We start from the raw sequence: 63,018 nt of genomic DNA on the forward strand, positions 1-63,018 counted from the left end.
GGGCAATACTGGCAGCTTAAGTTGTAGAAACCAGTTTCTTCACGTAGCATTTTAAATGTACCAATATAAAATATATGCATAGTCTCAGGGGGATAATTTAGCGGCATGAGCGTGGTTGGTTTCATTATCATCTACGGAAACATGCATGTCTTCAGCACCAGGTATGACTGGCACAATATTTATTAGTTGATGCTGTGGGAAGAGATGATGACTCAGCTGCAGGATGTGGGTAGGGGACTTGCGAAGAGGAAAACAATACTCCTGTACAGCCAGATGAGATTCACTTGCAAATTCAATTACTGGTACATGGCTGAAAGGATATTCCACTCAAAACTCTACTGTTTGAGTTGAATTTCCGGAGACGTGGAAATTAGTTTTGGTTTACGATTTAAAAAAAATAAAATAAAATAAAAAATGCTTTATTAAAACAAATGTGTTGCAATAAAAGGGGTGTGTAAGCAATACACTCAATTTTATGTTAGTGGATAGTTAAACCCGTGTGGTGTGCCAATAGGAGGACAGGGAAGATAAAGTAGATTTATGGCCGCGGTTGCTTTGTTTGCACACAACTCCTGTACAGTAGGTGGCGGTTCGCACCATCACTACAGTTCGCAAGCCGCCATACAAACAAAATGAAGAGGAGGAGGTAGGAGGAGGAGGAGGAGTAACCAACTCACCGGGTTTATCCGGGGCATTACTGTCGTCCATACACCGGAGGAGGAGACACCTCAGCGGCGGTGGCAAGTGTCCGTAAACATGGCGGCTTACCTGAAAGTTCTGACGGCCGCCTCGAGGGGCACAGGAGCAGCAGCAGCAGCCACAGCAGCCGCGGCTCTGACACACAACCCCGCCGCGGTGCTCCGTCCGGCTTCCGTGTGCCAGCACCGGCTCCAGCAGAGGAACTGTAAGTCAGCCACCGAACTCAAACTATCAACGGTCAACGGGGCTCTGCGACGCACCTGCATGTGCCGAGTGCCTAACCTCGAGTGGTCGAAGCCCGGGAAAAAGTCCTGAAAATAAGGACTCGCTGCCATGAATGACTTGTGTGTGTGTGTGTGTGTGTGTGTGGGGGGGGGATTGTGAATTTTTTCCCCCCCTTCTTCTTCTTCTTCTTCTTGCGTATTACAATGTAAATCGAATCAACAAAGTATTTGCTGCAAAACAAAACAAAAGCAAGACACGTTGTAAAGGCTGCGGTTTTTTTTTTTATAGGCCTAAGGTCATGCCATCGATCTACCCCAGCCACAGCGTAATAATATTTGCGTAACATGGAATGGGTTGCAGAAAGAAAAAAAAAAAAAAAAAAAAAATGCCGGCGTTTTGTGCTCGATTAACCAAGCGTTACCTGTGAGGTGAGTCACGTGAGAAGAAAGCTTGTACTTTGCTTAGCAATGAAACAAACATTTTTTTAAGTCATAGGACAAAAAAAAAAAAAAAATAGATTTTTTTTTTTAAACCCACAGTTGGCAAAATGGTTGACATTGTAGATGCGTGCACCTCCGCCCTTATTCATTGCACAATGTGTCATGGTGTTTGCCAAAGCTAGTCCGGAGTAACACAAAGACATCTGTTCAACTCAGAAAAGGGGAAGGGAAGCTTGTTGCCGTCGCTTCCTGGCTTTGTCACCAGGAAGATCTTTAGTTGCATAATACTAATCGAAAACTGATTAGAGTTGGAGCCAGAAAGACCGGTAGATGTGCCACAGCTGAACCCTCAACTATCCAGTTGGCTTGCAAGGTCACAGAAATATGTGTGGTAATTCTAACAAATCAATGTCGTCCCAAAGAAAAAAAGTGTGATTTGAATTTTATTCCGGACTATCTCAAGTAGCATTGTTGCCCTCGTTGGCTGTAAAACAACTCAACAGTGAGTGTGTCTGTCTTTAGATGCCACAAAGCGCATTAAGGTGGACCAGCCGGTGGTGGAGATGGATGGAGATGAGATGACTCGCATCATTTGGGAATTCATCAAAGAGAAGGTTCATGAAGCTCCGCTGATTTTTTTATTTTTTGTTGCTCCCTTTTCTCTGAACATTTCTGTGTGCACTGTGGTAGTGCAAGTGTGTGCTCATACAGTTCACATTTTGTACAGCTCATCCTGCCCAACGTTGACGTGGAGCTGAAGTACTTTGACCTGGGTCTGCCCTACCGCGACCAGACGGATGACCAGGTCACCATCGACTCTGCGCTGGCAACGAAGAAATACAACGTGGCTGTCAAGTGTGCCACGATAACGCCAGACGAGGCCCGAGTTGAAGGTTTGTTTTTTCTCCTGATGCTAATTGTGTTGGTGCTTTGCAAAGGGCATTCTCAGTGCTAAATACTGTCATTTTGAATTCTCTAGAGTTTAACCTGAAGAAGATGTGGAAAAGTCCCAATGGAACCATCAGAAACATCTTGGGCGGAACAGTTTTCCGAGAGCCAATCCTGTGTAAAAACATCCCACGCCTTGTTCTTGGCTGGTCACAGCCCATAACAATTGGCAGACATGCTTTTGGTGATCAGGTGAAAAAAAGTTTTAACTTTACTCCTTTTTCGAATCACTTTCAATATTCTCCTTCTTAATCCTCTTCAGTGTAAGTCTCGTATGTGCTGCCAGCTATTAGCTTAGTTTTTTTTTTTTTTCAGCATCAGCATCCTACTCTCTTGCTGATACTCTTTTTTCCCCTCTTCAACCTCATTGTGACATTTTCCAAAATCAATCTCACAAATTTTGTTCGATGCTTCAATATTTCTCAGTACAGGGCAACAGACTTTGTGGTTGCCCAGCCCGGCAAGTTCAAAATGATCTTTACCCCAACTGATGGGAGCAGTCCGAAGGAGTGGGAGGTGTATGACTTTACCACAGGAGGCTGTGGGATGGGAATGTACAACACAGATGAGGTAAGAAGGGGCGTGTTTTCATCCAGCGTTCGTGTTTTACCGGTTTGTTTTAATGTAAAGCGTCAGCGTCTGTGCCTTAACTCTGACTCAACCCGTTTTGGGTGTCTTTTTGGTGCAGTCCATTTCTGGGTTTGCTCACAGCTGTTTCCAGTATGCCATTCAGAAGAAATGGCCACTGTACATGAGCACTAAGAACACCATCCTCAAGGCCTACGACGGACGCTTTAAAGACATCTTCCAGGACATCTTTGAGACGTAAGCGCTCAGTTGTGCTCAGTTTCGAGAATCTCGCGGTGAAAAGCAAGACATTTAACCTTTTCTTCATTCATTTTTCCAATCATTTGCTAAATCCATGTGACCAAACCTCTAAACAAGTTTCACGACCACCATTCAGACTACAGACAGTAACATTGTTAGCTTGTTGTCTATAGAATGTAGTAAGCGTTGAAAGCACCTTTTATCTTTGACACGAGGGCCACTGCTCCCACCACTTGTTTAAACAAACTGCCAGTACGTACGAGTTTATCTCACTGGACCAGTATTGATTTCTGTCTAAAACTGAAAAACATTGGCATCACCATCAACATTTCTCTAGGAATTACAAGCCAGAGTTTGACAAGCTGAAGATCTGGTATGAGCACCGGCTTATTGACGACATGGTGGCCCAGGTTCTCAAGTCTTCTGGAGGATTTGTTTGGGCCTGCAAGAATTACGATGGAGATGTGCAGTCTGACATTCTGGCTCAGGGTGAGTGCACCGCACCATGACGGTAGCCAGGCTACCGAAACAAAAACGTTTGTTTTTACTGCTGAGCTACACTTCCTGTTGTTGCATTTTGCATTTCACTTTCGCTTTGTGACAACACACACATTTGTTGTGTTGTGTTCAGGTTTCGGTTCACTAGGACTCATGACATCGGTGCTGGTGTGTCCCGACGGCAGAACTATTGAAGCCGAGGCTGCTCACGGTACCGTCACCAGGCACTACCGTGAACACCAGATGGTAAGCTCCACCAATGCAGGTTAATTCTTCGAATCTTGAGAGAATGTCTCAGTGACGTACATGTTGATAGATGTGCTATAGTTACAACTATCTACCATTATAACTATAGATGGTAGATGAAATAGATGGTATGAATGTTTTGAATGCAATACAGCATAAGGGCATGCTGAAGAGTATAGTACGGGCATGGGCAAACTATGGCCCGGGGGCCATATGCGGACCGTTAAGCTTTTTGATCCGGCCCGCCGAACTTGGAAGAAATTATATTAATGGTAAATTATAAAATAGCTGTTTGTCATCAATTTCCCCAGTGTTTTAAGTCATTTCAATAAAGAGCTAAATAACGTGGGGCTTCAAAGGCAGATTTTGTTGTAACTTTGCAGGGGAAACCCACCAGTACCAACCCCATAGCGAGCATCTTTGCCTGGACCAGAGGGCTGGAGCACAGAGGCAAACTGGACGGAAATCCAGACTTGGTCAAGTAGGCTGACCGCTGATTTATTTTTCCATTTGTCACGTAACGCGTGCGCATACAGTCAGAAATAATGACTCGTCACTCTGCGTCTCCGCCACGCAGGTTCTCCCAGACACTGGAGAAGGTCTGCGTTGAAACGGTTGAAAGCGGCATCATGACCAAAGACCTGGCCGGCTGCATCCACGGCTTGTCCAAGTGAGGCAGCAGCTTGTGTTTGTGTTGCCTGTCCTGCCCGTGTTGACATATTTCAACAGAGTCATTGCCAGATCAAACTGACACGCTGCTGTCTTGCAGGTGTAAGCTGAATGAACATTACGTCAACACATCCGACTTCTTGGACGCCATCAAGACCAACCTGGATAAAACTCTAGGCAATTAAAAAAAAAAAAAGAAGTCAGACATGCATTAGCCATATGAAGGGAAATATTCTTTTTACAATCTATTTGTATGAAACCGCTGTTTCAATTCACATGGACCAAAGGTGCTACTTTTCTGACAGTATTTTTATATCTATCATATGTTACCTTTTACCTGTTGCCAGTGTATCTTGCGTTGCACAATGAAGTCTATATACTGTCAATGTGAAGGTAAATCCTTAAATGGCCGCCTTTTCGTTTTTAATAAAAAAACAAAACAAAAAAAAAACATTCCCAAATGATTTGTGATTGCAGTCACTTATTAACTACACAGAGCCCTGCAGTATGTGCGGAATGTTTTTTTTTTTTATCTACTCGGTCTTGTCGCTCACGTCAACAGCAACATGTTCATTGCCGTTATCATTAACAGAAATGTGATTGAACCATGAAGAAATCAGTCAAAACTGTGACGTTATATTCGTATGTGCAAAATCCAGTGTCCTAACCCAAGGACACTGACCTTGCATGACCCCATGCAGTTACACAAATTTTAGTTTTACACAATTTTCAGCTGGGTTTATAGCTTCTGTATGCACCCTGTAAGTGGAGAGATCTCCAGCAAGACGCTACACCAAGGTGACTAGTCGGTCAATGAGATACTCAAAGTATGCCTCTACTGTATGGATAGAAATTTTTATTTTTTATTTATTTAATTACTTTATTGAAAAACAAAACAAACAGGACGCCCCGGACTGGGCGTGAAACCTGGACGTTTGGTCACCTTACGCTGAAGCCAGCAAACGCTGTCAACATTCTAATTGCCAACTAGATTTGTATGATGGGATGTTTCTCACTCCAACTCTCTGACCTCGCAGTGCAGCCGGATCGCTGTGCTCTAATCTTGCACATATTCATATTATCAGGCACCCAATCTAATAAGTGGCTGCAGGCAACTGTTGCAAGCGGCAAACGGATACAGCAGCTGTTGTCGTATCTGCCGTTAGAGATAAGCGCTGAAGTAGTTGCATTTTTATTGGAACTAGGCAGCATTTCCATACAAGAAAAAAAAAACAGCACCGAAGGCTTTTATTGTTTTGTTTTATTAGAAAAAGGTGCGTTTCACACCAACTGGAGGGTTGGGCATTGATGGCATGACACACACACACACACACACACACACACACACACACACACACACACACACACACACACACACACACACACACACACACACACACACACACACACACACACACACACACACACACACACACACACACACACACACACCAGAGGTTCCACATCATCCAGGAAGCCTCCAAGTCAATGCTAATGCTAACGATTAGCCTTCTATCCGTGGAAAAGTCAGATCATAAAACCCCTGAACCGTGCCAGAGCTCACGTCTCACCTCTGTAATATTGACATACTTTGTTATAAATCAAATTGTTCGGAACGCTTCTGAATCGGGAGCGTCACGTTGCCACTCGCAACACTGGGAATGCTCGAGCTGGTGCCAAGTGGCTCACCTGGCAGTAACAAATTCGATTAGCCTGAGACGAATGTGACCCGGAGGCTCCAACGGTCGTCACCTCCATTCACACACGTTTCCTATCCTGCCACAAATTATAAACAGGAGTTTTCATTTAGATCTCCCTCGAACAGACAAAATGTCATATTCGATTCAACCTCAAGAGTAACATTGCCATGGAACTGCTGAGCGTTTTAGTACCTGCCATCCAATATGAACTGCAGCCATAAAAGAGTCACATCTGTGAAGCATTGGTCACACGACTCAGGCACAAAGCCCGCAGAGCCGTGCAGGAGATCCGAGGTCACGTGATCCAAGACCACTCTGTTTCCATAGCAGGTCTGGCAGGTTGTTATGTACTACCAACATGGAGTCATAAAAAACACAACACAAATAAATGTTGGGTAGAGGCTGCATTCCAACATTAGCATGTTTACAAGCTGAGGTTCAGCAATATATTTACCAGTGTTTACAGTCATAATTCAGCTTGTCCACTTTCCAAAATAGGCCAATTAGTGCACAATGAAACAAAGAACTGCTTGGGGTGACTGAACTGTCAAAGCCACACAGCCGGCCCATTGAAAAACAAAAGGAAAAAGGTCGCTGATCATCATTTTTGGATTTTATTTTTCTTCCCCCTCTTGTATCTTTTGCTGCCAAAGGAAGCATTGTTGTGTGCAGACATAATGGATGTAGCCATCTGCCAAGACACAAATACCAGCCTGAGTCCCCCCCCCCCCCCCCCCGCCACAACCCACCTCCCCCCCCCCAACTGTGACAGATTAAAACACCAGCCATTTAAACTAGAGAACCTTTATTAAATAATTCATGGTCAATTTCCATGAGTTCTCAGTTTGATATTCCTCATTTCAAAAAAAATGAACTAGAAGACCATTCCTCTGGTTTAGTGTGCATATCAAGGACTGACCTGCATGGCAGGACAGGGGGAGCGGGCGGATCGTCATCCCCAAAACGGAAATAATGAGCAATAATCAGGACGAGTGTCGGTCCACTTTCAATGCAACAAAATCAGGCCGGACTCATCAAACTCCGACCAGGGCCTCCATAATACTTTCTCCTTTGCCCCTCCCCCACCTCCTTCCTTAATTACAGACTTGTTTCAAGTTTGTTTGCTGTTTTTTTTTTTTTTTTTTTTTTTAGGAGACTAAATCCCTCTTTAATGAAATTAACTGAAAACGACCGGGAAACCTCGTCCTGGGTTTTTGAGAGCGCTCAGAACCACAAACAGAAAAAACATTAAAAAAAAATTCATTCAATGCACATCTGAACTCAAAATTGTGGAATATTCTCCCAAAATGGAAAAAAAAAAATACAAAAAATAAACTACTGATTAGGAATATGTTTCGGAATGTTGCTGTTATTTTGGTGTGTGTGTGTAAGGGGTCGGGTTCACATCCCTCCTGTTCTTCTCTTTGAGGCAACAGGAGTGTCCCCCCTCTCGCCGTTCTGGGGTCTTGACGCGAGCGGTCTTGCTGTGAAAGTGCTTCTCCTAAAAAACCCAGAGAGGTAGGCGTCACGACACAGGAGGTGGTAAATGACGGGAAGCTGAACCAAACGACGGTGGGTGGGTGGGTCGGTGGGCGAGCACTCTGCGATGCGCCCGCCAACATTTTGTACACAGTGAGGAAGATTTACATGTCGGTGGCGGCGATGTGTCCTTTTGCGTCGGCCGACATGGGAGCGGAAACCAGAGGGGGTGAGGGGGGTCCGGCTCGAGAAGAACTGTCCCGTGCAAAACAAAAAGAGCACAAATGCATTTTTTTTTTTTTTTTTTCTTCAAAAGATGAGCCTGTTTCCAACGGATGATAACTACGACTTAACTGTTTTAGTAAGAGCATTCAAACATATGAGAACTATGTTCAGAAGTTGGATTATACAGGGACTTGAACAGCCGACCGGGCGGACGCTTGAGGCGCAAATGTTCCTAGCTGGCACTATCCGTCCAAAAAAAAAAGAAAAAAGAAAAAGAAAAATGATTAAATAAAACTTTTGTAAGAAATAGTATGGGCATAACTTGGTGCTGGCTAGGAAATAAAACGTTGAAAGAAGAACGCCTATCACGTCAAATATAACCGATGGATCTGCGACAGCCTTTTTTTTTTTTTTTTTTCTTCTTTTCCCCCAGTCTTCTTTTTGTTAGTCTTTTCTATGTAACGGATACATACACAGGACATACAGACTGGACCGTCAGCCTGTCGAGAGTCTTGCAGTCGTTAAGTAATCCCCAGAAAAACAGGCAGCAGCTCCAGTTCGGTGACTCGCATCAGCCAGGGAGCCCAAACCTGGGAAGTGCATCCCAGACTCCGACAACGAGAGTCCAGCAGTTCCGGCTCTTCTGCCCGGAGGCCAAACCTCAGGGGGCCTCGGCCCCTCCCCTCAGGGCGTGGCATAGCTGCTCGTGTCCTTCCCAAAGTTGTAGTACTCCTCCATGTCCTCCATGTTGGCCGTGGTGAGTTTAGTCAGGTTCTGCGTGCTGCCATTGTCCATATTGTCCGGCGATGTGAAGTTGAAGTTCTGTCCTTCATATTCCGGCTGGTTCTCCATTTCTGGGAGAACTTCTGGAAAGGGAAGAAAATGGTCACTGGGTTTGACTGAGCAGGCCATCCAGGCAACAACTTTTAATGTAGCACTTTGAAACGTTAAGGAATTTATGAACAAAATCCATGATTATTATTTTCAGTTGATTATAACTGCATTTCTTTGCCAGATACATGTGCAAAATAAATCCTACCAATTCAACAGGCCTTCCCTCGTCTAAATGTCTGAAACTACGGAAAGGGAAATCTTGCAATAATCACATTGTGCTGACAATGAGCTGAAAGAACGGAGAAGAAAGCAGGTAACCGATCGCTGACTCATTTAACCAATGAGTTCAGCATAGGGATGTTAACAAATGATTATCGATCAACTGTTGATCAAAAAGTTAATCGATGAAATTCAATCAGTCGCAATTAATTGAACATTCTGATGCCTTCAGTGAGAAACTGCAATGTCAATAGTATTGAGAATTAAAGAAAAGACATTAAATTCATAGGGTGGGTCCAAACCTTTGACTGGTCAGTTGTATTGTATTGTGTTCTAGTCATTCCTTAAGCAGGTGTGCAGGATGCGGGCGGGCCTCGCTCACCTTGTCCCTCCGGAGAGACGTCCATCCCGTGCTTGACCTTCATGTGTCTGCTGAGGTTCCCCTTCAGGTTGAACTTACTGGTGCAGTAAGGACACTTGAAGGGCTTGCTGCCAGCGTGGAGATGCATGTGGCCCAGCAGGTTGTACATTCTGTTGAAAGACTTGCCACACACCTGGGGGAGTGGGGTGGGAGGAGGGGGCAAAACAGCCACAAGTGAAGAGTTATGAACTAGAATTGTAGGACTTGAGACCGCTCTCGGTTTCAAGACCGCTGTTTAAGGGCCTCGGTCTCATCTCGGAGGCATCTTTACTCTGTCTAGTCTCGGTCTGGGACACTACAATGACACAATAATAACAGAAAAAGAATCCGACTGCTGCCGTCTGAGACCCAGAGTGACACCCTGCCCCTCCTGTTCCCAGTTCATTCATTTTTTTTAATTTTATGAAGCAAAGTTGTCGTTTTCTGAAAATGGTTCAAAATAGTTGGCAAAGCAGCAAAATGTTAAAGAAATTCTTAAACGACACCTTGCTGAAAAGAGATGTTGCGGTTCGATCTAAAAGAAAACTTGAACTAAAAAAAAAAAATAATAAAATAAACTGGTCATTTTGTGTCTGTTGTGTTGTAAGTCTCGGTCTTGCCTCAATCTCAATACTCTATAGTCTTGATAATGTCTCGGTGGGGGGTGGAACGCACCTTGCACTTGAAGGGCTTGACGGGCAGGTGGACAATCATGTGCGTCTTGAGGGTCTGCTTCTGGATGAAGCTTTTGAAGCACACGTGACACTGGAAGGGTCTGACGCTGTTGTGGATGAGCATGTGCCTCTTCAGGTTGGCCGACAGCGTGAACTCGCGCGAGCACACATCACACTTGTGGCCTTTGATTCCCTGCAGGGTTCAAACACAAAGACAAGTCTTCATTATTTTTTCTAAAAAAAAAAAGTCATGTTATGAACAGCGACTAAAAAACATTCCAGCGCTAATTTTTGCACTTTTTCATTCTTTTTATAAACGTGGGAACCTCATCTGAGCAAGTAGGTGGAATGGGGAAGAAAAGAAAAAGTAATATTTTCTTATCCCTCTTTTCAATATCTCAGTCACTGAAGACCTTTCCAACATCCAATTTAAACTGTAGCAGCAGAACACCGCTTTACAGCATGAGAAATTGCTCCCCTTCCCAGAGGCAATACTCTGTTAAACCTGCAGACATGATGTTGCTATTTTTAGGTTCAGCGCCACTTATACTTTCTGAGAATAGTATTCCATCACACAGCAACACCCAGGACACCACTTGTTAATTATGATAAGCACAAATACTTTGTCTAAATCAGGAGGATTTCACATTAGCTGCGTTTCCACTTCCATTTCCATTATAATTGTGCAAAACCTCAATAAATATTGCAAGAAAAAAGAAAACAGGTAATGGAAACACCTAAACTTTGAAAACCCTCTCAAATATCACTACAAGGTTTTTATGCTCTCATGAGGAGGTTTTTCAGACGTATCAATATAGAGGAATATCGCAAGAGTGTCATGGAAACACATTTTTTTGCATTTACACATCAGCGGACGTGACACAAGGGCTCACCAGTTTACTTCAAGTCAAATTGGGGTTAGGGTTCTGATTGGACGCAGGAGGCGACGGAAAGAGAAAAATATAACAACCATTGTTGACAGCAAACTAACATTAACAAACAAAAGCAAATTGTAATTCTCACAAGATTGTACCAGAATTATGGCTTATGCGCTTCACACCATTCAATGAAAAGACCTGCAAATCTCAATTGTACTTTGTTGAAATTTTACAAATATATATAAGTTTTATTTTGCAAAAAAACTGTTATGGAAACGCAGCGAATGTCTTCACCTTAAAATTAAGATAGATTAACAGTCCTGCAAAGAAATGCTGACATCCATTTGGGAAATTGTTAACACTTTCCAATTTTTAAAATACGGGTACAAGTGAGTTCTTCTGATTTTAATGCACATTTTGCACAAACTGCATCCAACAACTACTCTGGCAATTGCCTGTGTTCCGACAACAAAAAAGCCCATTCGTAAAAAAATGATTCTCAATATCACCTCGAGTTGACCTACACGATGCGTACCAGGAAAAGGAATTATAAAACCAGCCACAAAAGGCAGCATCTTCAGCCTTGAGGCCTGCAGTCATCAGCATGATGGTGCACACACCATCCACTCTATGCTAAATGTCAGCAGGCAGAGAACGTCTCTCAGTACCTGGATTATGTGTGTGTGTGTGTGTGTCACCAAATCCAGTGAAGTCAGGCCATCCCTTCTGTCTGCAAAACAAGCTGGACTGTTATGCGTAGTGCTGTCCAGCAGGGGGAGCAGAGGGCCCATATCAGGGTTTAAAAAAAAGAAAAAAAGAAAAGAAAAAAAACCCCACAGTGCCCGGAAATGTCATCCATCCATCCATCCGTTCATCCATCCATCCATCTTTTTAAAAGGTAACGGGGGAGCTGGATCTAATCCCGGCAAGGCCCGGGCAGCCGAGGGAGACCTGGGACAGCTTGTCACAGGGCTGACACACCTTGACAAACAACCATCAGCACTCAGGCTGAGAGCAGCCGCAGCCTTCTCTGAACGACCAGGACGGTGGATTCAGGGAGTTTTCTCACCCCGACAGTTCATCAGTTCAAGCAAATCTTCAGGAATTATTCATATCAATATCATTAAGTATTAATGCAATTTTTACATGGTATTCGTGGATGCGTACATCCACTTTCCACTCTGTGGTTGGAGAAGAATGTCAAGGTGAGACAAACCAACCGTAATGTTAGGATGTAACTGAGGGGACATAGAAAAAATTATAATAAAAAAAAACACGATTTTCTTTTTTTCATAAATGCACAGCCAGACAGACCACACTCGACTCCCGTCGTCTATGAAACTGCCCTGGCACACTGCCAAGAGAAATATTAAAGTCATTCACTGCATTCTAGAATGTAGTGGCAAATGCCCAAAACAGATTTGCTCAAAAAAAAAATTCCCATTTCAAAAATGAAACTGACTGAAAGTCTTGACGATGTCTCTCCGACACCCCGCAGGTCGTTGGCGCATGATGACTGACGATGAGCAGCAATATTCTGCTGCAGCCTTAAAGGCAACGCAATGACAAGAGACTTTTTTTCCTGCAAAGATACAAAGAGAGTCCACTGCATTCTTCTGACGAAGAAGATTTATCTTGACTATTTAACTGAACATCCCGGTGCCGGTTCATCTCTAAAGTCAACAACAACAACAACAACAACAACGGTGACAAAACTGGGACAACAAGTGGACGCGGCGCAGACTTCGACCACAGAGTATACGCAGGATTATGGCTTAAAGGTCCACTGGGTAAAATTGGGCTTGATTTATGATTTTGACTGGTTTGTAAAAGCTTGACATAGTGCCCATTAATACATTCATAAACGTGCATATGCGCAGCACAATAAGTCATTTCGTTTTCCAACCCTTAGAACAGTTGTCATATGTATAAGAATATACATCTAGCAAAGGTCTTGAAAAGTCCTCTCCCCCCTCCAGAGAGCTACGGTGGCCTGCACACCCAAACTTGAGTACCTCATCCACCTCCTTCTTCTTCTTCGTTGGTTTATTAGAAGATGCAGGCAGTCGCCCGAATTACGAAACGCGCCGTCAGGCAGCCGGATTGTCCACACTGGGCTTCCTTAGAAATGGCCGTGCAAGATGGCAGCTAACTGGGTGTAAGACCCCTGATCAACGGATATTCAAAGAAAGGAATCGTCAGCAACAGCAACACCAGCAAAAACCACCTACACAACTATCAAAGCGGCCTCAAGAGGAGTGGGCGTGGCCCGACTGGCGGGCGGGCGGGCGGGCGGGCGTTCTGCGTACCTTGTGCGTGAGCGAGTGCTGCCGCAGGTGGTGGAGCTGCACGAACTCCAGGCCGCACTGGGAGCAGGTGTAAGGCCTCGGGCTCTGGTGCTTGAGCAGGTGGTTCTGCAGCTGGCTGCGGTAGGCGAACGACTTGTTGCACTCGGTGCACTGGAAGGCGTGCGGGCCCTGGTGGCTGGCCTGGTGCCGCTTGAGGTGGGCGTAGGTGGGGAACTCCAGGCCGCACTGCGTGCACACGTGGCAGCGGCCGCGCTCGTGCTTGGCCTCGTGCGCCCGCAGCTCGCTGGGGTAGGCGAAGCCGCGGCGGCAGAAGCGGCAGCTGTACGGCTTGACGTCGGTGTGCTGCAGCATGTGGCGCTTGAGGTGGCTGGTCTGCGTGAAGCCCTTCTTGCACACGGCGCACTTGTGCGGCCGCGTGCCCTGGTGTGTGAGCAGGTGCGTCTGCAGGTGGCTGGGCTGCTTGAAGAGCTTGCCGCAGTGCGGGCAGGCGTGCGGCTTGATGCCGTTGTGGCCCAGGATGTGCGTCACCAGGTTGTACTTGGACGTGTATGACTTCTCGCACATGCGGCACTTCCAGCGCTTCAGGCCGTCACCCACGTCCACGCAGTACGACTCGTCGATCTGGATGTTGATGTCCAGGCGGTCCACGCGGCGGCCGCCGTGGCGGCGCGGCGCTCCTCCTCCTCCTCCTCCGCCGCCTCCCGGTGGCGGCGGCGGCTGCTGAGGCTGCTGCTGCTGCTGGTGGGGGTGGTGGTGTTGGTGGTGGTGGGGGTGGTGGTGGTGGTGCGGCGGCTGGTGCTGCCCGGACGCTGCGCCGCCGCCGTCGGCCCACATCATGTTCTGCCCGCCGTCCTCGTACTCGCCCGCCGACATGCCCATCTCGGCCGAGTCGTAGCTGCCCACCTCGCTGCTCTGGAAGTAGCTGCTGATGGCCTCCTCCTGCTGCTGCGCCGTGGGCTTCATCATGCTGCTGCCCTGGTGGTCCACGTCGTCGTCGGCGCCGCCGCCGCCGCCTCCGCCGGGGCCGCCCTCCCTGCTGCCGCGACCCACCATGGGCCGCTGGCCCTGTAGCGCCCGGTGACCTTGCGAGCCGCCCCCCCGGTGGCCCACCGGAGGAGGCGGCGGCGGAGGCGGGTGAACGTGGGCGCCCCCTTGCTGCTGCTGCTGCTGCTGGTTGGTCACGTCGCGCTCGCACTCGGTGCAGTTCTTGCCCCTGAGCGCCGCCGGGTCCACCTGCACCAGTCCGCCGCCTCGGGGCGCCATGCTGTTGAGCATGTGGACGCAGGAGGACATGGCCGAGTTCAGGACCTCGCCCTTCACGTGGGACGAGGCCACGACGTCGCCGCCGCCACCGCCGCCGTGGCGGTCAGGGATTCCCATTTTGGTGTCGGGGTGGGGCTGCGGCGGCCCCTGCTGCCACCTCCGCTGACTGCAGCTGGGCTGCATCTGGCCGTCCTCGCCCAGGTTGTCCCCCAGGTAGTCTCCGTTGGCTCCGATCAGCTGGTCGGCGTACTCGTAGTCCACTCCGTCTACTGCCGGCGCCGGGGACTCTTTGGGCTCGCCCGTGTAGAAGCCGTTGGGTGCGATGGTAGCGCCGAACACTTCATTCTGCGAGATGAGACCTAGCACGGCGGCCTGGGCCAAGGACAGCACGACCACTGGATCTGTCTGTGTGCCTGCATCCACCAGCCTGGCCATCACCTTGGGCTCACATCTACCCAGGCGCCGGCTCGCCTCCTCCTGCAGAGACAAGCAAAGATAAAGGCCAGCCGTCAGCACTCGTAAGGAAGCCACTGAAAGAACTGAACAATTATAGGTCGACTGCCGTTTCAAAAAAATATATACTTTTTTTTTTTTTTTTTAATTGGTCATACTGTTCCTGCAACAATAATAATAATAATGGATTGAATAGCGCTTTTCTAGGCACTTTACATTGAACCCATTATTCATTCACACCATTCACACAGATGGTGTCAAGCAACACATGTTGGCTACTGATGGAAGCGTGGCAGCCAATCTACGCCAAGCGGCCCCTTCGACCACCAACAAACATTCCCTCGCATTCACGCAAGACCACGTGGGTTAAGCGTCTTGGGCAAGGACACAACGACACACTTGGGATGGAGCGGGATTTCAACCGCCAACCTTTCAGTCATTGGACAACGCACTCAGCTACAGTCACCCAGTTAGTTACAGTGTGGGCTCGTGTGCCTGCGTGCACCATGAAGTAATACTATACTAATACACACTAATATTGTTAGTTAGCCGCCCCACAGCAAGAAGGTCGTGGGTTCAAATTCTGGGCCTGGGGCCTTTCTGTGTGGAGTTTGCATGTTCTCCCCGTGTGTGTGTGTGGGTTCTCTCCGGGTTCTCCGGCTTCCTCCCACAGTCCAAAAACATGCATGTGAGGCGAATTGGAAACTTGAAATTGTCCATAGGTGTGTGTGTGTGTGTGTGTGTGTGTGTGTGTGTGTGTGTGTGTGTGTGTGAGTGAGTGCGAACGATTGTCTCCATGTGGCCCTGCGATGAACGGGCCACTTGGGTGTCACCCTGCCTTCGCTCGGGAATAAGTGGTTATTGAAAATGGATGGATGGAGGTTTACCTTGAGTTCAAATTATTCTTTGTTTATTCATAAAAATAGATTTTGGATTACATGGAAGAAAAACAAACTGATTTTAGCCGCACCTTTCAGAATAGCATATTTTAGCAGGAGCAATAGAGTGCAGCTGTGATAAGTTCCATTGTGCCATCAGAATCTCATGCTGGCCACTTTCTCTAGTCCAGTGTTTTTCAACCTTTTTTGAGCCACGTCACATTCTTTTACTTTGAAAAGGTCCCATGGAACACTGGCAACTAAAAATATTATAAAATGACTTTTTTTTTTAGCCAATATAGTCTCTCAATTGAATTATACTCACCCAGTGGGAAACCTGGGCCTGTTTAGATGCAAACAAAGCCGATAACATGGGAGGAAAACAAGCTTGCGTTCCTTTTAAAGCGCAATGACTCCACAATGGAATGTTAATATTATTTTTAGACCAATTAAGTGAAATTGGACAATTCTTCACTTTACACCTGATGTTGTGGCTGAAAAGCACCGGTCTAGCCAGCCTGTGGGCTACAACCACACGCACATCAGAGAGTCAGCAATTTGAGGTAGCGAAGCTACAACAGAAAGACGACGGCAATAATTAGACGCAACATTAAACACCGCCCACTTTTAGGAAATTTCACTTGATTGCAAAATTATGAACTTCGGGCAACGGCGTTGAGACAAACCTCTCAATCTGAGCCTCCTTTTGACATGTGGTTTGTCAAGATGATGACAAAGGAACAACATACACATAACAGAATCACACTGAAACACAAACCGATAGCCCGGGTACGAGGAGTCGACCTGAATCAAGACTGGCCGACGGCAAGCTTTTAGATCGAGTGACTGAGACACAGGAGCGAGGGAAGACACCGTCCTAATCCACTGTGATAAGCATGTCTGCCGTGTGTGTGTCTGTGTGTGTGTATGTATGTGTGTGGTGGAGGATTAGATGCCCTACTGATCTACACACAAACACACACACACACACACACACACACAGAAAGTGCCAGGGGGAAAAAAAGAGGGCAAGAAAAAAAAATTGAGCAAGATTAAGAAATAGAAAAGGAACGGAAAGGAAGGAGTGGGAGACAAAAACAGAGAGCGAAGACAAAACGAGGGAGGCAGAGAGGAAGAGGGAGGGAAGGAGAGAGGCAGAGGAGGGCGGGAGCACTGAGCAGGAGAGACCGGGGAGGGTGGCAGGGAGGGAGGGGGGAGGGAGAGAAGAGAGAAAATGAAAGAGGGCGAGCAAGCGAGCGGTGGGGGAGATAAGGAGAGGAGGGGGGAGGCGGGAAAGACAGCGAAGAGGGGAGGGAGAGGGAGAGGGAGAGTGAGAGTGAGAGGATGAACGTGAGGCAGTGGAGGAAGCGGAGGAACAAGGAAAGGAAAGGAAAGGTACGCTGAGACGGAGAGAGGGAGGCAGACGGAGGGGGAGAGGGAGGACGACAAGGTGAAAGAAAGAGGCGGCATGAAAGATGAGAAATGGGAGAAAAAAAACAACAGAAGCAAGAAAGGAAGTGCTGAGAAAGAGACAACATCCACCCTCCCCAACACACACACACACACACACACACACACACACACACACACACACACACACACACACACACACACACACACACACACACACACACACACACACACACACACACACACACACACACACCATCCTATCCTCAATCTGTCTGGAATATTAAGAAACTTTCAAAATAAAGCGAGACGGTGGGTGAAGCAGCTGAAAAAGCTTCCAGGCGCATCGCTGCCGTTTGGAGCCACTTGCTGCAAAGGGCGAGCAAACAGTCACCCAAACGCACCGCGAGCCAGTGAACTCACCAGGCTCCTCCTGCTGTGAGGCTTCAGGTGCTTTAGTGATCTCATCCTCCTGGTGCGAGTGGCGAGTGAGCCGCGCGCACCGATCACACCGCCATTTATACATGTGAGGGATGAGCGAGGGGGGTGGGGGGAGGGGCTTAACGCCGCCCGCCTCCTTCCCCTCCGTCTCTCCTCCTCCTCCTCCTCCTCCTCCTCCCCCTCCTCCGCCTCCTCCAGCACACTTTGGGGAGTGACTCTGGTCCCTCACTCACATACGTACACACGCACGCACGAGGTGCAAACAAACAAACAAACAAGCAAACGTTGGTCTGACAGGCAGCACATGGCTGGCATGTTTAGGAACAAACAAATCGGGCGCCGCGTTCCGGGTGTGACTCACAAGGCTCGGAGTCGGCCTCAAACACAACACGGACACGAGGAATAAATAAAAAAAAAATCAACATCATATCTGCGTCAACCGAGGGAACCGCCAGGCTGTTGCCTCCCGTCTGCTTCCGTCTCTCCTCTTCATCTGTCTGTCTGTCTGTCTGCCTGTCTGTCTTCCTCTCTACAGTCATTCCTCCAGTTCAGTCCAGCAACGTCGTCCACACATCCTTCCCTCCCTCTCTCCGCACCCTTTTCTATTGAGTGCCCTCCCGTTCGTCGCATGAGTACAAGAGCAGAAGGTGTTGGAAGATTGTTGCCAGTAGGAGACCAAGAGCGGAGAGGAAGCGAAAGACTGGGGGGGGGAGAGGTGGACGGTGACAGACAGGGAGACGAGCGAATGGACGAGGTGAGGAAGGGGGGGAAGGGGGAGAAGAGGACAAAGTGTTGAGGGGAGGGAGAACGGGAGCAGAATGCGGTAAAAGAGGGAGAAGAAATGAAAGAGGGATGGGTGGTGGGAGGAAGCAGATACAATGTGAGTTAAAGGAGAAGAAGCGCAACTCCTGCAACTCCTAATTAGTCATCGCGCAAGCCAATCAATGAGCGTTGTGTCTCTTTGTCTCGCTACTTCGGGGCGAAAGTCGCACAAAAACTAGCGCCGCCGACAGACGCCTCGAGAAACAACTGAGCAGAAGGAACTTTGCTCTCTTTTTCTCAGGGAGAACTGTGGTCGGAAGCAAGAAAATGACTGACGGCTCCACCCCTGAAGAGAAAACCACACATTGCATTACAGCCGTCGGGCAAAACGTCAATATGCTCAATATACCGTGGCGTGACACATGTCGGGGCCCAGGATTTCTGCGACGGAAGCGCAGAGATTTGCTGTTAACGGCCAAGGAAAATACCATCCACTGCCAGGGCTGTTTGTCAATGCACGAGACCAACCACAGCTCTCTTCCTAAAGCCCCAGCCTGGTTCCAAACAGGGAGGCAGGGCGGGGAGGGGCAGGTAGCGGCGGGCAGGGCGGGCACACTCACCTCACACCGTTCGATTCGGACCCAGGGCTCTTCCTGAGCACGACACTCCAACTTTGTACATTCACATTAGGTAAACTAATAACAACTGGCAATTATTTGAAGATGCGAGTGTCTCCAGTGACTTGTTGGGATCCATCCACCCAATGATGGATGGATGGATGGATGGATGGATGGATCCAAGTAAACCAATAAGTAAGTAAAATAAGTTGGGAAAGATGGCAAAAAAAATCCCAAAACAGCATTTTGCAATTTCAAAATGAACCTGTATGTATGAGGTTATTGTCTTTGTCAACATGATGGTGACTGGAAATGTGAAGATTTCTGCAATGGCTACTTGCAGTGTGAAGTTGTGTGGAAAAAGAAGGAAACACAGTGGGGGGACAAAACAGAATTTGGCTATGTATAATTATTACCATGAAGTTTTCGCCTTTCGGTAAAAGGGGACAATTCATTTTTCTGCGGCTGCCATCCTTCAAATCAAGCCTCAGGTGCGCTCAATATAAATATATATGTAAAAAAAAATGATCAGTGGCATGTGACACAAATCACAGGACGGTTTTATTCCCATTTGAAAAAGCACCAAAACTTTACAGATTCTGCCATTAGATATTTGGTAATACAAACCAATGTTGACTGCCAGCAAACTGGTAAACTGGGCCGTGGTAAATTAACGACTGACATGTTAAAAGAAGGCGCAGAGGCCACCTGTTAGCGATGAAGTGGTGTGCACAGCCAAGTACGAGGCTGTGAGAGGTGACAGATCCAATTGAATTATTTATTCATTGAACGTAGTATCCAAATAGTGTTCGCCGAAAGACCAGTCAGTCATTTGGACATGGCCACTTGTTGAATACAGGGATATGCGAGTGTTTAGGTAAAGAAGAGCGCTTCAGTCGTTCGTATTGTAGCACGAGGCAGGTGGTTTCATTCGGGCTGATGCGAGCAACAAAGTGAAAGGCACCGATGGACAAAGGAGGAGAAGAAAAAAATAAAGGACAAACACGGTCAAAACACAGCTTTTCAATAGCATTCTGTTTCGATAAATTGGGTGTTTGTTGATGATTCCTTCGTCAAAATGAATATTTGGAAATAAAGTTTGCGTCACAATAGTCCTGTGGGGGTGCAGTAAACAGCAGGATAGAGAGAACAACATGGAGGAAAGAAAGAGAGGAAAATGGCAGAGGACAAAATGGGGGCGGAATAGAGAAGGCAGAGAGAGCGAGGGAGGGAGGGAGAGAGAGAGAGAGAGAGAGAGAGAGAACAGATGATTGTATGGAATGAGAGAGGGATTGAGGGGAGGGAGGGGAGGAGTGAGAGACAACAGTGACGGGAGGGTGAGTGAGTGAGTGAGTGAGTGAGTGAAAGAGTGAGAGAGGAAAGGAACGAGAAAATGAGAGGCAGCAGTGGGGGAGGGGAGGACATAGAGGGAGAGCAAGAGATGCGAGAGACAGAAAGGGAGAGAGAGAGAGAGAGAGAGAGAGAGAGAGAGCGAGAGAGAGAGATGGGGCAGAGAGCAACGTGAGAGTGAGGCAGAGGGAGGGAGAGAGGGAGGGAGGGAGGGAGGGAGCAGAGGAGTGCAACGTGAGAGAAAGAGAGAGGGAGAGAGAGAAGGCAAGAGGGGGTAAAGCATGATGGAAAGCCAGACCGAGAGAGGGAAAAAAGCAGAGAGAGAGAGAGAGAGAGAGAGAGAGAGAGCGAGAGGGAGGGAGGGAGGAAAGGAACAAGAGAGTGGGGGAGGGGAGAGCTGGGAGGGAAAAAACAGAAAGGGAAAGAAGGAAAAAAAAACAGGGAGTGAACGAGAGAAAAAGAGCACAAAACCTATAAGGCTCGACTTCAGACATGGCTGCTGCGAAAGGAGAGGTGAAAGGAAGGAATATACACACACACACACACGTCTACATCACCGTTGTCAATCAATGTAACAGCCCTGTTCATGTAAAATGTAAAGAGTCTGTGCACAGGAAGCCAGTGCCTGCACAAGCACCACTACTTCAATCCACTGCCCTGCAGATTTAGAGGCCCAGTGTGCACGGTGAAGCAGCATCTAATGGTAAGAATGCATACTGCAAGCAATTCATTCACTAATTTGCCCATGTTTACCTGCTTTTCTGATGCAACACTTGATCTCGGCACTTTCTCCCACAACCTACTGTACACCGCCTTCTGTACATGGGTAGTGCTGCTTTTTAAGTTAACATAAAGGCCGATTATTTACAAACTAAACCGACAACCATTGTTTTACTTCATTATTAATGACCACACTTACAAGAACAAAAGAATAGTTTTAAAGTTCCAATCCATGTCATTATATCCCAAGACCCAAACCTTTACCCTCCAGAATGCAAAATTAAATTAAGTTCTGTGACTTGAAATGACAAAAGCCCATCGTCTGTATCTGACAATTCTCCTGGGGTTCTGACAACCCTGCCAGCCATGTGCTCATTCCATCCAAAACATCAGTTTCAGGACAATATAAATCTGCATTTTTAAGGGAGACCGTGAACAGAGGGCAAAATTTGCTGCTTTCCGGATTGAAAATGAGCATCATCTGTGATCTTTTTTAGTTTGGGACATTTCATTGAACAGTTTTTTGGCATCAGATGCTGCAGGTGATCTTATTGGGACGGACAGGGAGCAAGGTATGCACACAGCAGTTAGTCATCAGCATAACAGTCCTGTGTCCTCTGATACGTTGCACAGTTCCTCAGGCCAAAAAGCCATCGCCGTGTGCGGCATTAGAGCACACAATGAGGCGGCCTTGCAGAACCAGCGCCGTTCCAAGTCAGTTGACTGGGAAACACGGTCTCTCTCGCTAAGTGTTACCCTTGACCACAAAGCAAACAGCGTAAAGAGGAACTTGAGTTTAGACGTGTTTGGAGCAGGTAAGATACACACTCTGAATGTGAATGGCCTTGCCAGACTTTTAGCTTTTGGAGAAAAAAAAAAATCTGTAGCAGAACAATGGTAGTGGCAAACAAATGTGCTTTTAACAAAGCAGAAAACTGCTTGCATTTCATTTCCCATTTTTTTAAAAATCTTTTTTGTTAAGAGCTGCAATGTTTGGCTGTGTTAGACAACCACAACCGTTTAGTGCACAAAGATGTGCACTAAACGGAACCAAACTTAAGCTCTCCAAGTTTTCTAACAGTTTCAAACTGTGTATCCCCCCAGCATTAGTCTTTCCTCTGGTTTCTATGGATACACCCCCCATCTTCATCGCTTCATTCCTAGCTTCATCTTTATCATTGGCTTTCCCAATATCATCCCTGCTCTATTTTTCTCCAAACTAATTTCTCATTTGATGGACTTGGGTTAAGGTGTGGGAAATAAATGGAAGAATAATGACAGTGTAAAGGGAACTTAAACAGCAGGGTGAGTGTTCCATGACTACATTCATCCCTGGACAGGAACATGGAAATTGAAGTGTCAACACAATGTGTCGCAAAAAAAAAAAAAAAGAAATTATATATATATATATCACAATTTTTTAAGGGGTCACATGGCAGCAAGATACACAGCTGATCAGCACAATTTGGAGAACGTAACCATTTATCAAAAGTTGAAAAAAAAATTAATTCATAACTTATTAGTCAAATTGAGAAATTAGCTGTATTTCCACAACCCCTAGAATTGCGCAAAACTAAATATCACAAGAAAAAAAGTGCTCATAGAAACACATATAACATAGAACATAGAACTTCCAAAGACCTCTGAAATGGTTTTTCAGACGTATCGATATACTCGAGGTATCTTGCAAAAGTGTCGTGGCAACACACTACGGGAGTCACGTGACCAGTTCACCTCAAGTGAAAATGGCACGTTATGTTTAGACAAAGGAGGAGACTGAATATTTTCTTACAAGTAATCAAAGAGAAAAATATGGCAACCAATTCTTGACAGCAAACAAGATTGAAATGCAGATTTATACAAGAAGTTTTGTACCTCCATCCTCCTTAAAGTGGGGTCTCGTGGGACGGGATTTGACTAGAACTGTGGCTTGTGCGCTTCACACCATTCAATGAAAACCCTTGCAAATCGCAATTGCACTCTGTTGAAATCGCTCGTTATTTAGCAAAAAAAAAAGCTATAATTGGAAGCATAGCTGTTGAAATGCAAAATGTATAGGGAGAGCCATTGAGAGTGCTATATGATCAAAAAACAAGGAGCTTTTCTCATTTTTCCACATGAGTTTCAGACCTCAAGTTGTCTTTGGTCACATCCACCTGCGTCTAAGAACTGCACAAACAGGTTGGCGCAGATTTTGTGGTAACTAGCAGGTTCTGCAGGTCCGCTGACTTTGGCATTTGATGTTTTCTTGGGCGACCACTTCAACACAATGAATGAACAAACTGCATCGTAAGGAACTTGGATGGGAATGTCCCAGAGTTTCGTAATCGCCATACAGACAAAATGTTCTTCCTCCAAACAAAAACAAAACAAAACAAAACAAAAAGGATTTCTACCCCCTTCCACCTTGAATTATTTGTTGTGTTGCACAAAATTTGACAGTCATTTCAAAGTCTCGATCCGAGTCGGAGAGAAACTCGGCTGAGAACAGCAGACACACAGAAAAAGAGGGGAATGGAAAACCGAGACAAGGAGAGAAAACAGAGAGGCTCCCTTGGACTGACAATGTGCACTCACACTAACACACACTAAAATTACATTTAAGAGGGCACAAAGTAGGCCACTGGTTTGGATAGGCTGAAAAATAAAATGGCAGCCAGCTAAATGAGCAGAGGCTGGTAGAGAGCCATGGATGTAACACTATGTAACACTAGTTACTGTTGCCTCAGCTAATCAACATTACATCAGAGACAACACACCCATTACAGTTCAATCACATTAATTACGGGGACTAATAATCAAGATATGCAAAAAAATAAATGCAGTCGTCATCTATAAAAATTAAAGAAGTGCCATTAAAAATTATTTCAAGCTGCGGCTGTGCAGGGAAGAAAAACCTCATCTTTGTCATAGAAGGCAATTGGCAGAGTTCAGTCTAACTTGCAGACAACTACAGACCTCACATAGCTAAATTTGGCTCAACAAGCACCAGCAGCAAGAGCACACATGACCAGCGTGAATGGCACCTCAATAAGCATGAAATACCACCAAAATCTACTGCAAACTCTGGAGTGGAGTGCACAACACACACAGCTGTTTCTTAAGTGTTCTTGGACATCTCAAATGAAACAGCTTTACCTTAACTTTGGCACAGGATCTTCAGTTAAGGATATCAAGAATATAAGTCACCCATTTACATTCATTTATCATATCTCCTCTGGTTGGAGGTCCAGAGGACGTCCCATGCTGGAGGAGATACAAAAAAAAAAAACAATTCAAGCAAGTTGACCCTGAGGTCTCCACCCAGTTGGATGTGCCCAGAGACTCTCCACAGGGAGCGCCCAAAAGAATCCTAATATATTACTATAAACACTTCGGACGACTACATGGGATGCAAAGGGACAACTCTGCATCTCTAAACTCCGAACCTTACTTCTCAGACTAAACAAAGCCGCACAGTGGAAACTAGATGCAGCTGCTCGTGTTCCCATGAATATGTTAACATGAGGAACTCATGGCGAGCCGTCCGATTCTTGCTAGGACCAAGTGATCAAAACCAGAAACACCACTTTTGTGGTTGCACTGAACAAACAGTGACGGGATCACAAAATCAGCAGGACAAATTATCTAGGACAGCCATCCATCCGGATGATCCATCTTCTAAGACAATGGTAGCGGGGGCTGCAAAATAAATTTTGAATTCGTCGCCTGAGCAATATAAACCTGCGCTATGTAGTACGTGTTGCAGAAAAGCACTAAAACTATAATAAGTTATATCAGATATTCCATCCGTTCACGTCATGCATGACAACCTATTTGGGAAGCAGGCGGAGTCTCGCTGACAGGGACGGTTAGCAATACCCATGGAGATGCTACTAGCAGAGGCCAATAACTAGAGTATGAAGTTGAGTAATCAAGACACTATGTATATTTTCACACTCTGTGGTTCGATGTCAATTGTTGCGAGGGTTTCTCTCAGTAAAACCACGTTGCTGGAATGGAAATCTTAAATCAGTACTCATATCACTCACCACTTTTATCATAATACCGTGCTGCCCTGAAGGTGAGACATTCATCTCAAGGTCTGTGCTGAGCTCACAAGAGCAACCGTTGAAAATCTTCTAGCAGACTGATTCCAGCACTGTATCGTCGTGACAACAGGCACTGAGCCTCCGCTAACAAGATGAGGTCTATTTTAAAAAGTACAATTTTGGATATCATCCCTGCGTGATGTCACTAAGAGCGCTGCTACTCCTTCCAGGGTAGTGACGCGCCTCCAGCCAGGAGCTGGGCCCACCTCGGAGAATCAGAAAACAGCTGGCTTGTTCTTGTCCCCAGACAAACAACAAAGCATCAGTAATAGCCAAAAGCTGTAAACTGAGGGCTAAATATGACGCTTTATGAGGGAATATAGAGTTTATGACCTTTAAAAAAAAACATGCACCGGATGGATCACAATTACTAAGATGTCCATCCAACAGCAGAAACACTCAGTGTGCAATTTCAGATTAGCTGACAGACAATGAGTCTCTTCATTGACGCCTTTTCAGCTAACACTTTCAGTTATCAACACAAAGGCGAGATTTCTATCATTGTGTGTTCTAATTTCTGTTGCAGGTTTTTTTTTTCCCTCCCCCGGGCATGACAATTGCAGCATTCAAACTGGTTTAAACATCAGGCTAACAAAGCATAGCCTAGCAAACTGATGTTAGGCCTCAGAGGTCCCTCTATAACAACCCAGCACCACACTTAAAGCATTTGGGCTTCCAGAAACATCAAGCCTCTTTTTCTTTTCTTTTCTTTTTTTAAAACCCTGCCTGTGGTACAGCCGAGAGCTGCAATGTGCTGACGCCATCATCAGCCATTCAAAACAGCTATATTCCGACATCCACGACAGAGAACGGAGGCAGGGAGGAGAATAAGGTTAACACTCCTAATTTTCACTCATTTTCATAAACAGCTGTGTCACTTTCAGTGCCTCGTAAAGGATTGATTTTCTTTCTCGAAAGAGTGCTGCGACGTCCCGGTGAAACCCCTGCTGGTCCTTACGCCACACGGTTACAGAGCTGTTGATGCTTCATGGCCGAATAGCTGATGATGTCCTGAGTAGCATACAGATTTGTGTTGTAGCAGTTATTGATCCAAATGTGGGGAGAAATTTATTCATCACTGTACAAGTGGAGCTAGCCAAGAAATAAAAAAATAAAAAAAACTGCCCGTCGAAGCGAAACTAGAAATCCTGCAAACAAATTTGAAAGCATGTACCTTTCCAGTACTTGTTTAACAGTGCACCGCGTTAGAACAGATGACTTAGATTTCCGCTCGGAAACATTTCTCATCCGTCTCGGAGACGGGGTTTTCAAATTTCAGGGGCTTAAAGAATCAATAAGCTTCCCTAACGGATAAAGGGTGCAGGAGGTATCAAACAAAAAAACAACTGCTCTAATCAGCTCTGAAACTCTAGAAGCTGTTGCCGCCGCCAAAAGGGTTAGCAGGGAGGCTGCCCGGGTAGCAGTCACACAAACGGATGGTATTTTTTATGCTGCATTACAATGATAACATAAAAACACAGTGGAAGGCCAACAGCATCCCTTCACTTTACTGTGGACTGACTTTGGCAAGAGATTAGCCGGCAGCTATGCAGTGATCGGAAGCCAATGACAGACAACAACAAATCCGACTGGTCTACAGATTTAATGTCTCCCCCCCCGACCCTTCGACTTCCCAAGTTTCACCCCGCTTTTACAAACACTTTCTGTGGGTTCTTTGCCAGAGAGATAAGTCAAAGAATTTGGGAAACGGTCCATCTGCCATGTCAAGAGTGCAATTCGTTGATACAATATTACCATGAAAACGCTGCAAACTGTTTTGCTATCATCAAACAGTCTTTTACCCATGTAAACACAGCGACGTGAGAAGAAAACATGAGCATCGCTCGGCAGAGCAGATCAGACAAAAACGGGAAACAACAAATATCGCAGCCAAAGGAGAGACGGCAAGTTTGCAAATTATTATTTTGGCAACTTGCCTCCAAGCGCACACAGACTGGCGATGTTATCAAGCAGCGAGGCACCAGGCTCGACACATTCCAGTCAAACCAAGAGGCTAAAGCCCTCACCCACCAGAGTTTCCGGGTAATTCAGAAAGAGCTTTTTTTTTCCCCGCAGAAAAAACTGGGACGAACGTAAGACAGGTATCACTTGACAGGCCGACATAAATACATGACAGGCAACAGCGATCATCAGTCTAAGAGCTGCACTGACTCATACTTCCCTGCTGTAGCACCAGAAGAAGAGGTAAAATGTGGGCCTGCACTTCTTTATAACGCGTATGTGTCAAAAATCACCAGAGGATGCGCTTCTCCTGGAATCTGACTTTAAAAAATAAATAAATATAAAATAGGTCAACATTCGTGGAAATTTGTGGCATTGACGCTTCAACTGACACCACTGAGTCATTTAAATATTTCCACCTACAGGAACATCAATCTGGTGCCCTGCAGACCATAAAGGGGAGAATGTATTTTTAATTACTGCCAGCCGCTGAAGTGCACTGACAGCAAAACGCATCAGAGCTCATCTGCAGGCCGCGGGGGCTGCCAACTGGTGCTCCTAGTGTGCAGCTGGCTGCGGCCGCATGCCGCGCACCATGCACATCATGTGATTAGAAACCTCGCATGGCAGGTATGCGAGTGGTCAGCTGCGGCAGACGCTGTGGATTTGGATTCAAACTCTCGAAGAAGCAAAGGAGCGGTTGGGAGGTTGCGGGGAGGGGGGCGGCATTGCAGAAGAGGGGTGTGCAAACAGCACAAGAGAGCCGCGCGCAGGGGCCTCCTGCACCCAAATGCACCCAGTTTGAGATGCCCTCATTTTTAGTGCGCTGGAGGACCCCCGTGGCCTGTCCAAGGCGAAGGCGCCCAGATGCCCCTTTACCTTTTTTTAAAAACAAGGACCGAGCTGCGGTGCATCTATGCCAGCAAAGTGCCATGCTGCACCGACCCGAAAAACAAAACAAAAAAAGCACCCCAAAATGTGACATATCAACCCAAAAGCCGAGCGAGGACTCGCGCCAAACACGTCCACATTAGCATCACGGCGCCCCGTCCCGCCTGATCAAAAGACGCACAAAAATAATAAATAAAATATAATAACGCCGTAATCTCTCCTAAAGAACGGCCCCGGGCAACTTGACAAGCAAGAAAACTTTGAGCGAGACGGCCCCGCTCGGAGACATTTTGGCCTCGCCGATGTTCGCCTGGCACGAAAAGGCGGCTTGTGTTGCAAGGGGGCTTGTACCCGGTGATGAAGCCGAGCCAGGCTAACACGGCCTGGTTGCTGCTCCCCCTTCGACTCCTTTATGCGTCCATTTTCCACCCCTTTCTCTCCCGACGCCATCTGTTTGGCGGCACGGGGGAGAACGTGGAAGTTAAAGAGGAAGGAGAAAAGACGACATTTTGGCTGTGGTTGCTGACCTACATCGGGCGTTTTGTTGCTGTCGTCGTAGTCGTTGTCGCCGACGCCGCCGCCGCCGCGTCGAGGAAAAAAAAAAAACCCGCGCCGAATAGAGGCAGACAGTCCGCGGCGGAGTCAGCCGTGCAACGCCGCCGCCGACGGTTGTCGAGCTCCGCCGGGGAGGAAGGTGACAAGTTGGGGGGCTGCTGAAGCTGCTCCGTCCGCCTCGCCGGTTGACGAGTCAACGCGCCGATCACGTACTACCGACCCACCTCCATCAAGCATCGAACTAACACAGACCCCCGGAACAAACAAATAAATAAATAAACAGTCACAACTCACCTGATTCCAAAACGGGTTTATGGTGGCGACGTGGTTGTGGTTAATTTGAATATATGGGGGGAGGGTGGGGGCCGTATTGGGGGGGGAGGAAGCGGTTGGAACGGTGGGTTCCCGTTGTGTTGTGTGGAGCAGGAAGGAGGGAAGGGACGGCGAAGAGGGGCTGACGTGAATGAATAAACAAGCGAGCTCCTCCTCAGCGCCACAGTTACAAGACGGGAATGTGCTGTGTGCGATTCACACCCGGCCACCGATCATCGCCCCCTTCTGTGTTTATGTTGGACAACGAACGCGTGTGACCCGAGGTGCTTTGCAGCTAATGATGCCGATTTTTTTTTTCTACCTGTGCAAAATAATAATAAAATAATGCACCTAGCTCGTTTAATGGCCAACCCCGCGACAGTTCAAGATTTTTCCTCGGCATTGTTTTACGTTTATTACTGACATTTTAAAAATATTTATTTAAAAAAAAAAAAAAAAAAAGGCACCAAGAGTCGTTTCCGCAAACCCAATTTTTGCATGGAATTAAAAAGAAATCCACTAGGTGGCAGCGCGTTTATAGAAAACTATGTACATTTGCAACGGTTACCACATGGATCCACACTACTGTCGATATAAAGAACATACATATACCTTAGTTTACATTGACTTGGTGTTGCTAATATAAAATCTATGACTAATAGTTGAAAGACAGATTTAGTCAAGGAAACAAAAAAAATAGTGAATCGTTTAGAAATTCGAGCATCAGCTATAGTCAAAATTCAAAGTTATGCACTGATGGAGAAGTGTTTTGGGATCTCCACGGCCTGGGAAAATTCGTCTCTAAACATTTGGTCCCTGTACCTTTAAATAAGATTAACGCTGTCTCACGTAAAACGTAAAACTTCCGACAAGAATAACATGAAATATTTCGTTTGAGAATTCTAATCTGTCTGTTCTGTAGAATAGCCGATGTATGTTTTGAACTACTACAGAGTGATTTATTTTTCCAGATCGCCACAAAAATCTAAACTCTGCTGTCACCTCAATGACACACACACACACACACACACACACACACACACACACACACACACACAAAACAAACCACTTCACAAATAAATAACTTAATTTGTTCACTAAAAGCAACTCAAACTACATGTATTTATTAACTCTAAATCATTTGTATCCATTTGTTTCATTTACAACTGGCGAAGAATATTTATCATTCAGCAACTGCGAACCTTCACGCAACTTCAATCTGTGACACTAGGGGGCAGAAGCGCTCCATTGAAATTGTACAAGTGAAAATTCATGTACGACCCCCCCCCCCCCACCCCCCACCCCAGCATCCTCCTACGTGTCAAACGATGAAGATAAATGATGTAGAACAGGATTGATGTCCACGGGAGAACAGCTACATCCACGAGGAAGGCAGGAGGTTTGTAAGAGGAGACCAATGCAAGCTTTTCTCTACTACAGGACCAGTTTGTACGATTTAGCAGCACGTTATGGTGATGGAGCAATTTGCCAACAATATTAAAAACCCTTGCTTTCTGATGCCCCATTAATATCACTGTTTTCTTATTATATATTGAACTTGATGTCATTGTGAAATAAATAATAACAATCTCAGAGCATATATAAATATATTATGGGATGCTATTGACACAGTATGTGTTTGTCCTGCATTGCAAACTCAGTGGACCTGCTGGTTATGTGAAAATCAATGCTGGTGAAAACACAACTTGTTTTATTCCTTGCGATTTTATCCAAGTAGGAGCACACACGTGTGTTTTCTATTCCACCTCATGTGCATGCTACAGAGTGGACCTTTAAAACCCTTAATTTTTTACCAGATGGGAGGAAATCCTCCTCAAATTATGCAGTCGGTGATCGGAAAGCTAATAGAAACGACACAGATGTGCCACTGGTGTCAGTCTGTGTGCACCACAACCACACCCTCTAGCCGTGTTGTACTGTGCTATCAGTCCACCGCACGTGCACGGTTCCCTGCAGCCTGTGATTATCCAGTGTTATTGACAGAAAACGCTCCTCTACATAAAGATGCCCTCGGTATTCTGAGGGACCCGTCGATACAAATGCACTTTGCATTTTCAGCGTGTGCGGGCCAAGCTGTCTCAAACTCCAGGTTCAAGCCACGTCAGAGCGAAAGTCAGAGGAGTTGAGTATTGATTTGCGTTACAACGCAGAGTGTGCAATGCAGCGGAGAACAAAGGATGCTCCCAAGGTTTCAAGTCAGACACCCGGCTGTGTGTGAGGCCGCTGCACACTTAAATGCCTGTTTTCATCGCATCTGTCTGTGGAAAATATGCTGCTCTCAAAAACAGACACACACACACACACACACACACACACACACACACACACACAAGCAAATTGCACATACACGCACACACACTCCCCCTTTTTTCCTCCTCCATTCTAACATATTAATATTCCAGTCTGGTACTGTTGCCTCATCACTGTGCACAACTGTGATAATTTGCCTGCCTTTTTTCTTTCTGTTCACTCCCACCGCGCAGAAACGCAGCGTCTCTTACAGAAAAATGGCTTTAGCTGATGTTCTTGTGGGTGGTTTGATTGACCAGCAAGGCCAGTCTCCTCCTCGCCCACCTCGTCTGTGCCCGGCCTGTCTAGACTTTGATTACCATCTGCTTCATCACGGTGGACGGTCCTCTGTTTATAGTGCTCTCTCTTCCTCGCAGGCGCACACGCAGCCGCGCTGCCACAAACACATTTAGAACAACCAGCGCTGGTTTGTTGTTGCACTTATTTGCCAATAAATCCTGCTGTCTTTCACCCGCCATACATCTGACAGTAAAATGCAGCATTAAAAGGTGGAGTCTTTTCTGCAGTGGTCTAGCAGGATGCACATTGTGTGACATTGATAATCCTTTGAAGGTACATCGCACACAAGTACTGGTTGTCTAAAAGTAAACCAAATTCAGCCACAGGTGATGTCATCTGCAAGCCAATTGTATAACACAAGACTGGATATTATGACACAGAATAAAAGAGTGTGACTATGGGCAGGCTTTTTGGAGTACAATTTTGTGTAAGGTTACTTCATTTGGAATAGCTGGGGACAACAAAGCAGCTGTTTGTAAATATCAAAGACCCTCGAGCCTCGACTCACTTGTGTCATGGAAACTTGGTTGGGCCTTATTTGGTGGAGTAAACCGATTTCTCAGATTCTGCCTGAGTTTTTAGCAACGAGGGCAGACTTGGGGCTTATGTTGTGGGGATGACACTAGTTGGTATCACAACTCTGCTTGGCACTCAGCATTTAGGGTTGGACTTGGGGGGTTATATTACCCAATGATTCCTGAGTGCGCCACCGCTGTAGCTCACTGCTCTCTTAGGGAGGGGGTCAAAACCATCATTAATCTTAGTTAGCATTAATCTGATGAAATGTGGTTTTGAAGTGGAGCTGATCTTTGTATAAATATGAATTCTTACTCGTAAATAAAAAACTTTTTTGTGACTCATCCATGTGCATTTTCTTCTAAATTTCATGCCAGCAGTTTCCTTTAAAGTATTCACATTGGTCCTTCGAAGAGACCTTCACCATCCTGAAACCACCCTTATCTTTGCCTCATCTAATTTAGCAACACGTAACATTGGGACCAAGTGCATTATAGTTTTTACTGGAGGGCATCAGACTCTGTTCACTTGAATCCAGATCAGAAACTACATCATCCAAAGTCCGCTCAAGAGACTGTACTTGTTTTTGCACATTCACGCCCTCAGAGGATTAGCCCTGTGTATACTGTGGTAATCCCAGGAATATTACGCCCCATTAGAATTAAAAGCCAAAGTCTGTGTTCTAAGCTAATTGTAAGCACAGCCGACTTCTGTGTACTTTGCAAATGTTAGCAAGCTAGCACCAGTAGAAGTCAGGTCAGTCCAAAGCTTTATAGGTATTAAACATTATTTTCTGACTTAAATCCCTATGGTGCCTCAGTAAAGTCTCTTCCATCACTGAAGAGGACCTTTGTATTGCTATAAAACAAAAAAATTGACTATTGACATAGAAATCTGGCAAGTCCTTTTCTTTGAAATACAAAATTACATATCAGCTACACTCAACGTTGACATATTTCACCAGCTAATGAACACTTGCTTCCATGCCATTGTTTGCACAGGTAGCCCACAGGGTTGCTTTACCAGCAAGCCTCACATTCAACCTGCTATGTGTTTGTTATTCATCCATGGCAGCGTAGCACCATGTTTTCGTGTTCGCTTGACATGGTGTTTTTGTAGGGGCGTAACAGTATTACCTCATCCATCCTCCAACAGCTCTATGCAAGCCTGAGTGCTTTCCAAAGATGTGCAGGCAGGGCGTGTTGGGGCAACTGAAGTTCACATGTTCAAATTCAAACCAAATCCCCCGAGAATGCACGAGCTGTTGCATAAGAGCCTCTTTCAAAGAAATATATCCTGTGTTTTTGTGAGGCTTTTACGAGAACAACAGAATTCCATTTGATCCCTGGAAACGCTGCACGGAGGATGGTTTCAATTCAGCTGGTATTTATCAGTCTGCACGAATCAGACGCCTTTATTTATGTTCATATCTTAGTCTTAGTATTGAGTTTAATAAAATGGTGTTGCAAATGCATACATTCCACAGGGTCCCGAGGAGATGCATGTGACTCTGTCTGCAGTGTGAATACCACAGCAGGGTCACAGCGTCTCAAGAATCCCACTCCAGTGAGGGTGTTAATATAGCCGGGGTCGTGCTCACCCCCTGATGAGAGACAAGTAATTAACACATCGGCATCCTCCTCCTCCATGACCCAGCAGTCCACTGTCCAACAACCTGGCGCCTATTTACAAGTTTGAAGCTTAAATTAGGTTAGCTCAGGAGTTTGCAGAGCTGGGATGCAGACAGGCTGTCCTCAGAAACCATACAAGGGTCTCTGTGAGTTCTTCAGATGGCGCCATTGATTGTACAATTACAAAAAAAAGACGCTAAAACCGATTATTAAGTCATACATCCAAGTCCCTGCGATGGCCACAGACTGTCTGCACACCCACAGGCTGTCACAGCACTTGACAGAACAGATACGAAGGTTCACCTGATGACTGATTTGATTACCTGAGTGGATAAAGCACTTGAGTCATCATTCTTCACCTGCATGTCACACGGAGCACTGGCAATTAAGTCCACTGAATACGAATAAAGATTATAGGATTTGAGTGTTATTTCTTGACTTTGTATACTTTAAATCAAATATGATCCATATGTCAGGGACCTCTTCTCGAGTGTTATTGTTATCTAATCCAGACAAGAGATCTATTACATTTGTTGTTTGTAAGGAATCAGCACACTCAAAAAACTGGCAAAAGTAAGTGACTGAACACAGGTGCTATTAATCAGACTGCATACAGCCATGCAAGCAACAAAGTCGTGTTTTCAATCGCTGACCCAGCATGCAGTATTTCTGGTCCATACCTTTTAAAGAGTGAAGTCATATTCTTAAAGGACTTGGCAACAGTTTATTCAATAGCAATGGCTCTGTTGTCCGCTGTCACAGGTCCTCGACAGAGAGCTTTTGACTTTAAAAGTTGCACTGATTTAATGTGTTCACAGTAGCAGAGTCCTATGTTAGTAAATATATGCAGCATTGTGTTCTTAAAATCATTCAAATCACACAAATGGACTTATTTCCTCATTGACTGGCTAGAGAGGACAGTGTTGGTTGAAAACATTGGTGAATTTTAAATTTTATTTTTGCAAAGCAGTGGGCCTTTAAATCCACTTTGTTACTTGATACAGATTCAAACAATAAAAACACATTAAAGTCTGAGTTAGCAAGTTAATCAGGTCAACATGTGATATAAATACACAAGTCTGATAACTCCACAGGAGAAAGCCAAGTTTTAATTCTTGTCCATTTTTTTTTCTCCCATTTTTATCATCACAGTTTTTATTGTAGTGCAGCCAATTGGCCCTTTTCCATTTTGGGTGCTGGAAATGTTTTCATGTCTGCGAGGGATATCCTGATTGAATGTGTGATTAGAATGGTGCTGACCTGTCGGGAGTTTCCTTTCACAGTAGCCCAGATATCAGCAAGGAAGGCGCAAACACTCGGAATGCTGCGGGCTTGTGGATGTAACAAGGGCAGTGCAAGTTTGGGACGAAGGGAAAAGGACCACATGGCTGATCAAAAACAACCAGGTGTGCACTAACAGCGGATAATTGTGTGATAACAACGGAAACATATTTGTTATGAATGCGATAAGAATTTATCTGAAATACCCACTGAAGTCCTCTGTGTCCCCCTGCCGGTGTTGTTGAATTTAATGAATATCCTCAAGGACAGATAAATTAACCAGGTGCTAAAAACTATTAGCCTAATAAATTGGAGTTAAGAATTTCATTATTTAGAGTGTGGTGCTGTAAGTGCAGGACTATCTTTTCAATGGCCTCAGCTTCATAGTCACATGGAGGACACAAGCACTTCCCCAAAAGCAGAAAGCAAGTGCTGTTATTTTTCTGGCAGACTGTGTTTTTTCGTTTTTTTTGTTTTTTTTGCCATGTATCCCTCTCCAATACAAACCTTTGATATTGACCTTGTGGTTTCATGGGGCAGGGATATAAGCTGTCCACCTGCAAGCGGCCTCTCAGATGAGAATTTTGTAGCCCGAGGTGAGTGGCTTACACAGGTGCTGCCCCTGTTTGATGTGGACGCTGACTGTGGGAAATCCAGGAGCTTGTATCCTTCTAACCTCTCCAAAACTTTCTCCTCAGACCTCGCAGTGCACAATAGAGTCACAATAGAGTCACAATAGAGTCTTGAAGACAATAGACAACGATGCAATCTCCGCCAGACTGCTGAGATTATTGTCGTGCCCCAATCCGAGGCCTTTTAACGGCCTTCGTGTTACGTCACCAATCACAGTCTTTTTAATCGTGATGACAGACGGTGACTGCGAAGGCTCCCTTTGAAACTCACAAAAGAAGAAGCCTCTGAGCGAGGAGATTAGGAGAATGGATGCCGCAGTAGGAACAATTCTACCAGAACCCGATGTCAATTATGAAAAAAGAACATAAAAGGGCTCTGAAACCTTTTATTGTTGGAAATTATTTTGTCTCTTTTTTTCCAGACTCTTTGGCTAAAGTTTAGTTAAATCCCGTGATATATCATGCACAGTAGTGGTGCACCTAATGGAAAGCTCCAGCTGTTCAATTGTCAGTGAAAGATCAAATTGGTAGGCTTAAGATAAGACAGAGAGAAGATTTCCATTGTTGTATGCTATCTTTTCCCACATGTTTTTTTTGGGGGGGGTTCTGAAATAAAATGAAATAAGTCTAAAAGACTCGTCGGCACACGCAGCCATACTGTAACTCTCTTTTGTCTCTGAAGGGGACTTTGAAAACAAGGTGAGTCTTTAATCAAGCTTTGTCATAATGTTAGGGTTGTATAAATATGAACACTCTCTGAATGTATCTGTTTTGTGGTGGCGGGAAGAAAGCTGGTGAGAACTTGCTGCAATGTGTCACAGAGGCCACAGTTACCATGGCTAAAAATATGTGGAGCTTCGGACCCACTGAACACAGCTGCACTTTCCTTCGTTCTCGGGGGGGATTTTCAATGTCTGACAGGGATCTTCACAGTCGGCCCCGGCTAATAAAGTAGAATCAAGTCTTGTCTTGCACTTGTGTGTCTCTACCGTTTTTCTAGACATACCAGCTCACAGCAGCGATCGAAATGTCCATTCTAGGCCACCGAGCTACGACGCTGCACGGCTGAGTCACTCGTCAATAAGGCGCATTCCTGCATCCTGGTTTCAAACAGGCCTTTCTGCGTCAGTTGGGCAGCATCAGTCAATCAGCTGGCAGCAGCCACAGCAGGATTTGATGCTCCTCTATTCTTTTCTCCTAAAGTCCTTCTAAACTTCTGCCGTTGTCTTGGTGTTAGCCAACTAGGTGTCGGCTACACACACTAGTATGTATGTATGCATATATATGTGTATGTATATATGTGCATATACTGTATATGTATGTATATATATACATATATACCAGATATATGTACCAGAAATAAGTACTAGAAATGTTTGCTTTGCAGAGAAAGACATGCATAGAAAGAAATTTACGTGATTTACGTAATTTGGTTAATTTTTTTCCACTCTGAAAGACATTTTCTCCTCTCTATGCCTGTGAAAAACATCCAATAGCTTAAAAGGCTCATCTCACCCTGCCGTCCTTCTGTTTGAACCACTTCCTGCAGACAGACATCATTAGAGCGCACAATATTGTCAAACACCTTCTGTTCCAAATCCGTCACCACACTGAACTCTGCTCTCAAACACACACCTGATGTTTATTTCTATCCAGGTAGAGTTCACTAAGTGATGTCCATTAGTGCTCAGGTGTGTGTTTTGTGTGTGTGTGTGGAGGCCTTTTATTATTGTCACACAGACTGCAACGTGAACTTTGCGACCAAGCGCAATGTAATCCCGTAATATGCACACACGATGACAATAAAGATCCCTTGTTCTTGAAATGGTCACTTCCTGATAGCAGTGACTCACGTTTGCTTTGAAAAGACCCACTGGGCTCATTAAAGAGAAGCCAAACTACTCTGCAGCCGCGTTGGTCACATCTCCCTGACTTTGTTGTGGGTTGTTGACAGCGTGTCTCTGTGTTGCGGTCATTTCTCCTCTCCTCTTTCAAAGGTGAATCCGTCTATTTGAAGTCTTCCACTTCACTGAGAGCCTCAGTTTGATTCTGGATCACAATTTTAAGGTGAAAGGCGCCTTTTCTGTCATTTGGGCTCGGATTTGTTTGAAAGAAATATAACATTCAGTCTCTGGTCAGACTAAGCAAAAAACCTTTTGTTGTTGACAGAAATCCGACTGTTTCTCAGATGTACCTGGTGAACCAAGACTTTTTTCCATCGGGCCTCTTACTTGCCAAGAGGCCTTCAGGAGGAATAACAACACTCTACACGCAGCACTGGGATTGCTCCCCACTGCCGTGATGCACTTTGCATTCAGCACTCTACCTTTAATCATCACGTTTTGTCATAAAACAAGAGCAGACAAGGTTGTTGTTTTTTGCCAGAGTTAGACACAGAGTTTTAGAAAGTAATAGATTTCAGCTGCACTGGCAATTGTATTCTTTTTTTATTCGTCTGACACAAAGGTGCAAATAAATACTTTGTTTTCCTCAAGTCAACATTTCTAAAAACTAGGAAATATTTATCATCTCTGTTACAAATGAAGCCTGTGTGTGTGTGTGTGTGTGTGTGTGTGTGTGTGTGTGTGGGTGTGTGTGGGTGGGTGGCTGGCTGTGGGTGGGTGTGTTAGCCACCCATCCTAATAAACACTGTTTGTGGATTCCAGTGGATTCCATTTATTTGCCAAATGAAGCAAATTCAGTTGCGTTTTAATTCGTTTGGTTTTAATTTGTGAAGTGGCCAAAATTTGGAATGGAAGGAAAACATTTCACATTAGAATCATTATTCATCTTCCTCATGTCCTACAATTGTAATCCAAGTTATAAAAAAAACATCTATTTTTTTCAATGTCTCTTTGCACGCCGTGGTATAAGCACCTAGTTTAATTTCAAAGAGGAAATGGTCTGATTTCTCAGACAGACTTTCAGTGTATTTTAGGTGCTTCCTAAATCATCAGTTCCTCATGAAACGAGCACAGCAGCTTCTCTCAAGACGAAAAGAGACACATTTAGTGTATTTTAACTTAAAACGTTGTTGATATTGGCCAGCTTTCTCCCTCCTGTCTCTGCTTCTGCTGCTTTCCCGCCGGTGATTTGAGTCACCGCTCCTCATGCCCGTCTGCACACCTGGACCCCGCCTCGTTTCACCCGCACAGCTGTTGCCAATTGACTCATCAGCACTTCCTGCTGCTACCTGCAGCCTGCACTGCCAAGCAAGTGGAACACGTCCATCAAATGTTCCAGTGATCTGGTTTGCCCTCATTCATGATGAGGAGGTAGTGTTGCTTCAGAAACCAGACGAGTCATTTTTTCCGAATTCGACAGAAAAAGTCTGTGATTCAGTGTCAGATGGTGTATAATGTGAAACAGCCACTTTGCCAAATTCCCGTGACACATTACTGACTACTTCGGTCTCGGATCAGAATGAAAATCTGTGACATCAACACTCATAATCGTTCCTATAGGATTAGGTTAGTTATCAACTCTGTAAGTCAAACCAGGTTTGCCCTCTCCAGTGGTGGAACTTTGTTATTTTATATAAGTTGATTCTTCGGGTATCTGTACTTTACTTGATTGCTTCTTTTTCTGGTGACTTGTTACTTTATATTTGTACTTTCTACTCCTTGCACTGTCACGACAACCTAGTTACTTCAAAAGATACACATTCTTTTTAATATGATTTGTTGCTGTTGTTTGAAGTGGAGCTACTTCAACTATTCTGTTGTGTAGTCACATATAAAAGTGGATCATATTTTAGAGGGAGATTAATTTCGGCTGCCTCGGCTTTGGCGTCACTTTGGTCCACATTAATCTGTCACAACCTTTTCATTTTTGCTAAATTATCATGATATGTATTGTGTTATTATAGACAAAAACTTGAAGATGTTGAAGCAATACTTTTAGCAGAGTATTTTCTTACACAAGTATCCATACTTTTACTACAGAATATGAATATTTCTGCCACCTATTGTCCTTTCTTAACATCGAGACTAATGTTTCTACTTTAAAATGGGTGTAGCAGCTGTCTAACATACATTACATTACATAACAGTGTGTTTGACTTCACGCACCAGTAAGAGTCAAGAGTCTCAGTCAGAGTTACAGGATGAAAACAAGAACTCCTTCTCTTTGAACTATAACTCGAAATTTGAAATTGCATTTTAAAAAATGTATTCTAAAATTCTATTTGTAAATATTAATAAATACATGCCATTTGAATATAAATGTAAAGGTAAAATGTAAAAATAAATATTAACGTCCTATTTGTAAAACACATCCAGCTGCAAACAGCTCCCTCCCTCGACACCACGCAGCTTGTAAACGGGTTGTGTTGCTGTTTGTGCTCTGAAGCCATCACTGCTGGCAGGAAGCGCACTGTTTGCCAGAGCGATGCTGAAACAAAACACGGGATGTGACGCCAGTTCCAGGACGTCTGCGATCATGGTGTCGTCATTGATGCTGCATCACCAACCCTCTGAACCCTCCCTCACCCCCCTTTTTTTCCCTCCTGATGACTGGGCCCTTCTGGACGCTCTCGATACGACAGCAGCGACTCGTCCGCAGCAAGGTCAGGGCTCAACAGCACGCCGGTGCGTTTGCTGTCTGTTGCCTCCCGACGTCCCCACACCCCCCGCTCCCCCACCCCCTCTCTCCGTCTCTCTTCTCGGATGTGTCACTCCATCAATGATTGATGTGCGCCCTCAGGACTCGACTCATCTTTCACCTGCAGCCTGCCTCACAGCTGTTCAGCCGACCTCCGCGCAGCTCTGGAAGACATGATATCAACTCCTGTGAGGTTCGTGTGGGTGCCCTGCCCCCCCCCCCCCCTCCACATCCACCACCACCTTAACCCCTTCAACCACCCGCTAACCCCACCACCACCACCACCCTCCTGGAGGAGTCCCAAGGGCCGACGTATCACATGCCTCCGTTTGTACATGACTCATCTCTTTCCTGGCTGGAGTTTATACTCCTCCGTCTGTTTGTTGCACTGTCATAGATGTTGGGAGGAGATTGGGGGGAGTGTCTGATCTGTCCAGATGCTGTTGTTTGGCCTCGTTTTTTTTTCTTCTTTTTTTTCTTTTCTTGCATCTATGCGTTGGAGTCAGTAGGCAGGCTGTTATTCAATATGTGTCCCGCCCTTTTTATTGCAATTCCCGGGAGCAAAAGGAATAAAAAGGCACTTTTCAGCTGCAGAGGCTGTAATTCCGAGATGTCAAAGCCCATTGTGCTGCCGAGGCGGCATCTGTTCTTCCCCTGCATTGTCTATTGAGGAGACGCCGCGACGGGTGCAATCATGCCGCTCCATAGGCGAGCAAAAACTGCTTTTTCCGCTCGCACATGAATCAGTGTTTTCTCTCAGAGGCAAAGGTGAGGACAGACTGGTTGAATGTGTTTAATGCAACTACGTGTCTCCACTGTTGATGGTGACGTGGAGCTCTAAAGTGAGTGCAGGCAGTTACATATTTATGTAAATACGATGAGCGGGTCATATTCCTTCTGAGCCTGGCGCGGCCGCAGCATTGTTTATGTTTGTTTGGCCCTGGTGTTTTCGGGTCAAAATTCCAGGCAGACCAGGACGTGTGCAGATGTTTCTGTGACGTGGAACCGACATCTCTGCCAGCGTGTGTTCTCCCCCCAACCCCAGCATCTTTTATAATTGTGTGAGAAAAATAATAGCTTGGGGGTTCCTGATAATACATCCATCATTGTTGCTCCTCTTCCATCTGCCAGATTTGAGCTTGTGGCCTGAGGGCATCATTGTGCTGTAAGGGTAATAAACTCCGACGTCTTCTAATGTAAACAAGGCTAGAGGCATAAATCCTAAACAGCATGCAAACAGACAGGGGTAAGCCCCCCCCCCCCCACGACAACGGCCAAGAGATGAACGCTCAGTAAAGTCGAACTAGAGACAAAACATAACTTCGTAGACAATCACAAGTGTGTTCTCACATGTTCCTGCACATGCACGTCAGCTTATGTCAAGGGTTTCACATGCTGCTTTGCTTCCTGAGAGGAAAAGGGCTGCTTAAGCCCCAGACGCAGGGCCCCATCCTCCCTCTGCAGCCCCCAACTTCATTGGACGCAGATGTCTGGTCATATTTTGTGCAATTGTTTAATGAACAAAGGAAAACTGTGCGATACAATGGTTGTTTCACAAAGCCACTGCTTTCATATTTCAAAGTATATTAACGGGTTCTGAGCTGGACTACGCTAATATGATGTTACAACTGCACATCAAGACTTTATTGAGTGTAACCGGATTACACAACAGTCCTTTCTGTGGCCTCTGATGGAGCCACCTGACAAGTATCAGCTGTGAAAGGGACTGCACGCTGAATACTGTGTAGAGTGGAACATGTTAGCTCTTCAGCCTGATTCTCCTTAATGTTCGACGCTGGTGGATGGGCAGGCTAGCAGCTAAATTAGTTACTGCACTTTATATACAGTACCAAAAGTTCACGTGTGAAGCTCAAGTGACTTGTTTAATCATTGCAAACCGCCGTTCACTTCAATTCATGTGATGCAGACCCCGGTTGTAAAGAGGGGCTATTTAAGTTGCTGTTGCCCTCCTATGGTCTCCAACCAGTCTGACCATTCTGACCTCTGACCCCTGACACCAACAAGGCACTTTTCTCCACTCAACTGCTGCTCAGAGAGACATTTTCGCTTTCTCGCTGAAAACCCTCGAGACGGTTGTGCCAGCGTGAAAATCCCAGCAGATCAGCGGCTACATGTTCAAACTCACTTAAATCTCCTTTTCTTCTCCGTTCTGATGTTGGCTTTGTAGTTCAGCAAGCTGTACCAAGTATAAATCTTGTTAACTTGCTGGCCGTTGGCACTGAAACGTTATTGGTGAGTGAGTATAAATGATAAGCGCGAGCCTTCATCAAGAACTCTTGCTCTCTGGATATCTTCCCGCTTTGGCAGAATAAGTCACAGTCAAGGAGTCAGAGACGACGAGAAGCAGCTCGCAGGCAGTTCACTGTTTTAACGCCGCTGCTCGATTTGACATTTGAGTTACTGCGGCACACAGAACGACGTGAGAGCGGCAGCAGCGGCGGGGGCGGCGGGGAGTATCTGAGAGCCGGCTTTCTGGCCGCCTTTCCATCATTGTCACTGCGTTTCTGAAGCGTCTCGTTTTAGCGCGGCGAATGATTACCCCGTTAAGCAGCTCACTTCTCTGATCGCTGGTGCAGATTATCGCATAGATACGCCAAACAAAATCTGTGTCTCTGAAAATCTTAGGCTGATAGCGTTTTGGAGATTTTGCTTGTTTCGCAACATTAGCCTAAATGAATTCTGCACGTGTGTGTTTGTGTCTGCTTAATCCCCCTTTTCAGGTCCGGATATAAAAATGTGAAAACGCGGAGAGGTGACAGTGCTGCGGCGCACCGCACTACAAGGTCAGTGATGACCGAATCAGATCTCCATGACAGTTACACAAAGCCAGTTATTGAATCAGCACTGCTTCGCTTCAAGTGGGCAAACGAATATTAACAATGCATGTAAATGGGATTTCTGTTCTACATGGCTGGACCTGAATCAATTGCTTCCTGTGGCAAGCTGACACAAACATCGAGTCCAGCTGCAGGGGGAAATGTGCCGTACGTTTCCCCTTAATGGTGCTGTTAACTTTTCGATGGGAGCACAACAGGATGTGGTCAATCTACTTATTTATTTACTTCTAACTGCTGCTTTCCTTGGTTCACAACGTGATTCAGAAATGTGAGAGACAACGGAAAAGATGCCTCAGTGAATCACCACTGGGTCATTACGTTATGGAGCTGCAGGCTTTTTCATGCATGGAACCGTTGATGTCAGTCTGTGGCGGGCAGCCACAACTCATTTAGAGGTGTATTGTAATATAAGCAAGTTTCCTCCATTAAAAACTGTACACATTGTGTTTATTTAGGTTTCATCTGCCGACAGATTCTAACTTTAACCTTCCACAGCTGCAGGATCGCTCAGATTTCCATCCTGAAGTCCAATGAAAATGCAACCAGTCTGTCCACATTTTCCAGCTAAGAGGAGAGTTTATACTGCTCGGGAAAAACATGAGCCAATTACTTCTAACACAGTAGGTGCGAAACGAGCTTGAGCAAGAGCTGAGCATGGATGCAGTCGTAGAAGAAGTTCACTCAAAACTGGTATTGTTTACACAAAAAGTCACTGTAGACTTTTCTCAGTAGGCAACATTGTTCCACTTTATTACTGACTTCCAGCTTCATCAACAGTTTAGTTAAGCGCTGCGGGGCATAGCGGCTAGCCACAGGGCAATGGCGCACAGCTAATTCATCACTTGGCCACGCACCACCAGTAGGGGGCCTGGAGCTTTCACATCCTGGTGAAACTAGGGGTGCAATATTTGAGCAGTTAGTTTGAACAAAACAAAAGGTTTTGCTCAATCACCCTCAGAGTTTTGCTTCTATCTGAGTAGAAATGTGAGATAAAAAAGCATTTTGGGTGCCTTCCATCTGGCATACAAAGTTAAGCAACCTCAATTTTGCTGTTAAAAATTGTCAATCTCTAAATGTTCTCCATCAAATGAGAACTCGTTTCATTGGAGAAAAACATTCCCGAATATTGTAAATGAATAACTCTGTTCTGTTCTTATAACCATTGCCTGTTCCCATTTATCCCAAAGGAAGTTGATCTCATCAGCAGGAGAATCGTCAGCGGGCTGACATCATGGGAAACCGAACCAAGGCACTAATCATCTCTCTGACACTCGTGTTTGTGCGGATGAGGGTCTACCACAGCACCACGGTTCTTCTTGCTTCTTCAGAGCTAAATGTACATTTAAAGATCTGTCTGGGCCCAGTCTGGCGAGCTGACATGTTATACCAATACTTTGTATACAGTGGTGGGAAAAGGTTTTGGACACCCCATGCTTTTGTGATATACTGCATTGCACTCGGAATCAGTCTCGAGTCTCCAAGCGCAGTTTATTTTAGTGCAGTCACCAACATTCACACACACGTCGCATGTGCACTGTCCGCTGAGCTCAGAACGAGATGTTTCTGCAAGATGACGTGTCAAAGACAAGAAATTATCAGGAAAATATTTTATAACAAGGATTGGGATTGAGTAAAATTCTAATTGTGTCCGAAAACGTTTTTTTTCCACAACTGCAGATGCTATAACAGAGGTGGAACAATGAATAATGACAAAGATATAAAATATGAAGATATGGAATAACGAACAGCTCAGGTTGCCGTGGAAATTCTAGTTAAAAAAAAAAAACAATCCCAACAGGAACTCAATTAGATATGAATTATTCATTAACTCAGTCGTTTCCAGCCTGCCAGCCTGCAGAGCAGCGTGAAGCGTTCCATATCTAAAAAAATGTTCATCCTGATTGGAGCGAAACCCTTCGTCAGCTTTTTCCTTCTCCCAGTTCCCTTATGTTCCCTCTATGTCATGAGTCCTATAGATGCCTGACTGCCAGGCTGATTAATTGGCTGACTGGATGCTTTGCAATCGCAACGCTATTGTGCGTATGGCACACGTACGCAGAATGAATGACCGTCAAGGTGACCGACTGGCTCGGTTTGTGGACTGCGGCTTTAATCAGTTGCACTCGCTCATTACTTATGTATATGACCCGATAATGAAGCAATAAATTGTGTTTGAATTGTACAGATGCATTCACAGAGGATTTTTTTTGCACTTTCCAAGGATGCTTTTAAATTTCCAGCTTCTGGGGTGTCTGCTCAGTTGCGACAATTTGAAGTTGGTCACAAAAATGGAGTGAAAAAACTTTTTTAGAAGCTTTAAATTGGAAAAACTACCACATTTTCTGCAATGCTGCACACAAAGAACAATTTTCAAGTTATATTCCACTATACTTAACTTTTTCTTAGCTTGGGAGTTCCCAGATTATTGTCAGTCAAGTTGAAGGCAGTTGATGAACAGGGTTCTGGGGAGAGCGCCTTATTGTGTTCTCATGAAGCTCTCATTCCGCGTTTTGTTTTACTCCCGATTGGCTCCATTCCTAATCATGTCGTTCGGGTCATGACTTTCTCCTGCTGACCGTGTCAGCAACGCAAGCTACTGAAGTGGAACTGTTTGTGTGTCACACGAAAAATCTCCATATTTGGCCGTTTCTTGGTTTCTAGGGTGAAACCAAGTGATCAAAGGCTGAGGACGAGGACCCTGCTTCTCTCTTTCTGAGGGTCTCTCGCGCTCTTTTGCACACAGCCAATTGTCATAAGGGACGTCTTTGTTTTGTTTCGCCGACGTTTTAAAACTTAATCAATCCCACTTAGTTTGAGTACGTGCCACATGATCAGCCCCTCTGTGCTGCAGCCTAAAAAGGCAACACACTCAGGATGAAGTCCAGGCTGCACCTGCCCGACAGTGTGTTGCACTGGAAGATCTCGTTACAAACAGAACAATTTGTTCTGCCAGAGGGGAGACAAAAACATACGTTCAGCAACGAGTTAAAGATCCGGCCAGACAAAACCAGGCAATTAAAACCGATGAGTTACAGCTGAGGAGACAAAGTGATAACCATTCTCCTGACACTTCATTAAATCACATGAAAGAAGAGCATGGGAACAGGCCTCTCGGTGCGTGTATACTGCAGTGTATGACCATGCTGAAATAACAGTTTGCATGACCAGGGGGGTGAAAAAAAAATGATTCAGATGCTGTTCATATCCCAACTGCAAACATCCACAATTTCTCAACGTCTTAGCTTGTGTGCAGATTTGGCATGCAAAATGGTGTTGCTTTCTAAAAGAGTAAAAGTATAAAGATTCTGGAAAAAGAAAATGGAACGAAAAGGAGGAAAAGAAACTGCAAGACAGGCACTTCATGGTTTTGGCTCTATTTTTGAACTTTCTCCTGACTTCTATCTGTTCTTCTAAACACAGACTTGAGATCTGTGTCAGTTCCTGTATGCAGGTCAAAGTCAGCCTGGTTCTCTGCATGCCTGCCTAAAACCAAGCTACAGCGTTTTGCCACCAATGAACTAAATGAAGTTTTTGAACATCTCATGCATTTGTGATGTACTATATTGCACAAGGTTCAGTCTTAAGTCTCAGAGTGCAGTGTATATTTAAGTGCAGTCACCAACATTTACCCGCATGCTGCATGTGCACTGTTCCGTCCAGTGCAGAACTGGATGTATCAGCAAGATAACAAGATGCCTTTGCAAGACATTCAGAGAACAAGTCAAAAAAATGTCTTATCAACAATGAACAACAAACTAATTCTAATGACATGAGTTGGATTGAGTAAAATTTTAACGGTGTCCAAAAACCTTTTTTCCTACTACTGTTGGAGGGGCAACTGAGCAACTGAGACGCAATAGCAGCACCTATGCTTGTTGCTAACAGTCGTTAGCCTCTTTTCCAATCACTGCAGCAGTTCTTTGGTACACTTTCTCAACTTTAAACTCCGGGGAGCCCCTGAGCCGTTTGACCTTCACGTTAAGAGTTTGTGAAGAGTAATTTCGTATTTGTGTTCTCTTTTAAAACCCAAGGGCGCGCATGTAGGCCGCGTCTTTCTCTGAGCATCCTCAGTGAGACCTTCTTCAGCTGCTCGGAGGCAAGAACACAAGTCTCAGTGTGCACTCAGAGAAAGGGAAGGAGAGAGAGGGAGAGAGAGACGCAGCCATCGGGCTGCCAAGGAAGCAGCGAACGGAGGTGGTGAAAGAAGAGAGAGAGTCTGGCCGGATAACTGGAGCCGCCCAGGGGACACCTCTGTGCATTCAGATAGCCCGTACTGCAATGTGAGGCCGGTGGCAGAGGAGACTTTATACCAGAATAAATGAAACCTCCAACTAGTGTTCAGCAGTATCTAAAGCAGGCTCAATATTGTATGAGAAAGTGCTGTCTATTCCTTTAACATTCACTTAGAAATATCACAGTTTGATGCACTGCAGCAGATTGTAGGTCAAAGACAAAAACAAGAACAGGCAAAGAACAGGCAAAGTACGACTCAAAAACAAATTAAACATGCACACATGCCCAAAATGGGGCATCATCAGAACTAATGTGGACAAGGAGTACACTGCTGACAAGTTTGGGTCTGAGTGCTCTTTAAAGTTGCTGATAGGGGAGAGAGATACAGTCTCTCGCATCACTGTGGCTTCTGCAGAAACAGCTGATTGTCAAAGTGGGGAGATGTTGTGGTGCAAACAAGAACATGGATAAAACCTTCTGACTGAGCACAAACAAAATCACTGAGTGGAGGGAAGCCAGTCTATATAGAATCTTACAAACCAGACACAGGTTGTTGAGAAATAAAGTTCTCAGGCTTCAGCAGATTATCACTCTCTGTGGTAGTGTATTTCCAAGTGTGCCTGTATTTAAAGACTCAAATAAATTATGGATGAATTAATATTTGTGTGATGTTCGCTCAATGTGTCATCTCACTGTGTCAACCTGTGTTGTTTATATGAAGGCTATATGTATATCACAAGTTGTTTCCCGCCAGGATCTTTCAAAACTCCTCCCCAACTGCACAACCCATCATGCTAAATATTTCATCACATTCCTGCCATGTTGCTTTGACTTTCAATTTTTGTCCCCTATCTTCTAATAATAAGGTATACGTTTATGCAATATTTATACATTTCTAATTTTTTTTTTAAATCTTTTTCCAATTTATTTTGATACTATTTCATTTTCTATCCATCTTCCTGCAGAGCCGGACATATTGGTCAAGACTCTTGGTGACCTCCCACCAGTGTGAAGATAAATGCAATCACAACTTACACACCTTGGTCTTGTGAATGTTCCTCTTTCAGCCATAGCACTGACCTTTGGAATACTCCATTTTGGGATTTGCAGAAGCGTGTGTATTTATACATGTGAGAGAAAGACTGAAACTCAGGGCTTTTATTGTAAAGACGTGCCCTTAATAATCAAAGGCCACAAACGTTACTTTCATCTGGTGCCGGGAGAAGAATGTTCCTTTGGAAGGTGACAATGAATCAGCTCCACCTGCTGACTTGAAATGTGGAAACTGAACAGCAATTAAACGCTGACTGCTGCAAGAAGAAGGAGAACAAGGAGAACAAGGAGGCCGCAGATCATTTCTCACTAACACTCCAAGTGTTGCTCTTCCCTCATCTACTTCAGTGTCTGTTTTGTTACACACATGAGAAAGAGAACGTACTTTTTCATAGGGGTCAGTTTGAGGTTTTCTTACCTGGAGAGCTATTAACCCTCTGAAGACTTCTTTGTATGGATACCTCACTCCATTTGAATAATGAACGGCTTGATTGAATATTTAAAGACTTCACGTGGGCAAATACAGAGTGTCTGCTCGGTCTTATAATGCTCAAAGGGTGGTTTGGTGTTTGAAGTTGGATAAAATACATCCGAGTAGGAAGTGCAAGCAGATACCTCAGCAGTACAAGCACTAAACCTCTGAAGGGTCCGTAAGCCCCTCAGTAAAGGAGACACATTTCTTTCAAGGAATTAAAAATGTTGTTCCCACCCACTCACTACGAAGTAAGTGGATTAACCGATAAATTATTTTTAGCTGCTTCTTTCCAGGCTTCTGTTGGCTCAAGATAACGTTGTCATGACTCAGTGGGCCACTTGAGCCATTATTGGTATCACGGCTAACACTTCCCTCCAATACATGTGCACAGTGACAAAGGTCCACCAGCACAGTTAATATCTGCCCAGTCGTTTGAAGCCGTGAGCCCGTGATGTGTAACCCAGTTTAATGCAGAAATCAATCACAATCACAAGCGAGGCAATCAGCCGCACAAGTCTATTCCGGCTAATACGGATGGTCACTGATGGACCTTCCACTGCAGTTTGTCGCGCACTTCACATATCAGCACTCTTAATTAGTGTTTTTCCTCCAGAGCCTGGGAACCCTGTCCCCATGTTGACTTAAGACGCGCCTCCTCCTAACAGGACATGGTTTTGTTATTGTAAGACTGGTGCGACATGGCATCACTCATAGTTACACAAAACAAGCCGGCCATAGTGAGCAGCATATGAGCCATACTGGCAACAAGATGTTGTTTCAGTGTTTGGGGGCTGGAAGCCCACTGGGAAACTAATAAAAAAAGAAAAACACAATCATGAATCGAAAATGTTTCATCCAGTTTTTTGACATTAGTATCCTCATACTCTGATCCTGATATACTCCATATCCTGATACTCTTCAGTGCCCTTTATCTTAACTGGATTGGATGGGTTATGGTAAACCAATTTGTAAAAAATGAATGTCACTTTCACTTGTCTGTGGGTCGTCCTCCAGCAGACAGGCACCAGTGTGGGAGGAACACATGGTATATGCAACATGTAGCTTTCGTGACTCACACTGACTTGAAGGTGGGCGCTGGGTCCATTAGCCTTTGTCACATTTCATTTAGCGAGGCATCACAATCTCTAATGGCATGTGACAAATAAAAGGTCAAACCTTTTTAGCGCAGGAGGGGAAAAGATGACGACGATGATTCAGTCTTTCAGAAATTTGGCGATGGACTCAGCTGCCCTACCGGGGGAACAGCTATGACGGCAAATCTGTGGGTGCTGCTTAAAATGACCTCCACCTGTAATTCTGGCTTCATAACAGGAAAAAAAATAGAATGGGTTTAGCTTTTTCGTTTGGTTTCAACAATGGCAAATAAGGAAGCCAACGAGGTCAGAGAGTTCCTCCTGCCAGTGGAGGACATAGTTTAACAGAGCTGAATGGTGAATGTTGGTGAACAGTAGACGTCTCACAGATGTGCAGAAAATCCAAATCTGATCTGGTTCTGGAGCGCCGGGTCACAGGTTCAGCGTGTAATCCTGCACCGGCTTGGCAATACATCAGCTCTGCCGCTTGGGCGCTGTGTTGCAGAGGCGGCTTATTGGGGGGGAACCTTCATTATGGTTCTAATTCTAGATCTCTGTGTAGGCAAGCATGTGATTAAACCAGGGAGCAACTGCTGCTCGCAGCCAAGAGGAACACCGGGAAGAAGAAGCTCCTACTGGTTGTAAACAATGGCTGCTGCTTGAAGGTGTTAGCACGGGCGCTGCTAAAGCGTCTAAAGCGGCAGTTTTGTCGAATCTGTGTCATATTTTCAAATTAAAAGAACAAAGCACATCGCTACAGACGTCTGTCAGTGGACAGCATGTTGTCAATTAAAAACCCAATTGGTCTTGGCAAGATTTGAATTCAACACTGCGGGCCACAGACTTGAGCCACGGTGTCCTGAAGCGGACATCAGTCCTCGCACTGATAGACACCCTTTTAGCTGGTAATGCCAGCAGATGAATATAGCTTGAAAGTGATAGAGTGAAAGTTCATCCGGTCACTAAGTTTTGCCTACTCTTCACACAGCGGCCTTCAACAAGACTGATCCGTGTGATAAGGCCAGAAAATGTGGGGAATGGTTCACATCCGACATGTCAAATTAGATGGGATGAGGAGCTTCTCTGATCTCTGACAGAGACCCAACTGGAAGACAGATGGACCATTTCCTGTCAGCGGTCACAAATGAATGAACAAAGACATGAAAGGAGGATGTTAGTCAGCCGGGTTTGTGAACACAACCAAAGCTCAAAGCAGCGGGGACCATCATTAGGTGACGATGTACAATAAGACGAGGTTGGCAGGAAAGACTCGCTTGGCTGCGCTTCTTAAAGTTGGCATTGCAGCGCGAGAGCCAGCGATGGGAAATAAAGAACGATGCGCCACCAATTCATGTCAGCGGGGCTCTCTGCTGGTCTGCTCTCTCCTCTTGGGATTTTTGGTGGACTTCAATGTATGAAAACTGCATTAGTGTCACATTAACCCTGTGTCAACGCTGGTAAGGTTTCAAACAGCCGCGCTGGCGGACTCACACACAGCAAAGACCAATTTTACACATTCACAGGTGTTCCAAATTGAGAAACTGCCAACAGAAGAGACACAAATTTAAAAATGATTCCATGTCGTAACCATTTTTTTCAATCTTGATTTTGGCAGCGCAGACCCCAGTGAAGCTTCCTCACATAATGAATCTTCCCCGAAACAAGCAAAAAGAACCCCAGAATGTTCAGCCGTCTTACCCTTTTACCCTGATGAAGGTGAAACGTTTGGGTCCAGTCTTTTTTACCTGTGTAGCCATGCCAAAATAAAGGATTTTCCATTTTAAATATTAAACAGTCGCCTTGGATTTTTCGGTTTTTGATCCTGCACTTCACTTGTTCACTCCCCATTTTATTTTTTGCAATGACTTAACTGAATCTGTCAGCTTCTATGAATACAAACCAACTAAAAACCACCTGTTTTATTGAAAGGACCCAAGCAGCGCTCCTTCTTTTTCCTTTCCTTCATTCATGTTTAGCCCTCCGTTTGCAGCCACCTTTAGTTCTGGCTTCCTGCTAGAACTGATGCTTTGTTGGGACCTACCACATATTTGGTAGTAGACAAGAACGAAATGGTAGTGAGGTGGGACCAACACCTGGCTGGATTTTGTTACTGACCTGAGAGAGGTATGAGTGAGGTCCCTCAAGTGACATCACAAAGGGATGAGGACGGTCTGTTTTAGCACACACTTTCACACAATAAAAATAACTCTACGTGACCGACTTTTCTCGTTTCCAGGTTTTGGCTGACTGACAGGCTGCCAGCACATATCACCTTCAGAAAACACTGGTAAAAATGAACCACTCAACATTACGGGACCTTTAAAATGTTCTCTCTCTCCGTCCGAGTTCACTTTCAAAAGCTTTGCACTAAAATACTTGCTACTGCCTGGTAAACTGTCTGGACAACAATGACCTTTGCAGTCCAAAACAGAGGAATTCATTGTGTCTTATCGTCAGTGGTTGCAATTCAATAATTTAATTTCCTCTGTCTCTGTCTCTCTCTACACACACACACACGGAATACAGAATACAGGTTTCATTCGTAACTAGAAATGTTTGCTTGAGCAAAGCATGGGAAGCTGACAGATGCTGGAGAGAAGTAAGATGATCCAACTCTGAGCAGAGCTGAGGTGAATGAGAGTGAAATGCACCGGTAACTGGGGGCGACAAAACTTGTACACTCAAAAGCTGCAGGTCTTCGTGGAGACTTGATAGAAACGACTGAAGGAACCTGCGAGGACGAAACATCCTTATCTGTGTGTTTCAGCCACCTGCATCCCCGCCACCTTCCACCCCCCCCCCCCCCCCCTCTTCTTCTCGACCTGATTTTCTGCCCGTCTGATGCCCGTCTGATTCAGACTGAGCTGGAGGTGCGAGGTTGACCCTGAGCCGTCATTGTTTCCCCACTGAGGTCCTTCTCACCCCGACCTTTTCTCTTCCTCTCGGTTCCTTTTTAAAAGACGCCAGCCTGTGCAAGGACAGGTGATTGCTGCTGTTGCTGCGGCTCCTGTGACGGTGTTGAAAGAGAAATGTGGGCACCCCACAAACACACCCCACCACCACTTCTATTTTGAGATGCTTTGTCATCATCTTGCAGAAAGTGTTTGGAATCACTCATCCGAAATGTCAGTGACTTCCTGACGGGGTGTCCATCAGTGCTTTTTAAAGTGACAGGGGAGCCATTAGCCGCTAGCTACGAGTGTCCTGCGGTGGGAAGGGGTGGGACGGACGGAGGATTTTTTTTTTCCTTCTTTGTTTTTCTCAAGGTCCATCTGTCGTTCCGGATAAATGGGAGGGGGGTGGGAGGGTGTTGGGGGGCTGGCAAGGATTTGCATCTGGAATTTTCACCAGTGGTGTCAAAAAGAAGCTTCTGTGTGATTACTGTGGCGTTTCAGGGTGTGTGTGTGTGTGTGTGTGCAGTGTGTGTGTGTGTGTGTGTGTGTGTGAGTGTGTGTGTGTGTGTGTGGGTGTGTGTGTGTGGAGGTGTTGTGCTGTAATTGTCATCACTGATGAGGAAATGAGAGCTGTTATTTATCGTGTGCTGGTGGTGTGGTGTGTACACAAGCAAATGCACATCCATCAGGGACACACACACACACACACACACACACACACACACACACACACACTGCACACAGGTGCAGGCGCCATGTTCGGCATGGACACATACACATACACACACACTCTCTTTATTCATCCTGAGCTCTGCTGCAGAGGGAGGATATACAGTAATGGGGATACACACACGCACGCGCACACACACATTCCCATCTTCCCCCACCCATAGCCCACCCCCTGTGCAAACCTGCCGTTCCCCGAGCCCATGATGTAATGCTAGCAGACCCCTCCCTCTCCGTCCCTCTCTCTCTCTCTCTCTCTCTCTCTCTCACACACACTCCCCTCGCTCCCCTTCCCCTCATTCGATTGGTGGCTCCCGCCTGCATCTGCTGGATCAGCTCTTGCGCGCGCACACACATACACAGAGGGAGAGAGGCACACGCACGCACGCACACTTCCACGCCCCCCATCCACCCTCCACACCCCTCCTCGCACACTCTTACACACACACCACCAGGGGGATTCCTCTGCCGCCGCCGCCGCCGCTGCAGCCTCTGCCGGCTCCACCTGGTTCCTGTCTCCCGCCGTCACGGGCGCGGGGGGGGTTCTGACAGCACGGTGAGTCCATTATTTTTCCTCTCATGACAGCCGGCGAGCCGGCTTGTGGCTCGTTGGGGGTGGACAAAAGGACGGCAGGACGCCGCTTTCACCCAGTGGTGACGGACAAACACCGGCGGGCATCTGCTGCCTCTGCGGGGGGACAAGGTGCTCGGCTCCAGCAGCAGAAGCACCGGCTGCTGCTGCTGCTGCTGCTGCAGCTGCTGCATCCGAGTCATTCATTGTGCGCCCTGGTCAGGTGTCGGACGCCGCGTTGAGGTGCACATGTGCGCTTTCTCACACTTTATCTCTGTGTGTGCGCGCGCGCGTATTTTTGCGTGCATGGTCAGGCTGGGTCATGGTGGGTTGGTGTTGTGTGTTTCCTGGCGGCTAATGTCACTGCCGTGCGAGATCACTCCTCGAGGAGTGATGCGAGCGAGGGGAGATTCTTGCGAGCTGAGTCACCTGAATGTAAAGCACTCCGGTATTTGGTTCCTGTGACGGTTCGGTGCGTTGTAACTTGTCCCCGTATCGCCTACAATGGAGCCCTGACAGAAGCCTTTATGTACACACACACACACGGACGCTCACTCTTGTGCCACTGACAAAACAGGGTGTGTGCGTGCGGTGCGCCGGTGACACTCGGACACCGGGAATGTTCTCCCCCGTCGTTTCCTTCCGCCTCTGATGTGCGTCGATGACATTGAATTTTGCCGGGTCGAGTGATTCGATTATTTCCTCTATTTTGGTCTTTAGACGGCACGCTTGAGATAGCGGCGGTTTCGGACGCTGATGCTGATGCATCCTCCCTCCCTGGGCTCAGGATGACCACACCACCAAATCGCATTTTCTGGGTCTATTCACCGTCTGTGAGTCTAACCTTCAACATCCAGCGTGAGTTAAAGTTAATATTTCATCGCAGACATGTGGACGCTCTCATGACTTATTCATCCAGGTGTGTGCGTGTGTGTGTTCCACCGCCCCCCCCCCTCACCCACCCCACTCCCCCCCCAACCTCCCATTTCTGCATCATCTGAGGAATACATGAGACGCCTTTTCCAAATTTAAAACAAATGAGGGAATGCGGCTCATGTCAAAGTGGTTACATCATTTTCAGTTGATAAGGATATCGGGAAGATCTATAATTTGAAAAATAAATATATATTAAATCTGGAGGAAAGCTTACTGGCAGCGACCTAAACGCTACATTTTCCATGCTGCAATATCTGTATCCTGTTTCACGTTAGTATTGATAATCCGAGCCATGACCACAAAGAGGAAAAAGGAGCACGCTAAGATGTTCTGGAGGTCAGTAAGTTCAACTTTAACTGCTGTCCCCCACTGTCTGTCAGGGGCCTTGCAGTCGGGTAGGAAAACCAGGAAGGTATTTTTGGGCCCCAGGCTGGATGGCGCCCCCCCCCCTCCAGCGAGGTGGCTTATTGCATTGGTCCCCAGAACACCCAGAATGGGTTCCGTGGGCCATTTTTGTTCCGTTTCCCCATTGTCTTTCACCTGTTCCATGACATCTTTTGGTAAAACTGGATCACGCAATGAACGAGGTGCCAAACTAAAGCGTCCAACCCAAAATGACACCTTCAGAGAACTTTGTGTCGCCAATCAGCCTCATGTACACGTCTGTTCCCCTCACTATGGATGACTAGCTCAACTGAAACACCCTGCTCAGTGTGTCCTGGGCGTTGGAGGTTTTGGGGCTTCACCACATGTTGGTAGCGGGGGCCACAGGTTCCTTCTGACCGGGTCCTCAGGGCTCTCTGGAAACACCACTGCCCATCACGAAACCAAAAGCGCACACGCTGATATGTTTTTAAATCAATGTTCAGCACGTGAAACGACTCTTCCTCCAGGCTGCTTAACTCGCTCCCTGTTTGCACGAAGGCCAAGTAATTAGGTTGGGGGTTTACACAACAGACTAATCAGCCAACAGGCAATGAGGAGGCGCAGCGCATAGCCGCATCCTATTGGCTGATGGGCCGTTACTGAGGGCTCTTTAAAAGGTGAGGGTCTGGTCATAAAGAGATCCATTGATTGCATTCTGTTTGAAACCCATTACAGCTCCCCTCACCCCAAAGACCTTTCAAAGAAACCCGTCACGCAGCTGCGTCATTTGGACCTGGTCGAACAATCCCAGTGTTGATATTCTCTCTCTGAAGTCCCACCGCGCAGCCAAGCCGCGATCCAGAAGATTCCCTCCTCGCCGTCCGATTTGTCGCTGCGATTCTAAATTTGGAGCTTCCGACGCCTCGGCCACGTTCTGCATGCACAAACCCACACCGCCAGTATATTAGATCTGCTACAATTTCATGCTGAGTGAACCTGCTAATTCAGTATCTCCCACCCCCGTGCCGGGGAGTGGGGCCGCTGACGTCGAGCCAATCAGCTGAAGGCAACTCGGGTGCTTGTGCTCCAGGTAGGAATACTGAGAGGTGATGAGGAATGCAAAGCGGTCAATGCAATCATTTTCTTTCGCTGACTCTGCCGAGTGTCACCAGAAGAGAGCAGAGGGGGATTCACACACAGCGCAGCCTCTCGGGGGGCTTCGTCTCGACTCACTCTGCCGTTTAATGTCTACATGCAGGCAGGCCCCTGTGTGCGCGAGCTGTCGGCTGCGATTCTGGCTTCTTTTTCCCCCTCTCTTTTGAGTGTTTTTATATATTTCCATTTCCATTGGCCTTTTTTTTTTTTCTTTTTTTTTCTGAGTAGAGATTCCACACGTATTCAAACAAAAAAAGAGAATGTCACAATATGGGGCTTGCATATGGAAAAACCAGACTCAGCACAGCTGCTCTGCTTCTCTCATCCTGAGAGCACGCTATTAGTCAAGCTGTCTGCCAAATGGCCCACATGCTAATACGTAGACTTTCGAAATAAGAAAAAAGAAAAAAAAAAATCAAGATTTATGTAGTGTCATTTAGAATTTAGAATTATACAGTATTTCAACAGAGACAACAAAAGAATTTTTATGGGTGTGCACCTGCAGGCATATACATAAAAAAAAATTCTTCCCACTAAATACTTGTTTTAAATCACCGTACACTTCACTAGTTTTTCCAACAGCGGACAGAAGCAGAATTTTATTTTTCATTTCCGTTCTTTAAAACTTTGACCACACATTCTGAGCAGGAAGGAAAGCAGCCGAGTTAAATTTAGTAAGAAGAGCATATAAATGTGCCATTTGCCTCTTTAAAAAAATAATATATTAATATTAATTCCGGGGATTAAAAAAAACAAAAACAGTTTGTCCCATTAAACGTTCTGCCCTCCTTCACCCTGGACAAGCAGAAATGTCAAGGCCGATAAAGTTGTTGTTGGCGCTGAAATATGAATGGAAAAGAATTGGAGGCTCATTAATTCTTTTGCGGTGCCTGGAGGGCTTCACTGCTCTGCCCCCCTCCAACATCCCCCCGCTCCTCCCTCCAACCCCAAGCCCCCCCCCTCCCGCTGTGCAGCTGTGCAGGACCTTCACCTATGGCCTCCTACTGCGGCATCCACAGCCTCCCTGCTTCAGAACCACACAGCGGCAGCCAGACAAAGACAGTCTGTGTGCTGAGCGCCTGCACACACACACACACACACACACACACACACACACACACACACACACGCGCGCGCGTGCGCACCTCATTTAAATTACACCGGCTCTCAGTAGATGTGCATCAACTCCTGCTGAGTTGTCAAGATCACACGTAAAGCCCAATCCCAAAAGCTCAGGCAACAGATCTTCCTTTCTTTTTCTTTGATGATGTAGCAGCATGTCGGTTATCGATCTTTCAGTTCAATATCAACATGATCTGCGTGCGGCATATGATTTGCTCTTTAAAGGGATCGTACTGATCATATCATTAAAAGAAATGGTGCAATCAAAGTGTAGATAAGAGCCAGACTGTAGTTTGACAATTGTTTGGTTTCACACATTAAATATGAACTTAGTAAATGATAATTTAGAAGAATATGTATTTTAAACAGCAAAAAAAAAAAAGGAAATGTAACAGAAATGCAAAAAATGTAACATGGACAACACAAATCTTGGGATTGAACAGGTTATTTAAGAACTCATAGGTTGCTCTGATATCCTATTGTTAACATTTCTCAGATGTTCATCTTGTGATTTTCTTACTTTTTCTCGTTGTCTGCAGGGAATTATGCCTTGGCAAACTGGACAGGTTCCAGTACAGAATGATGAGGCAGCTTTGTGTTTGGTTGAAAAAGGGTAGTGTAGTTTCAGGTCTAGTGGCTTAGCTTTGGCTCCGTGTCTTCAGTTTAAAAATGTTCTGCCTCTGGCTCAGTGTTTCATTTGTTCATGTAAACAGCCGAAATAAACATTGCGCAAGCAAAATTACCTATTAGGAGCCATTAAACAGTTGAGCAATGCGTTGCGCGTTTTGCAGCTCAGCCTTTGGGACAATTCAAAAACAGGTCCAACCGAATGAAATGAAAAAAGCCCCCAGGACAAACTGCTATTGCAAGACGACAACAAAGTGAAACCAGTTTAGCGTCATCACGTGCCATGTCAGAGTCTTAAGATTAAAAATATATATACATATATGTGTATATAGGGCAAAATCACACACCATTGATTCAGTGAATTATGACCCACAAAGTAAAAGCATTGTGAAAAACGATAGCACATGTGCTCAGACACTAAAAGAAGGAGCTACTGGGACCCGAACCAGGGTTTCTGGATGGGAAAACTCCTGCACACCACTGCTGAGGAATGAGGTCACATTTTAGAAAGTCTGCAGGAAAGAGTTCAGCTCTCTTCTGATGACAAACAGGTTCAGACTAATTTTCTGCACTTCTGCTTTTCTGCATATGTGCTTGTCAGTGGCGAACCCACAGAGGGGCCCTCTACGCCTTCACCTGAGGAATTCTCTGGACCAAAAGAAATAGGAATATTAAATACAACTCTTTTTTTTGGGGGGGGGCAAATTCCATTTCATTTCATTTCATATAATACACTTTATACATTTTCTCTCACACACATGAGGCCACTGTCCAGTTCACTGAGATTTATCATCCTTGGTTTAATCAACAAGCAAGTTTAACTGTATATTGCATCACAGTCTGTCATTGACAGTCTGAAAAAAAAAACACACCTGAGAGCCCTTGAGATGAACTGGTAGATCTCCAGGCGTCAATCATGTGGGAGGGAACCACAAAAAAAAAACCCTAAGAGGCGCTGATTGGACATGTCAGGAATGAAAGAGCAAATTAAAATGGATGACATAATTTGCATTTGTTGTTCAATTATTTGCCCTGTCACTGCAGTCTCTGGCTCCTGGTCTGACAAGCGTTGTCTGCGTATCTGAGGAGGGAAGAGAGGAGGCGGGACAAACAGGAGTCACCTCCATTATCTTGAACATGGACACGAGCTGCCTTCTCCAGTAAACACTGCTCCCCTCCTGCTCCCTGATAGTGAACAGACACGCTGGATGATATCTGCGTAATCAAGTCCCAACCAAAAGAATGAAAACATCTTCTCTGAGTTATCGCTAGTTGTCCTCAGGTGCACTTTTGTGAGCTTCTGGCTTGGTAAAAAAAAGTGTATTATTCCACCACTGGCAGAGTATGTTTCCATGAAATCCCCCAATCACAGCAGCATATGTTTAGACTATTACCTAGAAAGTAGGTCTGATGTAAAATGATCTCTGAGCTTCGTCTGGAGTAACCAGGTCAACGTGGTGCTTTTAGCTTTGCCTCTGTCTGTCTGTCCTGTCTGTCTGTCCTGTCTGTCTGTCTGCCAAATGACCAACCACTGCATACCTTTGTTGTGATCACACAACAAATTTAGTTGACATAGTCAAGTTTCCCTCAATATTTACCTTAACATCACTGACTTGTCAAAAAAACAAAAACATTTCACAATCAGCGTGACATCAAATGTCCTGGTTAATGTTGCACTGAGCGCCACTGTCAGTAATTTTCAGCTAATTTTTCAGTTTCACTCTCAATAAACAAAAAAGCTTTAACCACAACTTGTCAACCATTTAAACAAAACTCCGAGTGTCTCCTCAAACTGCGAATGTGAATCAACAGTACAGCTGAATTAGTTGCAGTAGCAAACAGAAAATGAACAATGGTCTTTTCAGGAGACAAAACAAGAAGCCTCCTGACTACCACATTGAAGTTGAACCAGACAGAATTAAATTGAATAGATGTACTATATTGATGCCAAATTTTGGAAACGACATGGTTGCGGCACTAAAAACAATACAAAATAGCAACAACGTGATGCTTTCTCTTGGTGCATGGGTCAGGTTTAGCTGCAGGTCATCACCCCGTGGTGAATCTCAGTGTTTAACTAAACTCTTGGCAAAGGATTGAGAGTTGGAAACATCTTTCATTCAAAAATATTTCTTGATGCCTTTCATTATTCCTCTTTTAATGTCAAAACTTCTTCCAGCAGTGACAATGCTACCACCGTAGCATGCATGCTAATCTCATTCAGTCAGCAGCAAGGCTTAATGTCTTAAATTCTTTCAAGGAAAATGGTCACCAGTTGGTCACACGATCCTCTGACTGGCTGGAAACACACACTCTCACACTCACACACAATTGACTCGATGTGTGTGATTTAAATCTCAGATGTGTCGCCCCATATACTGTATATGGAGAGCACGAAGGCAGAATAATCCATGCCACACTAAATTATGAGCATGGCATACACAGCTAGTGTGGTTAATGCAAGCACATCAACTGTTGTACCTTCACTTAGTCTCTTTCAGCATGACAGGACAATACCATGGGTTGAAAAGTCTATTCAAACTTATTAGCTGTGTTGCGTGGGCCAAAGAATCCAGTCCGAGTGGCAGCGGCAAACAGCAACATCGTCTGCGTCGATGATGAACGAGCGACTTGTCAAAACAACTTGACCGCGAGATCGTTTATAATGGAGGCAAAAAGGGGGCGACGCTCTCAGACTGAGCCGCCGCACCGATCCACAGTCATGAATCACCGGCGCGAGGAGAGAAGGTCTCCTGCGCAGGTGGAGCGGCTGAGTGAGACGTGAAGAGATTTTTGGGGCAGCTGTCGGAGCGGGACAAGGTGAGGACGCGGAGATGAGTCACGGCGCTGGCTTGCTGTGCGGGAGGCACGCACACCTGTTCTGACGTCGCTGGATGGAGCCGGGCCGCTCACGCCTTGTACTCCGGCCATGACTCGACTGTTTTGCATGTCTACAAGTCTGATTTGTCCTCCGCCGGCCTGCTGATTAGACCAGGTCATGCTAACACTGCGTGCTAGCACTTGCACTCGCACACTCGCCTGCTTGGATTATCCGGTGAAACATTTATTATTATCTCTCTGACCTTGGTTAGGATTGTCGCTGCGTTGCAAAAAAAAAAATAAACCTTGAATTTCTGGGGAGGGATGTCAAAGAGGGTCAGAGAATAAATCCATCCACAGTGAGGGGCACTAAGGCCGATTTCACTCTATCATTTTTTTTGCATTCTGCATGGTGTTAATCCGTGGCCATTGGATAAGAGGACAAATGCTAATCCTCAAAAGCATGTAAAACTGATCTCATTGGCATTTTCTCTGCTGAGTGGCTGCTTAAAGCATGTTGGCTGGATGAGTTGACATTATCTGACTGTGCAGATCTGATGTTGTGTTTTGCTAAAAGAGTCTTGGTACACTTAACCCCAATAAAAGCACCACGGGTGGTCATGACCTTAATATGAATGGCCTCTGTGTGCCGCACAGTGCCCTCGCGTGCCACAACAAAGTGATACTATGTGAGTGCAGCGGCAGATTGATAAATAGAGTGGATGCAGGCAACAACTGAGCTTTTGTCAAAACTGTGCATCAGGATGGCCAAAGCTGTCAGAGGCTCGCGGGAGAGCATCGCACGCTCATGATGCAGGACTCCACTTAGTTTTGTGCCCAAGTGTTTCAGATAAAGCTGCAGAGGCGCACAAGCATCTTCAGTTTGGTGCCCTTCCCAGACATCTGTTCAGCAGTTTGCACTTGAAGATTTTATATCAGAACCTTTTGCTGCGAAGTCTGACTTCAGCTGGAATCGTTTGATTTTAATCTTCTCATTTTGAAAGATTACCAAAGCCCACATGATAACAATTTTGATTTGGCGTTTTATCTCGGAAAGAGCGTACAATAGCAGTGACCTGAAGCGCGACCAAAAAAAAAGGCACCGGCGATAAAACTGAAAGACAAACAAAGAAACATATCTCAGATGTGTTGCTGGCCTTGGACGTTGTGAAATCACAATGCCATTTCACTTAGTGTCAGGCGTCAATCAGACCAGCTGAAGCTCAAGCACCAGCTGGGTGTTTGTCATCACAACTCTAGTTGTGAAAGCGTCGCCGGTGGCTAATAACAGAGGCAGTTAATTCCCTCTGTTGGTGTGAAGAGGACTTTTGTGCTATGCCAGATTTGTGTCCATTCTTGTCCGGAAAATAAAATAATGTATTTGATTATACGTCCTTAGCGGAGCAGACACTTTTGCTTCAAGCCTCAGTTCTTTTCTGCTCTCTTATGGGCCAAAAGCAGATTACACAAATAGCTGAGTCTGGTCGTGTTTGGGGTTTTGCTTCTTCACATAATCCCCCATAATTCTCTGCGTGGTGGACGCCCTCCATTCAGTCTTTGATTGACGGAGGCGAGGACGATGAAGGAGCAGTGATACTCAGAGGCAACTTGCAAAAATTCACAGCAACGATTATGTAGCTGAGAGACCTTTTCCAAGTCAATCTGCCATTCTTCCATTTTCTACATCCATCTTGACAACCCAACCCCTGCATTGCAACTGGACACGCTCATCGTGCCAAAGCTCCAATTGAAAGCGCTTCCAATCTTTCAGTCGTTATACAGGCAGTCTGCTTTCGGCGAATTGTAATGAAAGCAAACTGCAGGCTGACCTTCGAGAAAA

At 45.6% G+C, this 63,018-nt stretch overlaps 2 protein-coding genes across 9 annotated transcripts; one reads left to right on the top strand and one right to left on the bottom strand.

The window, feature by feature from the left end:
* The first annotated feature begins 665 nt into the window (after nucleotides 1–665).
* Nucleotides 666–5,788, top strand: LOC142904674 (isocitrate dehydrogenase [NADP], mitochondrial-like). Its single transcript, XM_076050911.1, has 11 exons — nucleotides 666–904; nucleotides 1,887–1,978; nucleotides 2,092–2,257; nucleotides 2,344–2,504; nucleotides 2,739–2,882; nucleotides 3,001–3,137; nucleotides 3,478–3,629; nucleotides 3,772–3,884; nucleotides 4,268–4,365; nucleotides 4,462–4,554; nucleotides 4,654–5,788. The coding sequence occupies exons 1-11, from the start codon at nucleotides 757–759 to the stop codon at nucleotides 4,736–4,738; spliced, it is 1,389 nt and encodes a 462-aa protein (XP_075907026.1). The 5' UTR covers nucleotides 666–756; the 3' UTR covers nucleotides 4,739–5,788.
* Nucleotides 5,789–7,041: 1,253 nt separating this feature from the next.
* On the bottom strand, nucleotides 7,042–48,427 carry znf710b (zinc finger protein 710b). 8 transcript variants are annotated; one of them, XM_076050826.1, is made up of 6 exons: nucleotides 28,641–28,931; nucleotides 28,461–28,559; nucleotides 13,272–15,011; nucleotides 10,086–10,277; nucleotides 9,393–9,564; nucleotides 7,042–8,823 (listed from the first exon to the last, which is right to left on the bottom strand). In XM_076050826.1, exons 2-6 carry the CDS (start codon nucleotides 28,557–28,559, stop codon nucleotides 8,642–8,644), a joined length of 2,385 nt encoding a protein of 794 aa, XP_075906941.1. In that variant the 5' UTR covers nucleotides 28,641–28,931; the 3' UTR covers nucleotides 7,042–8,641. The 8 variants fall into 8 exon arrangements, with proteins under 8 accessions (XP_075906941.1, XP_075906985.1, XP_075906959.1 ...); XM_076050870.1 differs by lacking the exon at nucleotides 28,641–28,931 and adding an exon at nucleotides 28,210–28,273 and having other exon boundaries at nucleotides 28,461–28,512; XM_076050844.1 differs by lacking the exons at nucleotides 28,461–28,559; nucleotides 28,641–28,931 and adding an exon at nucleotides 48,375–48,427.
* Between the last annotated feature and the right edge of the window lie 14,591 nt (nucleotides 48,428–63,018).

Source organism: Nelusetta ayraudi, unplaced genomic scaffold, assembly GCF_046127955.1.
Source record: "Nelusetta ayraudi isolate G7.1 ecotype Tasmania unplaced genomic scaffold, CSIRO-AGI_Nayr_v1 ptg000005l, whole genome shotgun sequence".
Lineage (NCBI taxonomy): Eukaryota > Metazoa > Chordata > Actinopteri > Tetraodontiformes > Monacanthidae > Nelusetta > Nelusetta ayraudi.

What these genes read in the sequence shown, in the direction of transcription:
- LOC142904674 (XM_076050911.1), top strand. Translation starts at nt 757, where the DNA reads ATGGCGGCTTACCTGAAAGTTCTGACGGCCGCCTCGAGGGGCACAGGA. An exon ending in GACATGCTTTTGGTGATCAG is followed by an intron (nt 2,505 to 2,738) that starts GTGAAAAAAAGT and finishes AATATTTCTCAG; the next exon opens with TACAGGGCAACAGACTTTGT. An exon ending in GTCTGACATTCTGGCTCAGG is followed by an intron (nt 3,630 to 3,771) that starts GTGAGTGCACCG and finishes TGTTGTGTTCAG; the next exon opens with GTTTCGGTTCACTAGGACTC.
- znf710b (XM_076050826.1), bottom strand. Translation starts at nt 28,559, where the DNA reads ATGGCGTCGGGAGAGAAAGGGGTGGAAAATGGACGCATAAAGGAGTCG. An exon ending in TGGCTCGGCTTCATCACCGG is followed by an intron (nt 15,012 to 28,460) that starts GTACAAGCCCCC and finishes TTGTCTCTGCAG; the next exon opens with GAGGAGGCGAGCCGGCGCCT. An exon ending in AGCACTCGCTCACGCACAAG is followed by an intron (nt 10,278 to 13,271) that starts GTACGCAGAACG and finishes TGAACCCTGCAG; the next exon opens with GGAATCAAAGGCCACAAGTG.